We start from the raw sequence: 72089 nt of genomic DNA, 5'->3' as shown, positions 1-72089 counted from the left end.
CAGCCAGTCAGCCCGTACCTCAAGTCCTCTTCCTTGCCAAGAGTCTGGTCCTCCTTCCTCCCAACATGCCCAATCTTCCCAGCACAGTCATCCTACATTTCCCCCCTCTCAGGGGATGTTTTCAGGTCCTTTAACTGTCCCTCACTCTGTCCAACCACTTCACCAATCCAAGGAGCTACCAGACGACTTTGTGTGTCCTGATGCCCAAACACTGGAGCATCCGCCATCTACGGGTGATTTAGTTGTTGTGGACCAGCAACCTGTCCTCAGTGACGCGAGTGCTGTAGCTGCAGTCCAGACCACCAGCCAGGTCACCTCCACATCTGCCTCTGACACTTTGGGGAGTTCACCCTCATCCTCCCCTTTTCCTGCCACTGCTCCTTTTGCCTGCACCATCATGCACCTCTTCCCAGCAACTCCCCATCTCCCAGGCCTTTCATCAACGGCAGAAGTACAGCGCAACCCACCCACATGCCCAAGCCTTCAAGCCTCATCATAAAACTGCTGGCCCAGGAGATGTTGCCATCCCGGCTTGTGGAGACTCAGGCCTTCTGTGACCTGCTGGCAACTGCGGCACATCGCTATGCCATCCCTACTTCTCCCGGTGTGCCATCCACGCCTTGCACCAGCATGTGTCCTGTAACATCAGGCGGGCCCTAAGTTCCGTGCTTTGCACAAAGTTTCAATTGACCACCAAGACGTGGACAAGTGCATGTGGTCAGGGACGCTACATCTCAATCACGGCACACTGGGTGAATGTAGTTGATGCTGGGACTGGGTCGCAAACTGTGGTGGCCTGCCTTGTCTCCCCGCCCAATATTCCTGGCAGGAGTGCTGAAACACCACCCTCCTCCTCCTCCTCCGCCGCCGTTAAATCGACACAAGCTACGAGCTGGAAACGCTGCAACACTGGTGTAGGGAGATGTCAGCAGGCCGTGCTGAAGCTCATAAGCTTGGGGGACAGACAGCACACTGCCTCCGAGGTGAGGGATGCCATCCTGGATGAGACGGCAATGTGCTTTTCACTGCTGCACCTGGGCCCAGGCATGTTTTCGTGTTTGATAATGGCCAGAATCTGGTAGCTGCTCTGGAGTTTGCCAGCCTCCAACATGGTCCATGCCTGGCCCACGTTTTCAAATTATTGGTGCAACGGTCTTTAAAAATGTACCTCAATGTTCTCGAGCTAGTGGTGAAAGTGCGGCGCTTGTGTGGCCACTTTGGCAAGTCTACAGTAGCCGCTGCAAGCCTCAATACACTCCAGCAACGCCTACATCTGCCTGAAGCACCGGCTGTTTTTTCGAGGTCACCACACGCTGAAACCCTATATAGCCTATGTTGAGCAGGGTGTGTGAGCAGCAGAGACCGTTGATGGAGTTCCAAATCCAAAACCCAAGGGTTCATCAAAGAGTTCCCTCAGTTTCTCAACCATGAGTGCCCATGAATGGGAGACCTATGTGAAATCCTATCCCATCCTTTCCACTGGACACTTTAAAAAATCACTAGAACCTCTATGAAAGTGGATAAATAATTGGAAACCTTCTTTCCTCTACATTAATAGGGACAGAAACATAACTTTAAACCGAAAGAAATATTAGCATGCGCTCATCACAATTCCTGAAATTACAGCTGCGTTAAGCAGGGTGCAGGGTACAATGCAGACCAGGTCCGAGCACCAGGAACAGGCGTTACAATGGCTAGCGGATAATGCATCCAGCTGCTTTTCCACCAGCCAGGCAGCCACTACCTGCACTTGTGTTCATACCCAAGAGTCTGCCCCTCCTTCCTCCCAACATGCCCAATCTTCCCAACAGAGTCATCCCACCCTTGCCCCGTCCCAGGATCTCTTTTTGGGTCCTTTTACTGTCTCTCCTTCTGTTGAACAACTTCCTGAATCCCAGGAGCTACCAGGCGACTCTGTGTCCTGATGCCCAAATACTGGAGTATCCGCCATTTCCTGCCAAATTTGTGGTTGTGGACCCGCAACCAGCATTTCTGGGCCTCAGTGATGATGACGAGACACAGTTGCCATCAGGGCAAGCTGTGGTTATGTGCGGTTTGCAGTAATAGGAAATTGAGCAATTGGAAGAGGAGTTGGTGGACGACGAGGCCACCGACCCGACATGGACAGAGGTGATGTCTAGCGGGGAAAGCAGTGTAGATGTGGAGGCAAGCTAAACAGGAAAAAAGGTGGCTAGAGGCAGAGGTATGGACAGGGGTGATGTCTAGGGGGGAAAGCAGTGTAGACGTGGAGGCAAGCTAAGCAGCAAAACAGGTGGCTAGAGGCAGAGGCATGTCCAGAGGCACAGGACAGCTGCTTCACAGAAGCCAGGCCGGAGGCAGCAAGGCCCAAGATGTTCCCTCTTCTAGCCACCCGAGAGAAACTCCCCCATCGAGGTCATGTTCCTCAATGGTGTGGAGATTTTTCAATGTATACGCGGAGGACAAATTTAGTGCGGTTTGCACACTTTGCAAGTCTAAACTGAGTAGGGGCTCTGAAAAGAGCAACCTTACCAACTCTGGCATGCGCCGTCATTTGGAAGGCAAGCCCTGAGCTCAGTGGGAGAGAGCAAACGCAGGACAATCGTCGGCCGGCGTTGCCAACACTGACTCTTCCACAGTTTCCAGTGCTGGAGCTGCAGTCCAGACCACCAGCCTGGACACCTCAACATCTGCCTCTGACACTTTGGGGTGTTCACCCGCATCTACCCCTTTTCCTGCCTCTGCTCCTCTCGCCTGCACCATCATGCGCATATTCCCAGCAACTCCCCATCTCCCAGGTGTTTAATTGCAGGCAGAAGTACAGCGCAACCCACCCACATGCCCAAGCCTTCAACGGGCTCATCTCAAACCTGCTGGCCCTGGAGATGTTGGCGTTCCTGCTAGTGGAGACTCAGGCCTTCCATGACCTGATGGCAGCTGTGGCACCTCGCTATGATGCCCCTAGCCGTCACTACCTCTGTTGGTGTGCCATCTCCGCCTTGCGCCAGCATATGTTCCCTAACATTAGTTGGGCCCTGAGTTCCGCGCTTTGCTCTAAGGTCCACTTGACCACCGACGCATGGACAAGCCCCTGCAGTCAGGGACACCGCTTCTCTGTAATGACAGGCTGGGTGAATGTAGTTGAGGATGGGCCTGGGGAGCAAACTGGGGTGGCCTATCTCCTCTCCCAGCCCAAAATTCCTGGCAGGGCCAATCTGAAAGCCTACTCCTCCGCTGCAACCTTGACCACACCTGTGACCTGTAAGTGCTTCAGCACTGGGGTGTGGAGACGTCAGCAGGTCATGCTGAAGCTCATCAGCTTGGCCGACAGAAAACACACTTCCCCGAGGTTAGGGATGCCATCCTTGAAGCGACAGCAATGTGGTTTTCCCTGCTGCACCTAGGCCCAGGCATGTTTGCGTATGTGATAATGGCCAGAACCTGGAAGAAGATCTGGAGCTTGCCAGACTCAAACACGGTCCACACATGACCCACGTTTTTAACTTGTTGGTGCAAAGGCTCTTTGAAACCTACACCATTGTGCCTGATATACTGGTCAAAGTGCGCCCATTTTCGTAAGAGAAATGTAGCCTCTGCTAGGCAGAAAACATTCAGAGCACACTCCTGTCATCTTCACACCGTTGGCTGGCGGAGGAAGATGAGGGGAATGGAGTGGCATCTGATGTCACTGTCCCACACGAGGCTTGAGGTGAAGTTCAGTGCATCCCATTGGTTCAGCACAGATGGTGTGAAGGGGAGTGTAAAAAAATCTCATCCTTCGTTCTGGTAGGGGAGAGGAAAAATCGCATAAATGATTGCCACAAGCAACTGGTGCAGAATATGATGGAAATGTTTCCGTAAACCCTCGCGGACGGCAGAGAGGAGGTTTCCTCCAAGAGGCTAACAACTGCCATCCGGTCCACAACCACCAGGGGAGCACTCTCCAAGGTCTGGGACACAATAAATCCCCCCCCCCCCCCGCCCCCCACCGGCCAAACTACCGCCACTGAGGGGCCTAGTGTCATCAGGAGGGAAACGTATAGGCGCATGTTGTGTGAGTACCTGGCCAACCACAGCCCTGTCCTCTTCAATCCCTCTGCGCCTTACACGTATTGGGTGTAGAAGTTGGACCTGCAGCCCTTGGGGTGAGTGGAGGCTTCCCCCAGCTGAGGTTAGGGTCAGTTTGGAGAGGGGGTGCAAGTGCACCCCGCAGTTAGCCTTTTTGGTGGCATAGAGTGTACACAATGAACCCCAACTGTCACTTGTAAGAGCCGCTCTTCTACTTGTAACTGCATGATAGAACCTGCGTGTCTAGGCTCTCTTGAGTTAGAGATACAATGGGGCCCCTGCATTTTAAGTTTATGCCCCATTCAGCTTCAGCCCATAAACAGAGATGTTATTTTGTGCCCATTAGTGCCAATTCAGCTGTGTCACCCCCAGGATTAATTCTATTACCCCTCTTTTGTAGTTGTCACTTGCCCCAGCAGCGTATACAGTGTCAGGCCCACCATTCAGCTTCAACCCATAAACAGAGATGCTATTTTATATTAAGCTGTATACCACTTTTATTTGGGAGTTGAATACAACCAGGAAAGCTGGATTGACCTATTTGGCCTGATGGTTTGGCTGTGTATACCACTAAGGTTTTTGTGGAGTATATACCCAGGAAAGCTGGATTGAGCGTATTTGGCCTGACTGACTTGCTGTGTATCCCACTTAGGTTTTTGGGGGTACACACCGTGGAAAGCTGGATTGAGCATACAGTCCTATGAAAAAGTTTGTGCCCCCCTATTAATCTTAATCCTTGTTAGCTGTAAATATTTTGGTGTTTGCCATGTCAGTCTGATCTATCTAATAACTGATGGACACAGTAATATTTCAGGATTGAAATGAGGTTTATTGTACTAACAGAAAATGTGCAATATGCATTACACCAAAATGTGACCGGTGCAAACGTCTGGGCACCTCAACAGAAAAGTGCCAGTAATATTTAGTAGCTCCTCCTTTTGCCTCTAGTCGCTTCCTGTAGCTTTTAATCAGTTCCTGGATGAAGGGATTTTGGACCATTCCTCTTTACAAAACAACTCAAGTTCAGTTCAGTTTGATGGTCGCCGAGCATGGACAGCCCGCTCTCAAATGATCTGAAAACAAAGATTGTTCAACATAGTTGTTCAGGGGAAGGATACAAAACGTTGTCTCAGAGATTTAACCTGTCAGTTTCCACTGTGAGGAACATAGTAAGGAAATGGAAGAGCACAGGGACAGTTCTTGTTAAGCCCAGAAGTGGCAGGCCAAGAAAAATATCAGAAAGGCAGAGAAGAAAAATGGTGAGAAAAAGTCAAGGACAATCCACAGACACCTCCAAAGAGCTGCAGCATCATCTTGCTGCAGATGGTGTCACTGTGCATCGGTCAACTATACAGCGCACTTTGCACAAATAGAAGCTGTATGGGAGAGTGATGAGAAAGAAGCCGTTTCTGCACGTACGCCACAAACAGAGTCGCCTGAGGTATGCAAAAGCACATTTGGACAAGGCAGCTTCATTTTGGAAGAAGGTCCTGTGGACTGATGAAACAAAGATTGAGTTGTTTGGTCATACAAAAAGGCGTTATGCATGGTGTCCAAAAAAAACAGCATTCCAAGAAAAAAACCTGCTACCCACTGTAAGATTTGGTGGAGGGAATCTTGGTAAAGTTGAGGGTCGCATGGATTCCACTCAGTATCAGCAGATTCTTGAGATGTTCAAGAATGTTCAAGAATCAGTGACGAAGTTGAAGTTACGCCGGGGATGGATATTTCAGCAAGACAATGATCCAAAACACCGCTCCAAATCGACTGGAATGCATGCAGAGGAACAATGACAATGTCCTGGAATGGCCATCCCAGTCCCCAGACCTGAATATCATTGACCATCTGTGGGATGAAGCGGGCTGTCCATGCTCGGCCACCATCAAACTCAACTGAACTTGAATTGTTTTGTAAAGAGGAATGGTCCAAAATCCCTTCATCCAGGATCCAGGAACTGATTAACAGCAACAGGAAGCGACTAGAGGCAAAAGGAGGAGCTACTAAATTTTACTTGCACCGGTCAAATTTTGGTTTAAAGTATATTGCACATTTCTGTTAGTACAATAAACCTCATTTCAATCCTGAAATATTACTGTGTCCATCAGTTATTAGATAGATCAAACTGACATGGCTGCTGCAAACATCAAAATATTTAGAACTAACAATGATTAAGATTAATAGGGGTGCCCAAACTTTTTCATAGGACTGTATATAGCCTGACTGAATTGCTGTGTATCCCACTTATGCTTTTGGGGGTACTCACCGTGGAAAGTTGGATTGAGTGTATATAGACTCCTCTCCCTGCAGTATATAGCTCTGAGAAGAGCTGTTGTTGTTCTTCAGATTTCCTGCCTACTAGAAGCTAATCCCTTTCTCGCCCTCAGCAGATCTCTCTCCCTATCTCTCCAAGAGATGAACATGGCGGCCACTATTCTTCTAAATTGGAGGTCACCTGATTTCAGCAGCCAATGGCTTTTTCCTATTTTTTTTCGATGCCTCTGTTGTTGTACATTCCAGTGCACATTCCAGTGAGCGCCCTCTATTGGTTTGCAACAATGAGGCAGCAACTGTCTTCCTAATTACATCATGGAAGGCGGATTTGCATATTCTTCCCATAGTTCCTTGCAAAGTGGAGTGCTAAAGGCTTAACAAGTCTCCACACACCTATATGGTGGTCTCTCCCTAAGGAGTGACAATATCCCCCAAACCCTGTCTAAGCCTCTCACCTATACCAGGTTATAGTCCTCTCTACATCGGGCTGATGAGATCCAACCAGATCGAAACAGCTGTCCTCGATTGAGAGACTATAACCTGGTAATAATCCCAGCGTCATTGCTAAACAAAGGCCTCTTGGAAGGTCGGGCATGAGGCTAAAGGGAGCAGCCATTATTGGGTTATTTCACTGGAATCCTGTCTTAAGACAGGCTTGCACATTCCAGTGAGCGCCCTCTATTGGTTTGCAACAATGAGGCAGCAACTGTCTTCCTAATTACATCATGGAAGGCGGATTTGCATATTCTTCCCATAGTTCTGTTGTTGTAGTTCCTGTCCCACCTCCCCTTTACAGTTATTGGTGAAAAAAAAGCGCCAGGGAAGGTGGGAGGGGATACAAATTTTTACTGCGTTTGCCGAGTGGTATTCGATTCTAATCGAATATATATCGAACAGCCTGATCTTCGATAAATACCTATTCGATTGAACGCTGTTCGCTCATCTCTATTAATTATATCTACAGAAATGCCAGCGGCTTTCCTGTAGATATAATGGTAACACACTCTATAAGAGGGCACAGAGACCTCCTCCCCTTGTGTTTTTTTCTCTCCTGTGTGGTGGGACTGGTGTCCTCCTATATGGTTTGGCAGAAGGTGTTTTTTACTTTTAAGGTCTGGTTTTCCAGCCGCCTTCTTCCTCTTTCCCTTTTCTTCTTCCTGAACTATCTTATTTTTATGCTTATTTTGCAGACTCTTTTGTTCTGCCTCTTTTTTTCTTACCAGCTTTTTGCAGGTTGTTACTGACATTTCTTCAGTTGTGCTTCAGCTCGTTTCATTGCCTAGCAGCAAGTTAAGCTGGCTGATCTTTCATCCTTCCCTCTGTTCTGGAGCATTATTATTATTATTATTTATTTATATAGCACCATTAATTCCATGGTGCTTTACATTTGGGGGTTACATACAATTTGGGGGTTACGTACAATACACAGAATATACAGGTAGATATAATACTAACAATGACCGGCTGGCACAGTGGAGTAGAGGGCCCTGCCCGCGAGGGCTTACAATCTATGAGGGAAGGGGGGGGTAGAGACAGAAGGAGAGGGGGAGACTGTACAGATGGGGGTGCGGTGATAGTGTTATTGGGGGGTGGAGGCCTTCCTGAATAGGGGAGTCTTCAGGGCCTTCTTGAAGCCTGTGATTGTGGGGGTCAGTCTTATGTGTCATGGTAAGGAGTTCCAGAGTATGGGGGATGCACGGGAGAAGTCTTGGAGACAGTTGTGTGAGGAGCGGATGAGGGCAGAGCGGAGAGCATTCTATTAGCTTTTTCCCCTCCAGCCCTGCCAGGGTTAGCCCTGGCTGTGCTTTCTCCACCTTTTTTTTTTCTCTGTCGGCACCCTGTGCGCGCTTACCTGTGCTGCAGTCTGCGGAGCCAAGGAAGTTGTGAGGGAGTCTTCTCTTCACTCGTCAGGCTCCGGGTTCTGCACTCGGCCGTTAGGCTGGGCTTCGGCCGCTGCCTTAAAGGGGTCTCCCATGAACATAACTATTTTTAAATTTGGAGATAATTAAAAGTTAAACATTTTTGCAAATATAAGTAATTAAACATTTTGCAGAGTTTTAAAGATTTTCTCTAAATATCTTGGGGTCGCAGTCTTGTTGTCTTGTTCGGTTGCCAGTGGATACGACCATGAATGCAGGAACTTTCTAAGGTCCGCCATGATTTCCTTATTGTGACCAGAATATCTTCTCATACAGGTAGTGTCCCTGCCTGATAACCCAGCTACAATAAGAAAATCATGGCTGGGTTCCTAACAAATCCCAGACCATAGAAAGTTTCTGCATTTGTGGTTGTATCCATTGGTAACTGATCAAGACAACAGACTTTCACCACTAAGGTAGTTAGTCTTAAAGTAACTTTAAAGTAAATCTCTAAAACTCTGCAGAATTTTTAATTTGCAAAAATGTTTAACTTTGAATTATCTACAAATATAGATATGATTATGTTCATGGGAGACCCCTTTAAGTTGCAGCAAATGTGAAAAGCAGCCAGTCAAATGACGGTGAGTTTAAAAACCACTAGGCTCTCAGGGAGCTCAGACATCTCCAGGAGTGGTAAGATGAAGGCTAAAACCACCCATAGTGGAACACAGTTAGGGGGCATTCACACGGAGTAACGTGGCGCTGATTCTGGCATGATACCTCGCGTAAGAATCAGCGCTGCAAAACAGAATCCCATTGACTTCACGCATTTAACGCGTGTAACACATTGAAATCAATGGGATTCTGTTTTGCAGTGCTGATTCTTACGTGAGTTATCATGCCAGAATCAGCGCCGCGTTACTCAGTGTGAATGTCCCCTTAAAGAAATGCAGTAGCATTTAAGAGGTGAAAAATGCACCAAACCGCTCTTGTTAATGAGCAAATTTCTTTTAAGAAACTAAAAGAAAAAAAAAAGAGTGGCCTTGTGGCTCAGTCTGTAGGGAAACAGACTTGTATGTTTGAATGCTGGGTGTCCTGAGTCCAATCCCTGTTTCATACTCTACCAGGTACGCCTACTTTTGGCACCCAGGGAAGAATAAGGGAAAGGACGGCGCTCACAGGTCCAATGAGTTTTATTGATAAAAGAGGAGAAGATTGCACAACGCAAACAATCACCGCGTAACTTATAGAAAGGAGAACCGGGTGTGCCAAAAGACTTTTGGCACACCCGGTTCTCCTTTCTATAAGTTACGCACTTGACAAAGGGCGTTGGCCCGAGACGCGGTGATTGTTTGCATTGTGCGATCTTCTACTCTTTTATCAATAAAACTCATTGGACCTGTGAGCGCCGTCCTTTGCCTTATTCTTCTACGGTTTTCTCCCGGTTGGCTCAACCGGTGTCTTTGAGACGTGCTGCTCCCTCCACCTGTTGACACGCCCTCCACGGAGTTGTGAACGGTTGTCACAACTCGATCAGGTGAGAGGCTTTCAGACCTTTTGTCTATTCATAATTTTGATTCCCTATAAGTTGAATAGATTTTCTACACTATGAAGTGTGCTCAGTGTCTCTCTATTTTTTACTTTTGGCACCCAGTCTTCCCTGGAACCTTAGAGAGGTTCTGGATTTCTGGGGGAATGTGTTGTGGTCGCACTGCAGCCTATTTCCAGCGTACAGCCTTCCTGTTCAGGAAACGTTCTCCTGCTTCATCTACTATATAATATTCTTAATTGATTAACAGGCCTTACTTGTATCAAGCAAGCTTGTGCGTTGGCTATTATCGCTGCTACTGTGTTGAGTTCTGCGGCCGTTCCCTTATGTATTCTCTTTAAAGTACTTTTATTTTCAGTCTTGCACTTGCTAATTGGACTTTCCTGTAGATGTCATCTTCTACCTCAGGAGCTGATGGAGACTATAAAAGGTCAATGACAGGCTCTAAGTGTAAGCATTTGTCTTGTCCAGATTGTAACACGCCTGATGCTGAGCTCCTTCTGAGGTTATTCTGTATCTATCAGGTTTTCCTCCATTATTTTTTCTCTCAGTGAACCCCCTTTAAATTTGCAGGCTATGACTGGTCCCATTGTCGTTCTTGCCGTGGGCCCCCAGGTAGGAGCCCTCTACTCATGATGTCGTCATTTGGGTTAAGGAGTTAATGGTGAGTGGGAATTTTGAGGCCAATCATCTTGTCTCTGTCCCCTCAGTTAAGGACGATTATTCTAGTATTGCCAGCAGACCTTTATTTCCTGTGGATAAGGTTAATAGGCTGCTGAAGTCCATCTGGTCAAGGGACCATGATGTTGAGGGGGAAGCCTCCTCGTCCACCAACAGGGGGCCTAGGGCCTTCCATGTAGATGATTCTCTGGACAAGCTTATGCAGCTTGAGTGGAAGCATCCAGAGAAAGCGCATGTGGCTACCAGGCACTTCAAATCGATGTATCCCTTCTCCTCAAGTCAGCTGGACCATTGGGGCGTGCCTCCGAAGGTTGATATGGTGGTCTTGAAATTATCTGGCCTTACTGTGGTGCCTGTGGATGACGGGTTTAACCTTCAAGATCCATTGGAACATTGTATTGAGGGGACCTTGAAAAAGTCCTACTCTGCAGCCTCTTCGCAGACCTCAGTGGCTTTTGCGTCTAGTGAAGTTGCTGGCAACTTCCACGTTCTTCTAGCACAATTGGAAAAAGATATAAACTCTGGGATGTCCAGAGATGATTTGTTATTCTCCCTAAGTTCTATCTTGGCAGCCAACTTTTTAGGCGAAGCTTCCCAACAACAGGTGAGGCTACCAGCTAAGTCTAAGGCTGCCCTTTCCACTGTGGCCAGAAGACCTTTATGGTGGTGGCTGGTGGGCTATCATCATAGTATATTTTATTTCAGTGGTTTTGCTAAGGTCTTAACTGATTTGCAGCCCAAGATCCTACAGCAAAGACGACAGAACTGATCAGATGAAGTCACAATAAGACTGGGTTCACATCTGCTGTTGTAGAGACTGCTTAAAATCGGTGGAGAAAAAAAGCCCTGCAAAGAGGACTTTTTTCTCCACCGCTAGCAGTCTCAAAACCATGGACACCCGACGGACACCATTATAGGCAATGGGGTCCAACGGGCTTCATGTGTAACTGCTGTTCAGCAGTTCGGCTCTTCATCAGTGGTCCCCAGTGGATAGCTGGCACTAGTGTAAACCTAATGTAAGGCTGCTTTCACACTAGCTATCCAACTATAAAACAACGGACATTGTACATACATGTGCCATCAGTGTTCATTTGTGTGCCATATGACATCCAAGTGCATACACAAACCTCCCCCCCAAAAAAAAAAAACAAAAACAAAACAAAACAACAGATTCTGTCTTCATGCTTGTGGTTTTCTTTTTTAACAGACTAACTGCTAAAAAAAAAAATCATGTCCACTTGCTGTTGTTTTTTTAACCTCCAGCAGGTAACGGCCTATTAAAAAAAAATACAACCCCCTCCCGAAAAAAACCCATCAGGGGCCTGCCGGGCCCTCTAATGTCCCAGGCCCTGTCACAGCAGCTACTGCTGCTCCCCCGGTAGTTACACCTCTGCTTGTCAGTGAGAAGAGAGTTCATCCAATAGTTACTGAAGGTGGGTGGTATTTACTGCCCAGTGATTGCCCACTTGACACTACACTGATACTGGCAGCCACAACTTATAAAGGGAGGCAGTTACAAAGAAACCTGAAACACAGTGGCGGCTTCAGTGTAGCAACAGTTTTCTAACAATATATAGCACTGAATTGATAAAGGACCTAAAATGTCCTCTATAAATAGGCACATACAGCAAACATTGGTAATATATCAGAGCAAAATCTGCTGTTATCATTGCTCCCTCTCCCAAAATGACTTTCACTCTGAAAATGCCTGCTCAATCATATGACTCAGATTAACGTCTAAAGAAGTCTATGGAGGGGAGTGAAGTGCAGGAGGTAAGTGAAGGAAAACATGTTTAGTCTGGCGCTGGAGCTAAATTTTTACTTTCTATCACAACCAAAGTACTTTATTTTCACCAGTACAGATCAGTAATTACTCTACAGATGGTGCTGAATGGTTCTGGGTCCTGAGTGAGAGAAGGATAGCTATAGAGCAGATTCTTTTCTACTCACTGTGTGCAGTATATGGCAGCTAGTCAGCTCCCACCATCACAAAGAGAACTACAAAGTACTGAGAGAGGCGGCAGAGGAGGAGACTGCTAAAAACTGCAGAATATAACCCATGTAATGGCCAAAGATAGTATTACGCCTCATGTTCACACAAAGTAGGTTGAAAGGCTGGAACATTTTAAGAACAAAATACATTAGAATAATGTAAGAACCATTGCATGAAATAATTGCACAGACACAGATTGCAAAACCTAACAATGTAACTTTACCAAAACAGAAAAAAATGAGATCTATAAAGAGAAACTATCACTATCTGTTTTATATTCATCCACCTTCAATAGTGCAGAACATTAGTTTACATTGGTGTATGATATGCTGATTCCTTATTTTTTTTATTATATTTCTCAGCACCACAATGTGGATTGAATACCTTCATATTTCTGGATTGTAGAATTTGTTCAGGTGCAGACACAACATAGAATTACAGCAAAAAACAAACAATGACATGAGACTGAATAGGAAAATGTGCTGCTTGTCACAGCACCAAAATAGAAAGGCACAAAGTAAAACCTAGTAATGATAGTTTCTCTTTAAAAGAGTGATAAATAAAGGCAGAGCTTGTACAAGTAATGACGGCTATTCTCACAGTCTTCAAATCTCATCTATCAGGGACTCAATTTCTTAAATACTAATATTCTAATGGAACAATTACATTATAAACACAATATATACAAAAATAATACATATCCACTAACACTATTGTAAATGTAAACAGGGTATAAACATAGAATCATATATAGGATTTCATAGAGGAATATTTCATGTGACCCGGGAACTCTTCATTCCATCCTAGGTAATGGTTTTGGACCACAGGACTTTGCCTGATCTATATGTAAATGGACAAATTCATCCATCCATCTTGTAGGGTTAATTCACTCTTTCTGCACACAATTGCAAAGAAAAGAGTAAAAGAACACCGTACAAGATGTTGGTTACCTTGGTCATCTGCATGTAGTGCAAAGCCTTGAGAATTCAACACCCCAAACTTTGACCCTAAGGCTAGAGCTACAGGATGACTTTGAACACATTATATTAAAGGGGTTACTTGGGACTATGATACTGTGCACCACTTCCTCCTCTTGGTCAGTGACATCAGACTTCAAATGAATGGGGATGAACTGCAATACCAAGCACAACCACTATACAATGCATGGCGCTTTGTTTAGTAAGTAAGTAACCAATATTATAAAGACCCCCTTTGGATTATGTTGCTCAGCTAACAATAATGATAGTGAATGTGGTCACACTGAGGTCACCAGGTAGGCCTAGTCTAAGCAGTCATATGCTCATTAGCCTCAAAACCAGAAAATCACTTATAAATAAGTTCTCCTCTTCAGTCAATATAATAGTTGAACGCTCAGTACTGATCACCAAGTTTCTCAAACCTCCAAATAGAGCATCCATTTAGTTATCCATTGATACTAATCCAGTCCAAAACAAGTTCCCTCCTAATGCCATTCAGGGCTCTCAAAAACTTGACTTTTGTGTTAGCCATGGTGGTTGGCTGTCATATTGGTTGTCAGCAGCTTTAGGCCACATTCAGAAGGCCATGATATGGCTCAGTACTGGTGAGGTATAGTTTTTACCAAGCGCAACATTGGATCCCCTCAGGATAAACTTAGTAAAGCTTTCCATTTCAGATAGGATCCAATTCCATTCTTGATATTAAAGGGATATTCAAAGCATTTACCACCTACTCACTGGGCAGGTGATAAATGATGGATCAGTCATCAGTGGTCAGTCCAACCACGTGGCTCTTATTATCAGTGCCATAGACTGGCAAGACATATGCTTCAACTCCTTCTAGCTGCTGTCTGACACCTGGGGGAATGGATGTACCCTGGGTCCTCCGATCCGTGGTTGTCCCAATGGACAGATTCCTTCCGGTCTCACATTTATCATCTATCCAGGGAATAGATGATACTTCTTTCTAACCTGAATACCCCTTTAAGTACTTGGATCTCACACAAAGGTGTATTATAATTATTTAAATTAGGGTATTAACTGCTTGTGTGTTTTTATCTTGTTAGGATAAATGCTTTTAAGGCAGATCTATCACCAACTCCACCAATTCTACTTCTTTGCACCCTTCAATAGGTGCTGCGCCACTGATTCCGATGCAGGTGGAATCATCTATCTAGTCCCCACTGTTCCCAAGCAGTCATTTCTGTTAGATTCAGCACCTAGTATGCTATCTAGGCTATGTTGTCAAGTGGGCAGTCCTGAGCTGGAACAGGTAGTCAGGGGCCACCAAGCAGACAGTAGAACCTAATTAGCATACTGGGTGCTGAAGCTAACAGAAAGGATTGCTCAGGAATATTTGGGACCAGAAAAAAAATTCTAACTGTGATGGCAACAGTGGAGCAGAGCCTAGTGAAGGATGCAACAAGTTGGAGTTAGTAGGTAGTCCAAAGTTCTCAAATTTTATGTGCTACTCCCATCTTGTAATGTTATGGCTTGATGCTAGGATAGCAATTTAGAAACCAGTGAAGGTCTGACCTATGAGACATGAGACAAATGGATCAATCTGCCTATGGCTTTTTCCCTGCACACAGATGCTCCCCCCTATGCAGTGAACTGCAACGTGGCTCCATTGAAATGAATGTGGTTGTTTCCAGAAGTAGTTATAGATAAATGCAGAAGTTGGATAGGAGCGCTTGTGTGCAGTTAACTGCCATAGTATTTGACTCCTTAGCTTAGAGGTCTAGTGGGGTCACAGCAGTCAGATCCCCATCGATTGAGATATCTATTGGACCCCGTAAAAGTCCCTACCTATTGCATACACAAAGTTAGGGTGCCTATTTTAGGGCCTGGCTGATATCCTTAAGAGGTTAATGAGCTTATCAGTTCACTCTGAAATAATGACATTACATGAATATAAAGATGCGGGCGCGGGTTACATGGAAACATAACGCCAACTACTATTTGAAGTCAGATTTTTTTGATAGCTCACAATTTTTTTCTCCTATATAGAAATAGTGAGGAAATTTTCCAATAGGGAACACTGATGTCACAATGTAGCCCAACCCCATACTTGCCAACATTGAACTGGAGACCCCATTCAGAACAGTGTGGGAATCACAAAAAGAAAACACATTTTTGGGGTGGCCTCACCACCTTTTTGTCAAGCAGCCTCAATAGCGTGTTGGCCATAACACTTTTGGGCCAGCAGATAGCATGTCACATATAGAATGACAAAAAGCCAAGCAAAAATAGGAATATTTTGCCAGGATTGGGAGATTTGCCAGCTTTTCCAGGGTTCAGTGACTTCACCCCTTATTTCAGGAGCCTCTCAAACACTCTAGTAGAATTGGCAAGCATGCCCTACCCATAAGACTCTAGCGTCTCAATGATATTAGTAGTTCATTGTAAACTGACAAGTTCTTTATCTCTTACACATAGTCATCACCCCCGGAGTAGAGGTTTCTCAGGTCTAAGTCATGAAGGATTTTTTTCTTTTTTAGGCTCGTAATGTTATTTGCAGATTGCTTTGTGGTTTTAATAGGCTTGTTGTGCTGGTCATCTTGCATCCTCATCTGAAGATTGTCCCGCTATGGTGGCTTCAGTGGAACATCTCTTTGTTGATCCACATCAGGCTGCGGGTCTCATTGGGCTTACACTCATATTCAATACTGCTGAAGCTATTGCCCCATTGGCAATGATCTCTTTTATGGTAGTTGTAAAACTTCACTTGCCAGACTGTCTCAAAGCTCCCAATGTCTTCAAACTGTGAACACAGCAAAAGAAATAAAAAGAATATTTTATTAGGATTTAGCCAAAGATACATTTCATAATTGTACTAGGAAAAGAACATGCAATACCTGAAGACTGTCTTCCTAGAGATCAATACCTGGATTTCAAGGAACCTTAAGGGGACATAGTACCCTTCTTGACCCACATCAAGAGGAGTACTATGGCTCCTTAAGGAGATTGCCTTGGCAGACCATTTTTCAATGTGCAGAATCTTACAGACCATAATGCTCTGCTAAGAATTCTGGAAAAAGAAGATGCAAGGAAGTTCTCCTAGACGAAAACAGGAACATTCACGCTGACCCAAGTCTATGGCTTCTCATCTAGCCAAAAGTACCCTGCTCTCCACTAATGAGGGGCAATAACCCCAAAAAAGCTGTCAGCAGACGAGTTTCTTCCTTTTGGAGGAGGTATCCTGATTAGGCTTTAATTCCAGTCAAAGTCATCTAGGATTCCTGAAAACTAGGCATTGATCTATAGGGAACTACCTTCCAAAAAGTGGCTGCTAGTGAGTTTTCCTTTTTCCCCCATCAAGGACAATTTGTTTGCATATTCTTTTCCTAGGATTATTATCAGAACATGTATGGTCTATATGACTCTTCACACTCATAGGTGGCCTTCAAAGGCTATCTCAATAAGGTGACTGACTACTGTACTATATATCAAGAAGGCAATATACGCACTCTAATATCTAATACCTAATCTATTTTATTACCTCTGAAACAAACAAGTGTTATTCCTGACCTTACAATTACTGAGTAACGAAACATACAGTGTTGGCCAAAAGTATTGGCCTCCCTGCAATTCTGTCAGATAATCCTCGCTGTCCCCAGATAATGATTACACAGCACAGACTCTTATATAGTATATAAGTGACACAGGGTATATACAGTATAAGTATCGCCCCCTGCAGTCCTGTCAGATAATCCTCGCTGTCCCCCAGATAATGATTACACAGCACAGACTCTTATATAGTATATAAGTGACACAGGGTATATACAGTATAAGTATCGCCCCCTGCAGTTCTGTCAGATAATCCTCGCTGTCCCCCAGATAATGATTACACAGCACAGACGCTTATATAGTATATAAGTGACACAGGGTATATACAGTATAAGTATCGCCCCCTGCAGTCCTGTCAGATAATCCCCGCTGTCCCCAGATAATGATTACATAGCACAGACTCTTATATAGTATATAAGTGACACAGGGTATATACAGTATAAGTATCGCCCCCTGCAGTCCTGTCAGATAATCCTCGCTGTCCCCCAGATAATGATTACACAGCACAGACTCTTATATAGTATATAAGTGACATAGGGTATATACAGTATAAGTATCGCCCCCTGCAGTCCTGTCAGATAATCCCCGCTGTCCCCAGATAATGATTACATAGCACAGACTCTTATATAGTATATAAGTGACACAGGGTATATACAGTATAAGTATCGCCCCCTGCAGTCCTGTCAGATAATCCTCGCTGTCCCCCAGATAATGATTACACAGCACAGACTCTTATATAGTATATAAGTGACACAGGGTATATACAGTATAAGTATCGCCCCCTGCAGTCCTGTCAGATAATCCCCGCTGTCCCCAGATAATGATTACACAGCACTGACTCTTATATAGTATATAAGTGACACAGGGTATATACAGTATAAGTATCACCCCCTGCAGTCCTGTCAGATAATCCTCGCTGTCCCCCAGATAATGATTACACAGCACAGACTCTTATATAGTATATAAGTGACACAGGGTATATACAGTATAAGTATCGCCCCCTGCAGTTCTGTCAGATAATCCTCGCTGTCCCCCAGATAATGATTACACAGCACAAACTCTTATATAGTATATAAGTGACACAGGGTATATACAGTATAAGTATCGCCCCCTGCAGTTCTGTCAGATAATCCTCGCTGTCCCCAGATAATGATTACACAGCACAGACTCTTATATAGTATATAAGTGACACAGGGTATATACAGTATAAGTATCGCCCCCTGCAGTTCTGTCAGATAATCCTCGCTGTCCCCCAGATAATGATTACACAGCACAAACTCTTATATAGTATATAAGTGACACAGGGTATATACAGTATAAGTATCGCCCCCTGCAGTTCTGTCAGATAATCCTCGCTGTCCCCAGATAATGATTACACAGCACAGACTCTTATATAGTATATAAGTGACATAGGGTATATACAGTATAAGTATCGCCCCCTGCAGTCCTGTCAGATAATCCCCGCTGTCCCCAGATAATGATTACATAGCACAGACTCTTATATAGTATATAAGTGACACAGGGTATATACAGTATAAGTATCGCCCCCTGCAGTCCTGTCAGATAATCCTCGCTGTCCCCAGATAATGATTACACAGCACTGACTCTTATATAGTATATAAGTGACACAGGGTATATACAGTATAAGTATCGCCCCCTGCAGTCCTGTCAGATAATCCTCGCTGTCCCCAGATAATGATTACACAGCACTGACTCTTATATAGTATATAAGTGACACAGGGTATATACAGTATAAGTATCGCCCCCTGCAGTCCTGTCAGATAATCCTCGCTGTCCCCAGATAATAATTACACAGCACAGACTCTTATATAGTATATAAGTGACACAGGGTATATACAGTATAAGTATTGCCCCCTGCAGTCCTGTCAGATAATCCTCGCTGTCCCCCAGATAATGATTACACAGCACAGACTCTTATATAGTATATAAGTGACACAGGGTATATACAGTATAAGTATCGCCCCCTGCAGTCCTGTCAGATAATCCTCGCTGTCCCCAGATAATGATTACACAGCACTGACTCTTATATAGTATATAAGTGACACAGGGTATATACAGTATAAGTATCGCCCCCTGCAGTCCTGTCAGATAATCCTCGCTGTCCCCAGATAATGATTACACAGCACTGACTCTTATATAGTATATAAGTGACACAGGGTATATACAGTATAAGTATCGCCCCCTGCAGTCCTGTCAGATAATCCTCGCTGTCCCCAGATAATAATTACACAGCACAGACTCTTATATAGTATATAAGTGACACAGGGTATATACAGTATAAGTATTGCCCCCTGCAGTCCTGTCAGATAATCCTCGCTGTCCCCCAGATAATGATTACACAGCACAGACTCTTATATAGTATATAAGTGACACTGGGTATATCTCCCTATATTATATGAATGAAGAATGAATATTATATGAATTTCTGTCTGTCTGTCTGTCTGTGCTCTAATGCGAACCAAACGACTGCACCGATCACCAAATTTGGCACGGAGATACTTCAGATATCCGGGAAGGTTTAAGACGCGACTCCAACTCGCTCGGACGTACCATTGCTGAGATACAGCATTCCAAACACAATGCCCCCCCCCTTAGCCAATACAAACCTGCAAGTCTTTCACTCATATTCCAACTGCAATACACACGGTCACTCCACATACACAACCCAACACTGATATCCAAACTGAGATACATGCATCAGAGGATTAGATACACAGGTCAGCACACAGTATCACACGCCAGAGGATTAGATACACGCGTCTGCACACAGTCCCACAAACCAGAGGATTAAATACGCGCTTCTGCACACAGTTCCACATGCCGAAGGATTGGATACATGCGTCTGCACACAGTACCACATGCCAAAGGATTGGATACACACATCTGCACATAGTTCCACACACCAGAGCATAAGATATCAACATCTGCACACAGTACCACATGCTGTAGGATTAGATACGTGCATCTACACACAGTTCCACATGCCGTAGGATTAGATACTCACCTCTTCACACAATACCACACAGGGGAGGATTAGATACGTGTGTCTGCACACAGTATCACATTTTGGAGGATTAGATACATGCCTCTGCACACAGTACCACAAGCCAGAGAATTACATACATGTCTCAGCACACAGTACCACACGGGGGAGGATTAGATACGCACATCTGCACACAGTACCACATGCCAGAGGATTAGATATGTGCATCTGCACTCAGTACCACACAGGGGAGGATTAGATACGCGCATCTGCGCACAATACCACATGCCAGAGGATTAGATACGCGCATCTGCACACAGTACCACACGCCAGAGGATTAGATATATGCCTCTTCACACAATACTACACAGGGGAGGATTAGATACATGTGTTTGCATACAGTACCACACTTTGGAGGATTAGATACATGCCTCTGCACACAGTACCACAAGCCAGAGAATTATATACGCGTCTCAGCACACAGTACCATACAGAGAGGATTAGATACACGCGTCTGCACACAGTACCACATGCTGTAGGATTAGATACGCGCATCTACACACAGTTCCACATGCCGTAGGATTAGATACGCACCTCTTCACACAGTACCACACAGGGGAGGATTAGATACGTGTCTGCATACAGTACCACACTTTGGAGGATTAGATACATGCCTCTGCACACAGTACCACAAGCCAGAGAATTAGATACACGCATCAGCACACAGTACCACACAGGGAAGAATTAGATACGCGCATCTGCACACAGTACCACACGCCAAAGGATTAGATACGCGCGTCTACACACAGTTCCACATGCCGTAGGATTAGATATGCGACTCTTCACACAATACCACACAAGGAAGGATTAGATACGTATGTCTGCATACAGTACCACACTTTGGAGGATTAGATACGCGCATCTGCACACAGTACCACAAGCCAGAGAATTAGATACGCGTCTCAATACACAGTACCACACGCAAGAGGATTAGATACGCGCATCTGCACACAGTACCACATGCCGTAGGATTAGATACGCGCGTCTACACACAGTTCCACTCACCGTAGGATTAGATACATGCCTCATCACACAATACCACACAGGGGAGGATTAGATACGTGCATCTGCACACAGTTCCACACACCATAGGAATAGATAAGCATGTCTGCACACAGTACCACATGCCGTAGGATTAGATACACACGTCTGCTTACAGTTCCACATGTCAGACGATTAGATACGCACATCTTCACACAGTTGTACACGCCATAGGATTAGATACACGCGTCTGCATACAGTACCACATGCTGTAGGATTAGATACGTGCGTCTACACACAGTTCTCCATGCTGTAGGATTAGATACGCGCCTCTTCACACAATACCACACAGGGGAGGATTAGATACGTGCATCTGAACACAGTACCACACTTTGGAGGATTAGATACAAGCCTCTGCACACAGTACCACATGCCAGATAATTAGATAAGCGTCTCAGCACACAGTACCACACGGGGCAGGATTAGATACGTGCATCTGCACACAGTACGTCACGCCAGAGGATTAGATACACCTGTCTGCACACAGTACCACACGCCAGAGGATTAGATACGCGCGTCTGCACATAGTACCACATGCCGTAAGATTAGATATGCACGTCTGCACACAGTTTCACTTACCGGAGGATTAGATACGTGCCTCTTCACACAATGCCACATGGGGAGGATTAGATACACACATCTGCACACAGTACCACACGCCGGAGGATTAGATATGTGCATCTGCACACAGTACCACACCAACAAGGATTAGATACTTGCGTCTAAACACAGTACTACATGGGGAAGGATTAGATACAGCTTTACTCAAGGTATCCATAACAACTGATCACAGGTTTTTCACTGATATCCAAAATGAGATTCACATAATCACATGACGCTTATGGACATACACACAAACCACATACAAAATACACCAGTGCAAAATTGGACATTTCTTATGGGGCCACTACACAAACATAAAATGTAATATACCCGTGCGAAGCCGGGTCCTCCCTCTAGTACAGTATAAGTATCGCCCCCTGCAGTCCTGTCAGATAATCCTCGCTGTCCCCCAGATAATGATTACAAGCACAAACTCTTTGGTAATATCTTCATTTATTTTGCTTGCAATGAAAAAACACAAAAGAGAATGAAGAAAAAGTCACATCATTGATCATTTTACACAAAACTGGTGCAGACAGAAGTATTGGCGCCCTCAGCCTAATACTTGGTAGCACAACCTTTAGACACAATAACTGCGCACAACCGCTTCCGCTAACCAGCAATGAGTTTCTTACAAGGCTCTGCTGGAATCTTAGACCCTTCTTCTTTGGTAAACTGCTCCAGGTCCCCCCTGAGATGTGAAGGGGGCCTTCTCCAAACTGCCACCAAGAGATCTCTCCCCCTCCCCCACAGGTGTTCTATGGGATTCAGGGCTGGACTCATTTCTGCCACTTTACAAGTCTCCAGGGCTTTCTCTCACCACCATTTTCTAGTGCTGACCTGAAGTGTGTTTTGGGTCCTTGTCCTGCTGGAAGAGCCCTGACCTCTGAGGGAGACCCAGCTTTCTCACACTGGGCCCTACATGATGCTGCACAATGTGTTGGTCGTCTTCAGACTTCATAATGCCATGCACACGGTCAAGCAGTCCAGTGCCAAAGGCAGCAAAGCAACCCCAAACCATCAGGGCCCTCCGCCATGTCTGACTGTAGGGGGCGTCTTCTTCTCTTTGAAGGCCTCTTTTTTCCTGTAATCTCTATGTTGAGGCCTTTTCCTACTTTTGTCTCCTCTGACCAGAGAACATTCTTCCAGAACGGTTTTGGCTTTCTCAGGTAAGTTTTGGCAAACTCCAGCCTGGCTTCTGTCTGTGGGTAAGAAGTGGGGTCTTCCTGGGTCTCCTACCATACAGTCCCTTCTCATTCAGACGCTGACGCTGGATAGTATGGGGTGACACTGTTGTACCCTCGGACTGCAGGGCAGCTTGGACTTGTTTGGATGTTAGTCGAGGTTCTTTATCCGCCATCCGCACAATCTTGCGGTGAAATCTCTTGGCAATGTTTCTTTTGCGGCCACATCTAGGGAGGTTAGCCACAGGGCCATGGGCTTTACACTTCTTACTGACACTGCGCACGGTAGACACAGGAACATTCAGGTCTTTGGAGATGGACTTGTAGCCTTGAGATTGCTCATACTTCCTCACAATTTTGCTTCTCAAGTCCTCAGACAGTTCTTTGGTCGTCTTTCTTTTCTCCATGCTCAATGTGGTCACACAAGGACACAGGACAGAGGTGGAGTCAACTTTAATCCATTTCAACTGGCTGCAAGTGTGATTTAGTTATTGCCACCACCTGTTAGGTGCCTCAGGTAAGTAACAGGTGCTGTTAATTACACAAATTAGAGAAGCATCACATAATTTTATAAACAGTGGAAATACTTTTGTCCACCCCCTTTTTTATGTTTGGTGTGGAATTATATCCAATTTGGCTTTTTGACAATTCTTTTTGTGGTTTTCCATTGAAGACAAATTAAATGAAGAAAATACCAAAGAATTTGTGATTGCAATCATTTTCTGCAAGAAAATGAGTATTATCTGACAGAATTGCAGGGGGGCCAATACTTTTGGCCAACACTGTACACCACAACCAGATAACTAGAATGGAATTTACATAAGTGCTAAACATATTTGTATACAAGTGGCTTTACTTTATTTTGTATTGACTTACTGTACCATTATGTGACATTTCTTCTTCAAGAAGACAGGAAGTTAAAAAAAAATATATACATACACAATACAGACCAAAAGTTTGGCCACACCTTCTCATTCAAAGAGTTTTCTGTATTTTCATGACTATGACAATTGTAGATTCAAACTGAAGGCATCAAAACTCAGAAGTAAGACATGTGGGATTATAGACTTACCAAAAAGTGTGACACAACTGACAATCTGTTTTATATTCTCGGTTCTTCAAAGTAGCCACCTTTTGCTTTGATTCCTGCTTTGCACACTCTTGGCATTCTCTTGATGAGCTTCAAGAGGTAGTCCAACAGTCGTCCAACAGTCTTCCAACAGTCTTGAAGGAGTTCCCAGAGATGCTTAGCACTTGTTAGCCCTTTTGCCTTCACTCTGCGGTCCAGCTCACCCCGAACCATCTGGATTGGGTTCAGGTCTGGTGACTGTGGAAGCCAGGTCATCTGGCGTAGCCCCCCATCACTCTCCTTCTTGGTCACAGCCTGGAGGTGTTTGGGGTCATTGTCCTGTTGAAAAATAAATGATGGTCCAACTAAATGCTAACCAGATGGAATAGCATGCTGCTGCAAGATGCTGTGGTAGCCATGCTGGTTCAGTATGCCTTCAATTTTGAATAATTCCCCAACAGTGTCACCAGCTTGGCCCCCATCACACCTCCTCCTCCATGCTTCATGGTGGTAACCAGGCATGTAGAGTCCATCCGTTCACCTTTTCTGTGTCCCCCAAAAACACGGTGGTTGGAACCAAAGATCTCAAATTTGGACTCGTCAAACCAAAGCACAGATTCCACTGGTCTATTGTCCATTCCTTCTGTTCTCTTCTGTGTGTTGCCTGTCCTTAGCAGTGGTTTTCTAGCAGCTATTTTTATCATGAAGGCGGCTGCTGCACAAAGTCTCCTCTTACCAGTTGCTGTAGAGATGTGACTGCTGCTAGAACTCTGTGTGGCATTGACCTGCTCTCTAATCTGAGATGCTGGTAACCTGTCATTTCTGAGGCTGGTGACTCGGATGATCTTATCCTCCACAGCAGAGGTGACTCTTGATCTTCCTTTCCTGGGGCGGTCCTTATCCTCCACAGCAGAGGTGACTCTTGGTCTTCCTTTCCTGGGGTGGTCCTCATCCTCCGCAGCAGAGGTGACTCTTGGTCTTCCTTTCCTGGGGCGCTCCTCATCCTCCGCAGCAGAGGTGGCTCTTGGTCTTCCTTTCCTGGGGCGGTCCTCATCCTCCGCAGCAGAGGTGACTCTTGGTCTTCCTTTCCTGGGGCGCTCCTCATCCTTTGCAGCAGAGGTGACTCCTGGTCTTCCTTTCCTGGGGCGGTCCTCATGTCAGCCAGTTTCTTTGTAACGCTTGATGGTTTTTGCAACTGCACTTGGGGACACTTTCAAAGTTTTAGCAATTTTTCGGACTGACTGACCTTCATTTCTTGAAGTAATGATGGCCACTCATTTTTCTTTACTGAGCTGCTTTTTTCTTGCCATAATACAAATTCTAAGAGTCTTTTCAGTCAGACTATCAGCTGTGTGTCCACCTGACTTCTGCACAACACAACTGATGGTCCCACACCCATTTGTAAGGCAAGAAATCCCACTTATTAAACCTGACAGGACACACCTGTGAAGTGAGAACCATTCCCGGTGACTACCTCATGAAGCTCATCAAGAGAATGCCAAGAGTGTGCAAAACAGGAATCAAAGCAAAAGGAAGCGAGAACAGAAGACAGATTGTCAGTTGTGTCACACTGTTTGGTAAGTCTATAATCCCACGTCTTACTTCTGAGTTTTGATGCCTTCAGTGTGAATCTACAATTGTCATAGTCATGAAAATACAGAAAACTCTTTGAATGAGCAGTTGTGTCTGTACTGTGTATATGTAGAGGTACAGTATGGACCTGTAGGAGACCATGTGCACTGTATTGTGGATCTACAGTATAATGCAGCCATATACATGAGTCTTTAGTGCTAAACTCTTAGGCCAGAATCAATGCAAATTAACTATATGAATTTCAAAAAGATTACATTCTTTAAAGGAATTCTTTCATCAGAATCTAGCTTATAAATCCAGCCCAACAGATATATATAGGGCAGCTTCACTTGAATCTGAAAGAGTTTTCCTCTTGGGTATCACTTTCTCCATTGCCGAGATATTGATGTATTTGTCAATATGTAAATTATCTCTTTGGAGCAATGTGAGGGGTGCCATTACTCCAGAGAGAGCAGTAGCAACCTCACTACTGGAGCCACTCCATATACAAGGAGGAGGCCCCAAGGAGGAACGGAGGAGATTTACAGGTAAGTTTGTATGTTCTTTGCATGTTCATGTGGGTTTCCTCCAATTGCTCCAGTTTCCTCCTAAACGCCAAAGACATACTGATATGGGACAAGTTCTGTAAAGCACTGCTGAATATGATGGCGTTACACAAGTAAGCAAAATAAATAACAAATATATGAAGTTCTAAGCGTTGTTGTAAGGTGGAATTTCCTTTTATAGCCAGGGTTAAAGTACACACTTGGTGAACTGAAGTAAGGGGCCGGTTGGCAGGCATTAGTTCTCACTGTCAAACATAAGCTAAGGACAGTAACAAAGTACAGAATAGAGCATAGTCAGCAAACTGAGTCTTGCAGATACCACTGTTTAGCATTACCTTTGGGTAACCTTTGCATGTACATTAGGTAGCCCTGGATGATTTTACTTAAAAATAAAATCTAGATTTTTTTTTTAAGCACATGCATGGCTAATCAAATATTATATCCACTGCCCTCTCCCTGTGTCAGCTCATTGAACTTACTCGGTCGTCTCTGGCAGTCCCTAGTCAAATGAATGGAGCAGCAACGCTGTACAACCAGGCACAGGCAACTAGGGTGCTAAGCACCCCAAAATGCGCTGCTTTAACATGGTAAAATAATCAATTGAATTGAATTCATTGATCAGCCCTAACTTTAGGGTATTGCAGGGATTCCCTATACTTCTATTATAAGAGCTGTTCTTCTGATAGGTTTAGAACCAGCTCAATCTGTTAACAGCCACAGACTATTATGGGTATGTTCATACAGAGGAATTTGACTCCTATTAGTTTTAATGGGAAGAAGCAGCAGATGCCTCATAATTCAGGACACTAGAAAGAAGAGATAAAAAGAACAGCACTGAGCTGCATATAGGGAAGTAGTTCACCGGACGGGGGTAAAGATGGTGACAAATAAACTCTCACCTTATACAGATGTGAGGAATTCACAACTACTTGAATGGCATTGGAACTGAATAGCAGAGGGTTCCTCTCTGGGGATAGGAAGCCGAGTCCGAACACCTCAGGGTGCTGGAAATATGTATCAAGAAAGAGAAGCGGATTCACCGGGAATCACTGAAGGACCGCGCTCCCATAGGTTTGTAGAATCAGTGGAAAAACTTTTAATCAGGTCACAAAACACGACGTACGTTTCGAGGTCTGCACCCCTTTATTAAGTGTTCAAAAACAGGCAAGTGTAGGCAATAGGTAGGCGCCTGTCTTTGAACACTTGATAAAGGGGTGCAGACCCTGAAACGTACGTCGTGTTTTGTGAACTGAATTTTCCACTGATTCTACAAACCTGTGGGAGCGCGGTCCTTTGATGATTCCCGGTGAATCCTCTTCTCATGCGTGGTACACTAGAAAAGAAGTTCCCTTCTCAATTTTGCCATAGATTCCATGTCTGGTTTAGCCACTGACACTACAATAAATTGTACTTCGAGTTTCTGCCACAGATTGCAGAGGGAGAGAGAGTGGAGAGAAATCTAAGGCAAAGGACTATCTCAAAGCCTTCTTCAGTTTCTGCCATGTGAATGGCCCAGTGGTTGTCTGCTGAAGACAATTCCTTGTCCTTATCTAAGGACCTGGGTAGTGCATTATGAAGAGCTCCGCTCTGGACCTGCACTTGCAGACCTGGCCCATCCATGTACAACATATGAATGGCAGCCTAAGATTGCCTGGTAAAACCCAGAAATAGCTGAAGATTACAGAAGACAGACTTGGGTGATCCACTGCCTTCCATTTAAAAACAGGTGGTCGTCATTGGGTTTATACGCTTACAGTGGAGAGAGCAAGACCCCCATCAATGCCCTGTAAATCCTATAGTAGAACATCCAATATCCGTACAGAACATAAGGCAGCAGTTCTCATTCTATATATGCATTTCTCTAATAAACCATAGACATAGGTATTTCCAGTGTCATACTGAATTTTCCAATGTGGGACCTACTCTTTGATGCACATATTCACGTCAGCTGAAAGAGGGGGTCCTTGAAGCAACCCCCTCCCCCCACCTTTATGACCTGAATGTTCACATTCCATGCGCCTAATCTGTTGCTGCAAAAAAAGCAGATACCACACAATAGGAATAAGCACATCATCCCCTCTGCTAGTTCTGTCGCCGTGGTCAGGTCCATGGTGACTTTTTGTGGTTTTTAGGTAATAATACAGCTCTAGAGTGCTATTATGGAAATTCAATATCCCACTAACTACAGCTAAGAAAATTACTGTAATTGATGTTTTCCATTCTTTAATTTACTGTCCATTCAGTCGAGCATCGCTATGAATAGAAATGGTAATCTTTCCATGTGCTAATCTATAATTTCACTCATTCAATATAAGCAGCTGACAGTGTGCGGGGAAGATGCGCTCAATGGGGTTTTCCAGGACGGATGACCTATACTCAGGTTACCAGATCAGTGGGGGTCTGACACCAAGCACCCCCAGCTCATAGATTAGCTGATAGTAGAAGGCCCTGGAAGAAGAAATTGGTCATATATGTCATAACTAAAACGGTAAGAGCTACAGAAAGATTAAAGCTGTCCAAACCTTCAATAGCTGTTAAGGTAAAAGCTATTCCTCCTGACTCCCCCATAAACATGCACACTCAGCTCAGGTCAAGTGCATGTATATGTTTTCAATGGAGAGGACAGTAAAATGTTGCCAGGATCCTTCTTTTCTTCAACTTCATCATTTATCAGGGGAGGGTCTGTACACCCCTATAGCCAAGATTATCAGCCAAAATTGGTATCTATGGCCACCTTTATTCTTATGTGTAAACTTAATCATAGTTTTAGAATGATGTCAACCTAGAGACCGGTTGATCTCTGGCTGCAGGTCCAGTTTCTCTGACCCCCAGAAATCTGTAGTACATGGCAGGGATTAGAACTACCAGATACAAGATACAAATGAGCTTTATCAGCATTACCAAAGAATAAGACATTTGGTGTTGCCAAAGCAAAAAGGGGGTTGGGGTGGTGGAGGGGGGTGGGTACGAGGTTCATGGGTTGGGGGTTTGAGTGTCCATAGGGTCTCGTTGTTCTTGTTTGGGGCGTGTGGGTATCGGGGGGTATGGGGTAGGCGAGTGATGGGAGGGGCTTAGTGGTCTTTTGGGTGGTGGGTGTGTGGGGTTTAATAGTTCATGCGTCTCATCTTCCTCTTGTTTGGTGACAGCTGGACAAGTATTGGGCAGCGATCTCCACAGTGGCCTCTTCTTCTCCCAGTAGGATGTAGAGTTTCCTCTTCTCATCTGTAGATATGAAGTCTGGGATGTGGGCAGAGAGTCTTTGGTAGTAGACTACCACTCTGAGACATAGGGGAGAGTCGATGAGGAGGGAATACGGCTCTGGAGGACTCATTTTACTACATCTGAATAGCCACCATATAAAACCACACTCTGGTCACCAGGGGTTTGAGCTGCTAGAGACATGGTGATCAGCTGACTACCCATATATCCTTATGTAGAAAAGGGCTTCTCCAAATGGAACAAGGCTTGGTGATGACTATGGTCACCGAATCACAGATTATTATGAACTACAATCACATTATCACAAGATGCAACATATGATTCAACCCACCTAACATTAGCCCCAGGGCCAGCGTCATGGGGTGGCAAACTGGGCAAATGCCCAGCACCCCCGTTTCCAAAGAGGCCTCAGGATCCGCAGTACCAGACGTTTGGTCTGGTGACCCAGATCAGGGCAGCCTCAATAACAAGTGTATCGGCGTGCTATGCACACAGATACCATGGCCAGATATGCCAGTGCACGGAGCTACAAAGTCCCTGCGCTGACATAGATGACTAGAACACGGGATGGGATGGGGCGCGATGACATGGGATGGGACTTGCCTTCCCGTGACTTTTGGCCACTGAGTGCATTATTAAGAAGGCTTATTACATATAATGGTGGGCTATTCATAAGGGGAAACCATTAATAATAAGGTCCATGGGGGAATATTATGATTGAGGCTGGGTAAAGGGTTAGGATTGGAAGCCACGGCAGGCGCCCTTAGTGGCTGCCTCGATACAGGTCTCCAAGCTGGGAGCAATCTCTATCTTTCCTTTCTCACTCTTTTCCTCTGTATCTTCAAGAATCGTGTAACTAAGCAATCTAGCAGTATGAATTAGCAACTATAAATCGAATGGAAGACCCTGTGGAGTATTTTGTTTCTATTGTAAAGCATGGACAATGACAAGACCTGGTTCAGCTGGTTTCCACATGTGCCTGTTACCATCCCCCCAGCTAGGACAGCATGGCTCACCATGCGGCAAGGAGGAGAAACCTACATGGAAATGCGGACTTCTTCCTTCAAGGAGATGTTTTTTGGAGTCTATTGCTGGTGTGTGAAGATGCTACAGCTGACTGGTATTTCTTTCTATTACTGTGGACACGTGGGACACTGTTACAGCCTGGGAACCTACCATCACCCACCTACCCCAGGAGTTATGGAAGCTTGGCAAGAGAGCAGCACCATGTATACCTGGATGGCTTCAGACTTCTTTGGGGAAGTAGAACACAGTGGTAAGGAGGAGGAGGAGGGCTTGTGATGAAGGACATTTGGGGCATTTTTTGTGGTTAATGGGCAATAGTGCTGATACAAGATACCAAACTATCAGCTGTGAGCAGGAGATCTCACCACCTACCAAAGGAACTGCCACATGTTATCATGATAGCTGCATATGTCCCCCACCTCTGCAAAAATGTTTTCTGCTTGTTATATCCACATGCTGTGACCCCTCCCCGTGTCCTCCAACCACATTCTGCTGTATTATTATTAACATCACTCCACACAGAGAACTAAATGACCCTGCAGTGTGTCTGTGTTTCTTTCCTTTTTAGTTGCTCTGATTCCTAGGATTTCTCTGCCATGAGCTTGTGTGTGTTTCTCTCTTGTTATATACTACTGTACCATCTATGAAACTGTGTCACTGAAATTTCCCCATTGTGGGACTATTAAAGGATTTTCTTATCTTATCTTAAACTGTTATTTATAAGGGGGGGGCGCTATTTATAATAAGGAACTAGTGCTTATAAGGGGAAACAATAACTGATAAAGGAGGGGGGTATTATTTATAAGAAGGAACTTTTATTAGTAAGGGGGATTGATTTATAAGGGGGCAGTATAATAAATCATAAGGCGATACAAAGGTGGTCATCTGTATTGCGTATGGGCAAAAAGGGGGTTGTTATTACTGGGGGCAGAAAAGGGTACTATTATTTTAATGGAGATTTTAGAAGCGAACTGATTTTTTGATACTGATGACCTGTCCACAGGATCGGACCTCAGTATGTGATCTGTCGGGGTCTGATTGTTCTAGCAGTCTCGGCGGTGCTTATAGCTGGACAGGATGCAGCACCGTTACTATGCAAGTAACAGGAGTGGTACAGTAGTTGCAGGGCTGTTCCTATTACTTGTATAGTAACGGTGCGGCACCCTGTCCACAAGCAGCGTCTGGCACCTGGAAGCTGTTAATAGCTGATCTATGTGGGGTTCAGATGTTGAACCCTGACAGATTACATACTGACATATCGATGAGCTGTCATGAGGATAGATTATCAGTATAAAAAAAAATCCATTTACTTGATCTGATGCTTGTTAGGATAGAAGTATGTGCAGTGCACGGCTACCTCATGGAGGCCATCACTGTGTGGAGGTCGTGTGCTACCTGGGCCTAGTATAGAGGTATTATTGGTCTTTATATCATATGTTTTGTTTGGTAATTGTCTGTATAGTGGTAATAATTCTCCCCAATATAGCGGTGCACAGATAGCAGTGCACACATAGTGGTACATACATAGTGGTACACACATGGCAGTACACTCCAGCGGTGCACACATAGTGGTACATACATAGTGGTACACACATGGCAGTATACTCCAGCAGTGCACACATAGTGGTACATACATAGTGGTATACACATGGCAGTACACTCCAGCGGTGCACACATAGTGGTACATACATAGTGGTACACACATGGCAGTATACTCCAGCGGTGCACACATAGTGGTACACACATGGCAGTATACTCCAGCGGTGCACACATAGTGGTACATACATAGTGGTACACACATGGCAGTACACTCCAGCGGTGCACACACAACGGAGCACACATAGTGGTCCACACATGGCAGTATACTCCAGCGGTGCACACATAGTGGTACACACATGGCAGTATACTCCAGCGGTGCACACATAGTGGTACATACATAGTGGTACACACATGGCAGTATACTCCAGCGGTGCACACATAGTGGTACATACATAGTGGTACACACATGGCAGTATACTCCAGCGGTGCACACATAGTGGTACACACATGGCAGTATACTCCAGCGGTGCACACATAGTGGTACATACATAGTGGTACACACATGGCAGTATACTCCAGCGGTGCACACATAGTGGTACATACATAGTGGTACACACATGGCAGTATACTCCAGCGGTGCACACATAGTGGTACACACATGGCAGTATACTCCAGCGGTGCACACATAGTGGTACATACATAGTGGTACACACATGGCAGTACACTCCAGCGGTGCACACACAACGGTGCACACATAGTGGTCCACACATGGCAGTATACTCCAGCGGTGCACACATAGTGGTACACACATGGCAGTATACTCCAGCGGTGCACACATAGTGGTACATACATAGTGGTACACACATGGCAGTATACTCCAGCGGTGCACACATAGTGGTACATACATAGTGGTACACACATGGCAGTATACTCCAGCGGTGCACACATAGTGGTACATACATGGCAGTACACTCCAGCGGTGCACACACAACGGTGCACACATAGTGGTACACACATGGCAGTATACTCCAGCGGTGCACACATAGTGGTACACACATGGCAGTATACTCCAGCGGTGCACAAATAGTGGTACACACATGGCAGTATACTCCAGCGGTGCACACATAGTGGTACATACATGGCAGTACACTCCAGTGGTGCACACACAGCGGTGCACACATTGTAGTACACACATGGCGGTTTCACAACTATATATATGTTTACAATTTTTTTCCCTAATCTTTTAAGCCTATATCAATGCTACTGAAAGTGCAGCCCTGACTTCTGAAATGACTAAATTCAACGGTGTTGTTGCTATGTCAGGATTTGGGGCCCCGCTTTTAATTTTACCCAGGGCCCCATTTTGTCTAAAACCGGCCCCAATTAGGCCCTACATGGTTTACAATCATCAACTTTTCAGGAAAAAGAAAATTGTCATTGTAGTAGTAAGTGAATTACAGTCTCATGAGACAAAGCATGGTAGTGAATCAGTCTCATAGAGCTCGATGACACAATGCTTGCATGATCTTTACATCCCAGCCGTGGTAAATCTCTCCTATATAACAATTCCTTTACTCAATATGTGATGCTGCGTGCATTAACACTAAACTTCCTTGGGAAATTCTATGCTACAGAGTAAATCATTAAAGAGAACATGTGAGGCTGATTTGGGACCTCATTAGGGTTATGTGTTCCAAATAGTCCAATTACCATGCAGTCTGTACCTACATTTAAAAAAAAACAAAAAAAAACCCCTTTTATACTTACCTAAACTTGCACGGTACACCTTGGCTTCAGTGAAGTAAGTTACACGTTCCCAGCTTCGTGGGCACCGGGAGCTCTTTGGATGAGTCCAATGAGTTATACCGCACTCATCTCTAGGCAAGTATAAAGGATTTCTTTAATGTTGCCGTAGACATTTTTACAACAGGCTATTTGGGACTCTAAACCATTGGTCCAGAAGGGCCTGTGGATGACTTGGTGATCAAATTGACCTTACAGGTTCCATTTAAAGAAGCTGACGAGCAAAAAAACAAAACAACTATTTTGCACCAAATTCCCTCAACCCAAATGACTTTCACACTCTGCACTACTTTTATGTATATTGAACTCATTTCCTTGCCATTCAGCATTGCATTTTTATTTCCTCTGCGCTCTCCTATTAATCAATTGATGCTCAGCTAGAAGCAGTGCCATCTCTGCCTGCAGAGGGACAGGAATATTATTTTTCTCTCTATACTGTATATACACTTCTAAATAATCTAAGAGACCATAAGTATAGAGTTAAGGATGCTGCACTGTCATCTTCCTTTTTATAACTTTGTGACAGCGGCCTGTCTGATCAGCAGCAGTCCGAGCAGTGATAGGAGTTTGTGTCCTGCTTATGGAGAGTCTGTGTCGTACAGTCCAAGCACTTGCAGAAAGTCCTGATAATGAGATCACAAGACCCAACATAAGAGAATGAGCTCATGAATTTCAGATAGAAATGAATAACCAAGTAATGTAATAAAAGCTGCATTACAGTATATTGGGGGAATAGATAATTAAACGGATAAATAAATGACCGCAGTGTCGCTGTAACATATACAATGTAGAAGGATGACACAAAATCACACACATCTTATTAGCACAAAATTTTAGCCAAGATGTTCAAACATGGCATATGGAGGCTAACAAATCCCTCAGTGCTAATTAAGCCAAAAAAAAAATCCCAGATGGTGAGAACGTTTGCAGGGGCCGGGTGTCTATGTGTTTGGAGGCTGTGAACATGTACAGTCAATGACGATCTCTAGAAGCTTCTTATGTTAGGGTTTACTGATATGCAGTCAGGACATGGTTCTATACATGTAAACTCCAGTTTATCTATAAATGTCCTACTACTAAAATTCACTTTATTTGTTATCAGGTTCATAATATAATTAATAAGAAATATCTCGTTATAGAATATACTTTTTATTCAGACTGTACCAGTGAGTTACCATAGACTGAGCAATACACAATTGTATTATAGCTCATATAGATGCCAATAGTAAGTAGCCATAAGGTTACCGTACCCTCGTGTGTCATTATACGATTGTACATAAATTGCTTTCTTGCCATATGTAACAATGATGCCATGCTCCACCACCTGCGCTGTGGGTGTGGATTTTCCCCAAATGGATGTTAATGGAGAATGAAATCTCAGAAAGCAATTTTCTCCCCTTAAAAGTTGTTGAGGAAGATGGATACTGTATGGAGTGGTCAGGTAGTGTGCACATCTATCTATTCATTTCTATTTGAGCCCTGGACATAACCAAAGTATATGCTGCCCGAGTACCAGTACACTCAGAATGGGGGACTCCCCCATTCTCCTGATCAATGGGGGTCTCAGTAGTCAGGCCCCCATCAATCTGCAAGTTATCCCTTATCCATACTTGACTTTTTTGCATTTAAAATAAAAGTTATACTGAATCTTATCGTAAAAAGCTATTTATCATTTTTTTATTTTACATACATTTCCTGAGTCTTTTGGGAGACCTCTGATGAAGGACCATTGGTAGACCTCTGATGCAGGACCATTGGGAGACCTCTGATGCAGGACCATTGGGAGACCTCTGATGCAGGACCATTGGGAGACCTCTGATGCAGGACCATTGGGAGACCTCTGATGCAGGACCATTGGGAGACCTCTGATGAAGGACCATTGGGAGACCTCTGTTGAAGGACCATTGGGAAACCTCTGATGAAGGACCATTTGGAGACCTCTGATGAAGGACCATTAGGAGACCTCTGATGCAGGACCATTGGGAGACCTCTGATGCAGGACCATTGGGAGACCTCTGATGAAGGACCATTGGGAGACCTCTGATGCAGGACCATTGAGAGACCTCTGATGCAGGACCATTGGGAGACCTCTGATGCAGGACCATTGGGAGACCTCTGATGCAGGACCATTGGGAAACCTCTGATGAAGGACCATTGGGAGACCTCTGTTGAAGGACCATTGGGAGACCTCTGATGAAGGACCATTAGGAGACCTCTGATGCAGGACCATTGGGAGACCTCTGATGCAGGACCATTGGGAGACCTCTGATGCAGGACCACTGGGAGACCTCTGATGCAGCACCATTGGGAGACCTCTGATGCAGGACCATTGAGAGACCTCTGATGAAGGACCATTGGGAGACCTCTGATGAAGGACCATTGGGAGACCTCTGATGAAGGACCATTGGGAAACCTCTGATGAAGGACCATTGGGAGACCTCTGGTGAAGGACCATTGGGAGACCTCTGGTGAAGGACCATTGGGAGACCTCTGGTGAAGGACCATTGGGAGACCTCTGGTGAAGGACCATTGGGAGACCTCTGGTGAAGGACCATTGGGAGACCTCTGGTGAAGGACCATTGGGAGACCTCTGATGCAGGACCATTGGGAGACCTCTGATGCAAGACCATTGGGAAACCTCTGATGCAGGACCATTGGGAGACCTCTGGTGAAGGACCATTGGGAGACCTCTGATGCAGGACCATTGGGAGACCTCTGATGCAGGACCATTGGGAGACCTCTGATGCAGGACCATTGGGAGACCTCTGATGCAGGACCATTGGGAGACCTCTGATGCAGGACCATTAGGAGACCTCTGATGCAGGACCATTGGGAGACCTCTGATGCAGGACCATTGGGAGACCTCTGATGCAGGACCATTGAGAGACCTCTGATGCAGGACCATTGGGAGACCTCTGATGCAGGACCATTGGGAGACCTCTGATGCAGGACCATTGGGAAACCTCTGATGAAGGACCATTGGGAGACCTCTGTTGAAGGACCATTGGGAGACCTCTGATGAAGGACCATTGGGAGACCTCTGATGCAGGACCATTGGGAGACCTCTGATGCAGGACCATTGGGAGACCTCTGATGCAGGACCATTGGGAGACCTCTGATGCAGGACCATTGGGAGACCTCTGATGCAGGACCACTGGGAGACCTCTGATGCAGCACCATTGGGAGACCTCTGATGCAGGACCATTGAGAGACCTCTGATGCAGCACCATTGGGAGACCTCTGATGCAGGACCATTGAGAGACCTCTGATACAGGACCATTGGGAGACCTCTGATGAAGGACCATTGGGAGACCTCTGATGAAGGACCATTGGGAGACCTCTGATGAAGGACCATTGGGAAACCTCTGATGAAGGACCATTGGGAGACCTCTGGTGAAGGACCATTGGGAGACCTCTGGTGAAGGACCATTGGGAGACCTCTGGTGAAGGACCATTGGGAGACCTCTGATGCAGGACCATTGGGAGACCTCTGATACAAGACCATTGGGAAACCTCTGATGCAGGACCATTGGGAGACCTCTGATGCAGGACCACTGGGAGACCTCTGATGCAGGACCACTGGGAGACCTCTGATGCAGGACCATTGGGAGACCTCTGATGCAGGACCACTGGGAGACCTCTGATGCAGCACCATTGGGAGACCTCTGATGCAGGACCATTGAGAGACCTCTGATACAGGACCATTGGGAGACCTCTGATGAAGGACCATTGGGAGACCTCTGATGAAGGACCATTGGGAGACCTCTGATGAAGGACCATTGGGAAACCTCTGATGAAGGACCATTGGGAGACCTCTGGTGAAGGACCATTGGGAGACCTCTGGTGAAGGACCATTGGGAGACCTCTGGTGAAGGACCATTGGGAGACCTCTGGTGAAGGACCATTGGGAGACCTCTGATGCAGGACCATTGGGAGACCTCTGATACAAGACCATTGGGAAACCTCTGATGCAGGACCATTGGGAGACCTCTGATGCAGGACCACTGGGAGACCTCTGATGCAGGACCACTGGGAGACCTCTGATGCAGGACCATTGGGAGACCTCTGATGCAGGACCACTGGGAGACCTCTGATGCAGCACCATTGGGAGACCTCTGATGCAGGACCATTGGGAGACCTCTGATACAGGACCATTGGGAGACCTCTGATGAAGGACCATTGGGAGACCTCTGATGAAGGACCATTGGGAGACCTCTGATGAAGGACCATTGGGAAACCTCTGATGAAGGACCATTGGGAGACCTCTGGTGAAGGACCATTGGGAGACCTCTGGTGAAGGACCATTGGGAGACCTCTGGTGAAGGACCATTGGGAGACCTCTGGTGAAGGACCATTGGGAGACCTCTGATGCAGGACCATTGGGAGACCTCTGATACAAGACCATTGGGAAACCTCTGATGCAGGACCATTGGGAGACCTCTGGTGAAGGACCATTGGGAGACCTCTGATGCAGGACCATTGGGAGACCTCTGATGCAGGACCACTGGGAGACCTCTGATGCAGGACCACTGGGAGACCTCTGATGCAGGACCATTGGGAGACCTCTGATGCAGCAACATTGAGAGAATGCTAAAAGCCAGGGAGAACCTGCAAGTCACCTATGGTGATAGGAAGTGTTGGGGGAACACCCCGGGAATGGATGCTGTTGGTTTCCGAATTTAGGAAATATGTGATGCAAGCTCGGAGAACACAAAAACAGGCACACTCAGATGCTGTATATCAAAGTGTTCTTAGGTTTATTACAAGCTATTAGCTTAGAAAGCTAGAAAATGACTTTGTGCCAGCTTTAGCATAACAAAATACATCACATAGAAATATGAATTATCATCGGTCAGAGTATATAATGGGCGTTTATATTTGATAAATACATGTATACATGAGTTAACACATGACTATCCATGTGGTCCGCCATCTTAGCCTCTAATCATGTTAGCACAGTCTGCCAAGATGGATGCTGTGGCCTTGAATACTTCATAAAACCCTTTTAATTCGATATAACTTGTTATCAGCAGGCTCACAGGCGACTGAAGCTCAGAAAACATAAAAACATTCTCAAGGTTTTAACAAAATGTACTGTAACCATCCTGCAATAATCAACATTTTCACTGAAATCTTAGATCAGAAGGCAAAGAGAGTTCCCAATATGTTAAACATGGAGTATAAAGATCAAGATGGCTGAAAAGCGTATGTCCCTCTTTACAGAGATATTTTTCCCCTCACAACTCCCCCATTTTAACACATCTCATTTCCATTAGTACGCCCTCCTCAGAGAGATTCCCAATGTCATGTGATATCTTAACTTCAATATTCAGACATCTTGTTCTTGAGTTCTCCTGCACTCAGGGCTTGAAGATCTGCAACTTGGATCAGCGGGTCCTTCTACCTATCCCCTGATGAGCACTTATGTGACGTAGACATAGATAGGGGTTTTAGGGTCAGCTTTGGGACCACTCTTGTTACAACGTGAGCTATTTTTGGGGTGACAGGGTGTTTCAGTACTGTTCTCCTGCACCCAATGTGTTTCCTTTGCTGCTGATACGTTGCGTGACCCTAGTGTGAGATGCTACATTACCTACTGGATCTGGTAAGAATCTTCTATTATTTTTAATACACCTTTTCTGTTGATTAAAAGGTTGTTTTTTTTATTGAGACTCAATGTTATGTTTTATCCATTGTATATTATATTGGAGGATCTGGGCTTACAAGTTCCTTACAGTGGAAGAAGAAGGGGGAACATGAAAGTGCACCTCACCTCCTCTCGGCTCGCTCCTGGTTATAACCCAGATTCAGGCTACTATACACCTCTTTCTAACAGACCAGGAATGGCAGGTGTCATACACTGCGAGGTCAATGTCCTGGATGTTTCACCAACAAATTAAACAATAGAGATGTTTTTAGCTTAAAGAACTGTGCAATCACAAGGCACAAGCACGGCCATTGTTCACGTCACAAGGAAGGTGTCCTGTATTATTACCTTACTGTACAGATTTCTGGCTTCTATCCATGTTATAAAGATATTAATAACAGGGAACAGTCAGGAGGTTTGGGGAAGGAGTGAATGCAGGGCAGATTAGGCCTCGCCCCTTCCGGGTCAAGGTGGTTAAAGGGGTTCTAGCCTTTGCTCTCTTTGCTTTCTGGTCTAACCACTAGTAGGTTGTGCGTCCTCTGACTTGTGCTTTGTAGCTGTAAAGCAAGCGGTTGAGAATCAACTTTAAAGAAGTTGGTAAGTTACCAGGACAGAGCAAGGGTAAGTCTGCAAACATTCCCTTTCCTAAACAATGTACTCCTATTCCATGTCTTGTATTAGGTGTTTTCACCTAAGATCTTTTACCGGGTTATAATATGTCTTCCTCCACTACACCTCCCGGAGATCAGGGGAGGAGGAGAAGGCCTTCAAAAAGAAGTCATCCGGCATGCAATGACTGTGAGATGCCACTGCCTGAGGGTAGGTAGCGGTTGTTCCCGGGTAAACTCCCAATGGTGGGATTTCTAATGTCATTTTTTGCCTTTAGGCTATGACTGGTCACGCTGTCATCAATGCAGGGGACCTCAGGAGGAACCCTCCAGTAGAGATATGATGGCATGGGTTAAAGAGTACTTGGTGAGTACGTCAGCCACTAAGGGGGTTAGAGTCCTCAATGGCTTTAAAGTATCCTTTTTTTGCAAGATGATTCCCTAAAGGATATTCGTACATCACTAGCTCAGCTCTCTAAGAAGCAACGCGTGGAGAGACGTTCAGCTTCATTACCCTCCTTGGAACGCTTAGGGTCCATTCACACGGAGTAACGCCAGGCGTTTTTTGTGCTTATTTTGTGCTTAGTTTTACAGCCGTAAAAATCAGTCTCCATTGAGTTCTATAGTAATTTTACGCCTGTATTTTTACATCCGTTATTTTACGGATGTAAAATAACAGAAGTAAAAATACAGGCGTAAAAAAACGCCAGCATTTTACTATAAAACTCAATGTAGACTGCTTTTTACGGCTGTAAAAATAAGCACAAAATAAGCACAAAAAACACCTGGCGTTACTGGACCCTTACAGGTAGAGGACGAATCCTCTGCATCGCATAATCAGTCCTCCCTTTCCAGCAGACCCATATTCCATCGGGATAAGACCAACAGGCTGCTGAAGGCCATCCAGTCGTTGGACCAGGATGGCGAAGCCTCAGCGTCCACCTCTGAATCGCGGAGGGCCTTTCAAGTGGACGCCTCCATGGCCAGTTTAATGGAGCAGGAATGGAGACAGCCAGAGAAGGCCTACATCACTACTAGAGCTTTCAAAGCCGTATATCCAATCGACCCCACTCAGCTGGATCGTTGGGGACCACCACCCAAGGTGGATCTGGCCGTCTCGAAGTTGTCCCAGCGCACTGTGGTACCTATTGACGACGGCTCAAATCTTCAAGATTTGTTGGACAGGAGAGTGGACTCAACTCTGAAGAAAGCATATGCATCTGCGTCAGCCCAGGCGGCTGTAGCCATCGCCTTTACGGAAGTTGCCGACAACTTACAGGCCCGGTTGGATCATCTAGAGTGGGATATCGACTCAAGTGTCAACAGAGACAACACCATAGCATCCATGTGGGAGATCCAGTTAGCATCAGATTTCCTAAGAGAATCTGCAAGACAGCAGGTGAAGTTGGCATCCAAGGCCATGGCCCTAAATACCGCTGCCAGGAGGCCCTTGTGGCTCAAACCTTGGCGGGCTGATGTCGCCTCTAAGTTCTCACTCTGCTCCCTTCCCTTTCAACCGGGGAAGGTTTTTGGCCGAGGGCTGGACGATCTAATGGAGGGGATGGCTGAGGGCAGAGGCAGATCCCTGCCGCAAACCGCCAGGAGTAGAAGACCTCCCCCTTCCAGGGGTCGAGGTTCATCTACACATTATAGGTCACAAAGCAACCAGAGATGCCCCAGGTACCACCCGAGGAGAGCAGGTCGGGGGGCCACCAAGGAGGACCCCAAGAAGAAGGGGTTTTGATGGGATGCCGCTCTCTGTGGCCAGCCCTCCAGTAGGAGGGAGCCTCTCCAAATTTTTCTGTGGTGTGGTACCAACACATTATGGATCCGTGGGTCCTTCAAGTTATTCAGCGGGGATATGCAATAGAGTTTTCTCACCCTCCTGCAGATCGGTTCATCACCACTCGGGCTTTATCATCGCAACAGCAGGCCTGCCTAGAAACATCCGTGGTAGAGTACATCTCGAAGGGAGCCTCAGAAAGGGTCCCTCCCTCAGAAGTGGGTCAAGGAGTTTATTCACCCGTGTTCCTAGTCCCAAAGTCCACAGGAGGGTGGCGCATGATTATAGACCTGCATTTTCTCAACACTTACATGAAAAGGAAGCCATTCAGGATGGAGTCTATAGACTCAGTAACCACCTTCCTATTGTGCAACGAGTTCATGATCACCCTAGACCAGTGATTCTCAACCTTTCTAATACTGTGACCCCGCAATACAGTTCCTCATGTTGCGGTGACCCCATTCAGTTTGGAACACGCGTCCATAACGGCGTGCGTTCCAGCTGAATAGCATTGCTGCAGACAGTAGCGTGGCTTCTGAGTGGCTAAAGCCATCGGAAATATGTATTTTCTGATGGCTTTAGGCATACCTCCCAACTTTTGAAGATTAGAAAGAGGGAGAAAATATGCGGGCGGAATTTAGCTCCGCCCACTTTTATGTTGACTCTGCCCATTCTCATTAATTTTTCATGTGCTTCCACACAGTATAATCCTCCTACAGTCACCTGTACATTATATGTCCCCTCGCCATCTCTCCTCCAGTTTCATATAACCCCTTCATCTGCCCCCAGTTTTATGTCCCCCCTCCATCTCTGCCCCCAGTTTCATGTCTCCCCATCTCTGCCTCAGTTTCATGTCCCCCATCTCTTCCCCAATTTCATGTCCCCCCATCTCTGCCCCCAGTGTCATGCTGTACCCCCGCTTCATCTGCCCACAGTTTCATGTCCCCATCTGTTCCCCAGTTTCATGTTCCCCCATCTCTGCCCAGAGCTTCATGTCCCTCCATCTCTGCCCCCAGTGTCATGCCGTCCCCTCCTTCATCTGCCCAGAGTTTCATGTCCCTCCATCTCTGCCCCCAGTGTTATGCCATCCCCCCTTTCATCTGCCCTTTCATTATGTTCCACCTTAATGTTTAAAACGAAAAAAACCTCTTATACTCACCTTCCAACGCTCCCCCGCCGCCCGCTCAGTCTCGCTTACTCATATAGTTGTAGCCGCGATGTGACGTCATCACATCATGACTACACATGCAGAAGTCGCAGCGAAGCGTTTAAAGCAGGAGCTGCCTGTGACAGCTCCTGCTTTAATCGCTTGTGTGTTCAACTCATCGGCGTCCTCCAGGCGCCAATAAGTTGAAACCGGGACATACCTCCCACCAACCGGGACGGTTGGGAGGTATGCTTTAGGCGAGCCCTGTGTTTTGGTCGTTCGACCCCCCACCGGAGTCGCGACCCACAGGTTGAGAACCGCTGCCCTAGACCTAAAGGATGCCTATTTACACATCCCCATCTACCCGTCACACAAAAAATATCTATGAATAGCCGTTCTTATGGCTGGTCACAGAGAGCACCCGTACGTTTTTACCTAGATGGTCGCACCGGTTGCCACCGCCCTCAGACTGCAAGGCCTGTTTGTGGTTCCCTACCTCGATGACTGGCTCATAAAAGCTATTTCAATTCTCCATCACCACCTCCAGATAGCCATCTCCTTCCTCCAAGAGTTGGGTTGGCTGAATAATTGGGAGAAGTCAGAAATAGTGCCATCCACCCGGAAGAAATTCCTGGGGTTTACTCTGGATTCCCAGAAGTTGCAGATTTTCCTTGCCCGCCCAAGGAGAGCGAAGATAGAAGCTTCCACCCGATGCCTTCTCAGGTCCACATGGCTGGGCAGGCATTAGAGGTCCCCCCCTTCCAGATCTGGTGACACAAGGAGAGCTGAGACACCACGATCTGAGGAGATTCAATCTGACAGCCTGGAGGTTGACCAGTCCCTTTTAAGGAATAGCGGACTGTCTCAAGGCGTCCTGACGACTTTAAACTAAACAATAGGCCGCATAGACAAAATTACACAGTCCATATATATACAGATAGATTATCTGCCTCCTGAGGAAGCCTGTTGTCAGGCGAAACGCGTCGAGGCGTTCTAACCAAGGGGTCTTCAGTGTAACAGCCGTACGAGACACATCATCATGTCTACAGGTATCTAATGTCTACAGCATATATTTAGTTCAGGTGGGGTTTTTGGCTATGTGACATAGTGTATTTAGACATCTATATACAATTATTCCGTATAACAGGTGCTCCATGTCTGTACTCTTTAACTCTTATTGATTTGTGGTGATTTGTGGGGTTGCCATTTATAGTTTCTGCAGATTCCATTATTGCGGATTGTGTTATATATTCTGTAGGTACTAATATACATTTGATGTGTTTGCACTCTGCTTCTATGGACACTTCTCTTCATTGCATTGTCAGCCATTATACTCACCTGTAATCAGTTTTTGATACCGTATATTCTGACACACCATCTACAATTGCTAGTATTGAGGTCCAATACCCATTTTCTACATACTCTGTATATTTGTTACTTTATTATATTCATGAGGTGTATGAATGCATATTTATGCTCTTTGTGTGTGTTTCATATTGCTATTCAGTAGCATGATTGCGGTTGTTTTGTCGGTTGTTACATTGGTTTACATCTGTGTATTCACTACTTTTCCATCTGTCTTGCTGATCATGAATTTTTATGAATTTTGAATAATAAAAATTATAATATTTTTTATATATATATGTGTGGATTGTGTAATTTTGTCTATGCGGCCTATTGTTTAGTTTGGTGTTTGCCTATGTAGGGCTTGCTTATGAATTTTGAGGAACCGTTTGTGTTGTTGTCCTGACGACTTTAGCCAGCGCCAGAGCCGACTACAAATAAGAATTACCGTAGAATCGGTAATATTTTTAACGCCTGGTGCACGAATCACGAAGTGGACTACTCCGATCCCCCGGTGAGGGCGATACTGGATTTCCTTCAGGACGGCCCAGACAGAGGGCTTGCTGCTTCTACCCTGAAGGTACACGTAGCCACTTTGTTCGCCTATCTGGGGAGGCGTTTGTCTCAGGATCCTTTAGTGAGCACCTTTATGAAAGGGGCAACTAGGCTGCGACCAGCAATAGCTGCTCCTGTCCACCAGTGGGACCTCAGCACGGTCCTAACGGCACTTTGTATCGCTCCTTTTGAACCCCTGGAGGAGGTGGATCTGAAATGGCTGACCTACAAGGTGGCATTCCTCCTAGCTATCACTTCAGCGAAGAGAGTGGGAGAACTTCAAGCACTCTCCTCGGAGGCTCTATACATTGCCTTCTTTGAAGACTGCGTACAGCTGAGATTCCTGCCTGGATTTAGACCTAAAGTTTCATCCAGGGCAAATATAGGGCAGCTAATTTGCTTACCAGTGTTCTACCCATTTCCCACTTCTTCTGAGGAAGAAAGGTGGCACACCTTGGACCTGGTCAGGAATCTCCATATCTACCTACAGCATACTCATGCCTTTAGGAAATCAGAGAACCTGCTGGTGAATTACATAGGTGGTCATAAAGGCCGCAAGGCTTCCAAGGCAACCATGTCACGCTGGGTGAAGGAAGCGATTAAAACCGCATTCGCAAGTCAGGGTTTACCTTCGCCCACTGTCCTAAGAGCCCACTCAACGCGGGCAGTGTCGACCTCGTGGGCGGAAGACAAGGCTCTTGCCTTGGATCAGATATGTGCAGTAGCTTCCTGGTCCTCTGAGTCGACCTTCATAAAACATTACCGACTTAATCAGTATTTCTCGGAGGCTACTGCCTTTGGGCGCACTGTGTTACACTCAGCTTGTGTTTAAGTGCCCACCCTTAGGGGAAATTACTCGCTATCTCCCCACATTGTGCCGCTGGTACGGACGACAGGGAACAAAGGATTATGAAGATAATCTTGTTTCCCTTAGTCCTAACAGCAGCACAAGGCTTTTCCCCCCTAATATTACTTTTATATTTTGTATGGAGTGATTACTTGTTAAAGGGGCCAAGCCATGTGAAGTAAATACTGGCTAATTAAAATTCCGCCTGTCCTACTAGCACACAGGAGCAGAAAGTACCCCTCCCCCCACATTGTGCCGCTGTCAGGACTAAGGGAACCAAGATTATCTTCATAATCCTTTGTTCTGTCACACGGACTTCCTGAGATACACCAAAGTAGGGCTGGACAATTAATTGCAAAATAACTGAAAATCGTTTCAATAATTGATATGAACTTGTTTTATTGATATAAACATTGATTATTATAATAATTTTGCCTCCATGCTATCCTGTCTCACACCACCATTGGCTAAACGATATGTTACTAACTATATGCTATTCAATCAAAATCGCCGATATGTAAATAACCAAAACCAAACTTCAGCGTCATGGCACATAAATAGGGAAAATGGCATGTAAAAAGGGAGTGGCCTAAAATAATCAATAATTGGGGAAAAATGTTTGATTAATCTTGATTTACATCATAATCGCCACGCCCTATTAAAGGAATCCTGTCAGGGGACGATATGGGATGCTAAATCACCCAGTGAGATGGCGGGTTTAGGGTCCCAAATCACCCTGTTGAAAAGCCTTACATACCCACATAAATAACCCTAAACAAACACACCTTTATACTTGTGTAGCGAGGAGTCCAATGACTTTCATCTGCTTCATCTCCAGCGCTCTCGTCAATGCGCCAATGCCGGGATTACAGCCGCAGAGTGAGGATAAAGGTTTTCTATTCTCAGTGTGGGCACAGACTTTACAACACAGCAATTTGGGACACTTAACCCTCAGTCCATAAGGACCTGTGTGTGGTTTAGAATCCAAATTACCATGACAGGTTCCTGTTAACAGATCGAAGCCTTTTAATAATATTAGGGCACCTTATTACAGTGCAGCCGATTATTAGGACTGGCATTCTACATACCCATCTTCATAACTCTGTCCCATTCAGTGTTAACATTTTATCACATTTTCACCACAAGCGCACACATAACCTTCACAAACTACACACCTGCTCTTTGTCACTATGTACTATAGCATACCTTCCAACTGTCCCGGATTGGGTGGGACAGTTCCAGATTGTGGGTTCTGTCCAGCGGTCCAGGTCGGCGGGAGGTATGTCCTGGATTTAATTCATCTGCATCCAGAGAGGACACAGATGAGTTGAATACTGCAATGAAGCCGTCCGCAGACAGTTTCTGCTTCATCACTGTGTTCCTGTATGCACCGGCCTTGGGAGCTGTAGATATGATGTGGTGATGTCACTCACATTGTGCCTGTTGCTCCCTCAACAGTCCAGAGAATCAGACCTTCAGACAGAGCAGAAGGGGAGCGAGGAGAGGCAAGTACCAGTATTTTGTTATATTAAACTGTGGGGCCAAATGGATGGGGAATATTAAACTGGGTGCAGAAGAAGAAGAGGGCATTAAATTGGGGCAGATGGAGAGAGGGACATTAAACTTGGGGCAAATGGAAGGGGCAGTAAACTAGGGACAGATGAAAGGGGGCAGATACAGCATGCCATTAAACTGTAGGTAGCTGGAGAGGGACATGTCTTCCCTCCAGTTACCCCCAGGTTAATGTCCCCATCCAACTACCCCTACTGTTTAATGTCACATCGCCGGATGCCTCGGTTTCATGTCCCCCTCTAGTTCCCCAAGTTTAAACTGGGACACCAGGAGAAGGACTTCATACTGTGGAGTAATTGGAGATGAACATTATAATAAGGGGGCACAAAATGGGTTACTGTAGGAGAATTATACTATGTGGGGGCAAAAAAAAAAAAAGGATCAGAGTGGGTGGAGTCAACACAGAAGTGGGAGGTAAATTTGCTGCGGAGCACCCCACATACTGTCCCTCTTTCTGTCCTTTGAAAGCTGGGAGGTATGCTATAGGTCAATTTGCTAAAAAGCAATGAAACCAGAAGTCACTTTTGACTTTGGTTTGCACTGTGAGTAAGTGCAAAGTCTGCAGTTTCCCAACAACCATGGGGGTTAAAAAGTGAAATCTGTGCCAAAAACCAGGTTATGGAGCCCATGAAGATTGTCTTTTCTAAGTAAACAGGAAGGGATGTCCTAACAAGTACACAGGGGATTGTTACTCTTTAAGGCACTATATAAGAGAGCCTTAAAGGGAACCTGTCTCATAAGCAATGCTGTGACATAACATGCAGATGGACCGCCAAACCATCCATGAAAAAGGCCTGAAGGCTCCTCTCTCTATACAACTACAGGACGTGCTGAAAACTCCCCCGGTGGGACAAGACCTACGTGCAACCACATCCCGCCACATCATGTATTTGATGTCCCATTATGTTGTACACTTGTGAATTGTCTTATAGTGCACACATATCTTTCATTCTTGATTGGGATTGTTCATGATTTAAATTTTTTTTTTTTTTACTTATCTGGACTGGTCTTTATCGAGTAATCTGTTTTTTTTTTTGTTTTTTTTTAATCTTCTTCAGATGGGGTCACTTGTTTTTCAACATTTACTATGTATTATTCTAGACCAGTCTTTCTCAAAGTGGGCGATAACGCCCCCTTGTGGGCGCTGGAGGCCTATAGGGGGGCAGTAAAGGGCACAGAGAAGATTGGGGGGCGTTGAAGCGGTTTAGGGGGGCGATGGCTAATTTACAGGGGTGGTATCATAACAATGATCCTATCTATACTGCTTGTTAATGTGGATGTAAGACTTTTCCTAAATACATTGCTTCAGCAAAACTGCTTTGTTTGTCCACTATCTTACTTTATTCACTTCATTCTGGACACTAGCACCTGGCCCCCTGCTCATTGCTGAGGGGGCCACATGACGTAGCTCCCTGCTGTGTGTGTGTGGGGGGGGGGGGCTGAGTGTACGGAGCCAGCCTGTGTCTGCACCACACATACACATCACATACACATCACATACACATCACCTAGCTCCCTGCTGTGTGTGTGTGGGGGGGGGGCTGAGTGTACGGAGCCAGCCTGTGTCTGCACCACACATACACATCACATACACATCACATACACATCACCTAGCTCCCTGCTGTGTGTGTGTGGGGGGGCTGAGTGTACGGAGCCAGCCTGTGTCTGCACCACACATACACATCACATACACATCACATACACGTCACATACACATCACCTAGCTCCCTGCTGTGTGTGGGGCTGAGTGTACGGAGCCAGCCTGTGTCTGCACCACACATACACATCACATACACATGACATACACATCACTTAGCTCCCTGCTGTGTGGGGGGGGGCTGAGTGTACGGAGCCAGCCTGTGTCTGCACCACACATACACATCACATACACATCACATACACATCACATACACATCACTTAGCTCCCTGCTGTGTGGGGGGGGGCTGAGTGTACGGAGCCAGCCTGTGTCTGCACCACACATACACATCACATACACATCACATACACATCACATACACATCACATACACATCACCTAGCTCCCTGCTGTGTGTGTGTGGGGGGGCTGAGTGTACGGAGCCAGCCTGTGTCTGCACCACACATACACATCACATACACATCACATACACATCACATACACATCACCTAGCTCCCTGCTGTGTGTGTGTGGGGGGGCTGAGTGTACGGAGCCAGCCTGTGTCTGCACCACACATACACATCACATACACATCACATACACATCACATACACATCACATACACATCACCTAGCTCCCTGCTGTGTGTGTGTGGGGGGGCTGAGTGTACGGAGCCAGCCTGTGTCTGCACCACACATACACATCACATACACATCACCTAGCTCCCTGCTGTGTGTGTGTGGGGGGGGGGCTGAGTGTACGGAGCCAGCCTGTGTCTGCACCACACATACACATCACATACACATCAGCTAGCTCCCTGCTGTGAGATAGAGGGGGGTGTGTGGAATAAGTGCTGCTTTCTTATATAAAGCAGTCTAAATCCTACTGGGCTAAAGGACCTGCTCTCTCTGTTCACTAGGATAAAGCTTTATTATATAGAGCAGGCTGCTAGTGGGCAGAGGAGCCAGGTCCTTTAGGAAACTCTGTACAAGGTAAATCCAAGTCTACAGGACCTTTTGATGACATCACAGGCCCTTCAGCCATCCCATAGGATCACGCTATGTGGTGGGCGGAGCTACACACTAATTTGGGGGTGGGGCTAATTGAAGCGAGCAAACAGGAAGAAAGAAGATTTTTAGGCAGCTTAGAAGGCAGATCAAGCTTCATGAGGCTACCCCTTTAAAATAGTTTTTTTGCTTTTAACACAAACTTTACCGCTCCTTTACGCTTAACGCGCGTTTCTTCGTGTAACGCCATCTAGGGGACTAGACAGTAACTATTTCCTGTCCAAAAGTTGTCAAACTGTACCATAGATGGCGGTAAGCTCCAATATTAACATAATGACTGCGATTGTGATTCTTAAGATGTAGTACAGTAAAAAAAATTTGGGGGGGGGCGCTAGAATATAATTAATTCTCGAAGTGGGCGGTAGACAAAATAAGTTTGAGAACCTCTGTTCTAGACAATTGATGCTAGGTTCACACCTTCGTTAGGTTTTCTGCTCGGGGGCCCCCCAAACAGAAACATAATCCGGTTAAAAAACCGCATCGCTTTTCTCTCCGCATTTTTCAAGCAGAATGGGGAATGGAATCCGGCAGCGGAGAGCAGGCGCAGGTGTGAACCTATTAAGGTACGTAGAGTATTCTATTCTAGCAGGTGTGAACATAGCCCGACACTATTGGGTTCTCCGTTATTCTAGATCACCAAAGTATTGGTTTTGTCTCATGTTTTTACACTTCTGGGTGTGTTCTTGATATTTGTTAATCACTGTATTTAATATTCATATTATTCTGAATGTGCACAACATATGCATCATATTTCTCGCAGTTTCTTGAGGACCATTACTTGTAATATGACATAATATAATAAGCAAAGGATCAACCAAAGCAACCAAATGGCAGAATGCTTAAAGTGCACCTTCCGTCATAAACAACATTCCATACGTGACTAGTACAGGCGAATAGAAGAAACTTTGTAATACATCTTATTAAGGAGGTCTGTGTTCTGCACCACATAAAGGGGTTGTCTGGGATAAACTGATATTTCTAAACTACCCCCAACACCCCTCTTCCCCCCGACTACCATCTTAATTACTTAGGTTAACAAAAATCTAGATTTACCTAAATTGCTCCATGGCCCAGCCTCCAGGCTGCAATGACAACCCCACCGAAACCCACAATCTTATCTTGGGGTCCGAGTGACGGGTGGTCTTTTCCCTGGACTACTTGGATACCGTGATCCCTATTGATGACAACATTCAGGGGGCTAATCCTTGTGTAACACATCCAAGAGCTGGAAGTGTTACTATACTATTACACACCTCCCAACTTCAAAAGACAAAATATGCGATGTGCATACTGCCCGCAGCAAATTTAGCTCCTCCCACTTCTAAATTGACTCCACCCATTCCGATCAATTTCTCTTTGTGCTCCCCACACATTAACCATAATATTATATGCCCCCACATTATAATGTTCTCCACAAATTGACTCCACAGTATAAAGGCATCCACAGTTTAATGTCCCCCTCTAGTTACCTCCATTTTAATGTTCTCCTCCAGCTAGCCCCGCCAAGGTTTAATGTCCCCTCCATCTGTCTCACTACTGACCTGACCAGAATAGACGTACTGCAGTTAGGTTCATGGTTTCGGTGTATTCTGTAGTTACTATAGGAAGGTTCATGGTCTGGGTGCATTGTGTATTTACTATAGGTAGTGTCAGGGTCTGGGGTTGCTAGGTGGGGGGGGGGGGGGGGGGCATAGACACAAAAGTCCAGTTTCTTTAGTCCAAAACAAAGGTAGAGTTTATTTTCACTCAAAACAAAACGGTGCAGCAATAAAAGGAAACAATACAAAAATAAATCCCTGCCTGACTGGGCTCTAACTAATCATAGAATAGGTGGCCTCACCTAGAATAGCAGAAATCAAAAGCCAGTTGAATAATTCAGGACACAACTCCAAAACCGACCTCTCTGTTTGGCACTCCAGCCAAGCTCTGCCAAAGGGTAGGTGGAGGGGGGTGGAATGACAGGTCCCACTACCAACCTACCTGCCATTCCTAAAAATCCATCCCAGTAACTGGAACTCTGAAATAACCCTCAGCAGACAATAGTTATCTGCTGAGAAATTTTCTTTCTGGAGTTTTCTCATCTCACCGACCTTAGTAGTCTGGGTGAGATGTACACCCCCTCCATTACCTGACCAGCCATCGGCTTACAGTAGGTCCATGGTCTGGGTGTACTCTGTAGTTACTATAGGTAGGTCCATGGTCTTGGTGTATTCTGTAGTTACTATAGGTAGGTCCATGGTCTCGGTGTATTCTGTAGTTACTATGGGTAGGTCCATGGTCGGTGTACTCTGTAGTTACTATAGGTAGGTCCATGGTCTGGGTGTACTCTGTAGTTACTATAGGTAGGTCCATGGTCTGGGTGTATTCTGTAGTTACTATAGGTAGGTCCATGGTCTTGGTGTATTCTGTAGTTACTATAGGTAGGTCCATGGTCTCGGTGTATTCTGTAGTTACTATGGGTAGGTCCATGGTCTCGGTGTACTCTGTAGTTACTATAGGTAGGTCCATGGTCTGGGTATATTCTGTAGTTACTATAGGTAGGTCCATGGTCGGGGTATATTCTGTAGTTACTATAGGTAGGTCCATGGTCGGGGTATATTCTGTAGTTACTATAGGTAGGTCCATGGTCTGGGTGTATTCTGTAGTTACTATAGGTAGGTCCATGGTCTGGGTGTATTCTGTAGTTACTATAGGTAGGTCCATGGTCAGGGTATATTCTCTAGTTACTATAGGTAGGTCCATGGTCTGGGTATATTCTCTAGTTACTATAGGTAGGTCCATGGTCTGGGTGTATTCTGTAGTTACTATAGGTAGGTCCATGGTCGGGGTATATTCTGTAGTTACTATAGGTAGGTCCATGGTCAGGGTATATTCTCTAGTTACTATAGGTAGGTCCATGGTCTGGGTATATTCTCTAGTTACTATAGGTAGGTCCATGGTCTGGGTGTATTCTGTAGTTACTATAGGTAGGTCCATGGTCTGGGTATATTCTGTAGTTACTATAGGTAGGTCCATGGTCTGGGTATATTCTGTAGTTACTATAGGTAGGTCCATGGTCTGGGTGTATTCTGTAGTTACTATAGGTAGGTCCATGGTCTGGGTGTATTCTGTAGTTACTATAGGTAGGTCCATGGTCTGGGTGTACTCTGTAGTTACTATAGGTAGGTCCATGGTCGGGGTGTATTCTGTAGTTACTATAGGTAGGTCCATGGTCGGGGTGTATTCTGTAGTTACTATAGGTAGGTCCATGGTCGGGGTGTATTCTGTAGTTACTATAGGTAGGTCCATGGTCGGGGTGTATTCTGTAGTTACTATAGGTAGGTCCATGGTCGGGGTGTATTCTGTAGTTACTATAGGTAGGTCCATGGTCGGGGTATATTCTGTAGTTACTATAGGTAGGTCCATGGTCTGGGTATATTCTGTAGTTACTATAGGTAGGTCCATGGTCTGGGTATATTCTGTAGTTACTATAGGTAGGTCCATGGTCGGGGTGTATTCTGTAGTTACTATAGGTAGGTCCATGGTCGGGGTGTATTCTGTAGTTACTATAGGTAGGTCCATGGTCTGGGTGTATTCTGTAGTTACTATAGGTAGGTCCATGGTCGGGGTGTACTCTGTAGTTACTATAGGAAGGTCCATGGTCTGGGTATATTCTGTAGTTACTATAGGTAGGTCCATGGTCGGGGTGTATTCTGTAGTTACTATAGGTAGGTCCATGGTCGGGGTGTATTCTGTAGTTACTATAGGTAGGTACATGGTCGGGGTATATTCTGTAGTTACTATAGGTAGGTCCATGGTCGGGGTATATTCTGTAGTTACTATAGGTAGGTCCATGGTCTGGGTATATTCTGTAGTTACTATAGGTAGGTTCATGGTCTGGGTGTATTCTGTAGTTACTATAGGTAGGTCCATGGTCTGGGTATATTCTGTAGTTACTATAGGTAGGTCCATGGTCGGGGTGTATTCTGTAGTTACTATAGGTAGGTCCATGGTCGGGGTGTATTCTGTAGTTACTATAGGTAGGTCCATGGTCTGGGTGTATTCTGTAGTTACTATAGGTAGGTTCATGGTCTGGGTATATTCTGTAGTTACTATAGGTAGGTCCATGGTCGGGGTGTATTCTGTAGTTACTATAGGTAGGTCCATGGTCGGGGTGTATTCTGTAGTTACTATAGGTAGGTCCATGGTCGGGGTGTATTCTGTAGTTACTATAGGTAGGTACATGGTCGGGGTATATTCTGTAGTTACTATAGGTAGGTCCATGGTCTGGGTATATTCTGTAGTTACTATAGGTAGGTCCATGGTCTGGGTATATTCTGTAGTTACTATAGGTAGGTACATGGTCGGGGTATATTCTGTAGTTACTATAGGTAGGTCCATGGTCGGGGTGTATTCTGTAGTTACTATAGGTAGGTCCATGGTCTGGGTATATTCTGTAGTTACTATAGGTAGGTCCATGGTCGGGGTGTATTCTGTAGTTACTATAGGTAGGTACATGGTCGGGGTGTATTCTGTAGTTACTATAGGTAGGTACATGGTCGGGGTATATTCTGTAGTTACTATAGGTAGGTCCATGGTCGGGGTGTACTCTGTAGTTACTATAGGTAGGTCCATGGTCGGGGTGTATTATGTAGTTACTATAGGTAGGTCCATGGTCGGGGTATATTCTGTAGTTACTATAGGTAGGTCCATGGTCGGGGTGTACTCTGTAGTTACTATAGGTAGGTCCATGGTCTGGGTGTATTCTGTAGTTACTATAGGTAGGTCCATGGTCGGGGTGTACTCTGTAGTTACTATAGGAAGGTCCATGGTCTGGGTGTATTCTGTAGTTACTATAGGTAGGTCCATGGTCTGGGTGTATTCTGTAGTTACTATAGGTAGGTACATGGTCTGGGTGTATTCTGTAGTTACTATAGGTAGGTCCATGGTCGGGGTGTACTCTGTAGTTACTATAGGAAGGTCCATGGTCTGGGTGTATTCTGTAGTTACTATAGGTAGGTTCATGGTCGGGGTATATTCTGTAGTTACTATAGGTAGGTACATGGTCGGGGTGTACTCTGTAGTTACTATAGGAAGGTCCATGGTCTGGGTGTATTCTGTAGTTACTATAGGTAGGTCCATGGTCTGGGTGTATTCTGTAGTTACTATAGGTAGGTCCATGGTCTGGGTGTATTCTGTAGTTACTATAGGTAGGTCCATGGTCGGGGTATATTCTGTAGTTACTATAGGTAGGTACATGGTCGGGGTGTACTCTGTAGTTACTATAGGTAGGTCCATGGTCTGGGTGTATTCTGTAGTTACTATAGGTAGGTACATGGTCTGGGTGTATTCTGTAGTTACTATAGGTAGGTCCATGGTCTGGGTGTATTCTGTATACAAACAATGCGTGAAATACAAAAATGATCCAGTCCGCACTCCAGAGATGGCCTTTTACTAAAATTTAACTTTTAATATTCCATGCGTAAAAATGGGTAAATATAGTACAAACAAAACAAAGTGAGAGTGAAGACACAAAAAGTGTTTTAAAATCCCATAATTTGAGAGTTGGCTGACGCGTTTCTGGGTATGCTTTACCCCTTAGTCATAGCCTTCCGTCCTACTAACCTACTAGGTTTTAAATACACAGCTAAGAACTTATAAATACAGATTATGATAGGGAAAATGTGGTAAAAATTACTGACTCCTTTCCAGTTAAAAGATCAAATGCGGATTTCTATCCTATCAATTCGAGAGGGAATAATTACATTCTGTATCAGCAAAAGATTGAGGAGCAGCTAATGAGTTTAGAGAAAAATTGTAGAACTAAAAAAGTAAAACATAATCTTAGTTATAAAGAATTTAGAGCATTACAAGAACTTAAGAATGATAAAGATCTTGTTATCAAAAAAGCTGACAAGGGGGGGGGAGATTGTAATATTAAATAGAACGGATTATGTAGATAGCTGTATGGCTATTCTTCAAGATACCAAAACTTACAAGCCCCTTACCTTTAATCCTACTGAGAAATTCAATAAGGAACTAAAAGTTCTTATACAAGAAGGGGAATCCCTAGGAGTCTTTAATAAAAGAGAGAGTGAATTTTTATATGTCTCTAATCCACAAATCCCTATCCTGTATGGACTCCCTAAACTCCACAAGAGTATTTATCCACCGCCCTTACGTCCGATAATTTCTAGTAGAAACTCGGCAAATGAAAGGATCTCTAGCTGGTTAGACTCCATTCTGCAGCCCTTAGTGAAAAGAACAGGAGGGTATATTAAGGACAGCAAGGAAATACTTAAATGTTTTACAGATTTTCCGTGGAGAAAAGATTTTAGTTGGTTGTCATGTGACATTTGTGCATTGTATCCCAGTATACCACATAAAGAAGCATTAGAAGCTCTGGGCTTCCACTTATATAAGTACAGCACATTCACTGCGCCCGTGTGTGAATATATAATTTCTATTGCAGCTTTTTTGTTGAGCCATAATTATTTTTTGTTTGAACAAAAATATTATTTGCAGATATGTGGGGCACCCATGGGTGCCCCATTTTCACCTTCTTTATCTAATTTGGTGTTAGCGTATTGGGAGGAAACTTCTATTTTTAGTTTATCTAATCCCTTTTCTTCTTTTTTGTTCTGGTATGGGCGCTACATCGACGATATACTCATCGTTTGGGTCGGAGATGTAGCGCCCATACCAGAATTCATTAAATATTTGAATAATAATAAATTAGGTTTGTGTTTTACTTTTGTTCATGATTTGTTTAAAATTAATTTTTTGGATGTTCAGCTCACGGGCGCAGTGGATGAAAAAACTGTTGTTACAACATTATTCAGAAAGCCCTCTTCGGGAAATACAATTTTGAGAGGTAACAGCTGTCATCCTCGACATACGCTCAATAGTATACCAGTAGGTGAATTAATCAGGTGTAAAAGAGCTTGCAGCAGGGAGTCAACCTACATTGAACTTAGTACGGAAACAACTAACAGGTTAAAAGATAGAAGTTATTCGGAGAAAATACTCAATAAAGCCTTGAGTAAGGTGGCACTTAGAGAAAGAATAGAACTATTGGAAGGTAATAAGCGGTCAACTAAGGACGAGTTGGAAGACAAAAAGGTTGTATTTTCTACCCCGTATAGTTTGGAATATAATAAAATAACGGACATTATAAAAAAGAATTTACCTATATTACAAATGGATCCAATTTCCAATGAAATATTAGCAAAGGGTATTCGCTGTGTGGCGAAAAAAGGTAAAACTTTAGGTGACGATCTTTCCCCTAGTTACTTGCCGATTAATATTAAGACCAATCCACACAATGCGGGTTTTTGGGGCTGTCAGAACCCTAAGTGTAAAGTTTGCAAGTATGCATTATTCTCAGGGGAATTCAACAGCAGTGCTTCGGATTTTAAAGTGAAAGTTAAGGCACATCTTAATTGCACTAGTGAAAACGTAATATATTGTATCCGATGCATTACATGTATAAAAGATTACATCGGATGTACCACCCGTAAGTTGAAAATTCGTATAGCTGAACATCTGAGAGATAGCACTAAACTAGGGGTTGAAAATGCATCAGGAGCAGCTCAGCATTTTGTGTCAATTCACAAGGGCAGTTTAGATTCTTTGCGTTTTTTCGCATTGGAGAAGGTCATAGAACTAGTTAGGGGAGGCAATAATAAAAAAGTTCTATTGGAGAAGGAGGCTTTCTATATTTTTAAATTTAATAGTCGGAACCCCCATGGACTGAATTTAAGATCAGATCTAATGTTTATTCATTGAATGCATTGCAATTGTTATATTCTATTACCTTTATTGAACTTAAGGACTGGTATGTTCATTTTTATGTACCGTAATTTCATATTCTATTATCCTTATGTAATCTAAGGACTTGTGCAGCAATAACAAGGCATCATGAGTATGAAGTTCAATTATTAGATGCCGTTATATCTAGCTTAGGTTATGTCCTAATATAAGTGTATAAGATCGGTAAAGGATATATTTTATTGGTCAATCTGGATCTTGTGACCCAGACAACCAATGAATGGAGATGTCTTTTCATTGGCTTGTGGGTATCACGTGACCGCTCCATTCATGAAAAAGAGACTATAGAGGATTACGAGAACATGACGAAGAAGTTGTACCCGTGTGTAATAAGTTCATAAAGATATAAGATCTATAGTTTAATACCGGTTGCATGTGCTTAGGTTAGAGTACTATATAAAAATTGTTAAGGATGAATCAATTTTGGGCATTTCGGTTTAGGTAGATGCTGGGTGTAGTATTTGATAATGACTGATTAGTATATAGATATGGTTCAGGTGCATACAAGGATTTAGCTGTGTATTTAAAACCTAGTAGGTTAGTAGGACGGAAGGCTATGACTAAGGGGTAAAGCATACCCAGAAACGCGTCAGCCAACTCTCAAATTATGGGATTTTAAAACACTTTTTGTGTCTTCACTCTCACTTTGTTTTGTTTGTACTATATTTACCCATTTTTACGCATGGAATATTAAAAGTTAAATTTTAGTAAAAGGCCATCTCAGGAGTGCGGACTGGATCATTTTTGTATTTCACGCATTGTTGATTGTCTCAGGAGTCCGGGATCTTTCTGGCTGTGCACCCTGAAGATTGGACGAACATATGAAGATTCGGTGAGCCACTACTTTATTTCTATTTTTTACTTTTGTATACAAACAATACCTCATGAACCCCCCCACGCAAAATCAATACCCCAGGGATCCAACAGAGACACATGCAGTAGCCTCTCAGAAATGCCAGACGCACACCAAGGAGACATGCCCCCATACTTAGATACTAATAGCACCCCAGGGACCCGTGTCTCCACCCACTTTAAATTGCCAGAAGCGTACCAGGGACCCGTCTCCTATCCATGCCAACAGCACCCAGAGGATCAATGCTCCCCTTAAATGCCAGAAGCACCCCTCCAACCACCTGATGCCAACAGCACCGCCAGAACCCCTTTAGATACCAGAAGCACCATGAAATTGCAGGCCCCCATATTAAGATGCCAAAGACACTCCAGCCCCCTTAGATGTCAGAAGCACCACAAGGAACCCTGTGCCTTCACCTACACCCTTTAAATCCAGCAGCACCTCAAGGATCCTTTCCCCATATCCATGCCAGCAGTGCCCCCCTTAGATGCCAACAGCACTCCAAGGACCCCTACCCCCTTTTCATGCAAGAAGCATGCCAAAGATCTATGCCCCCCCCCCTTAGATGCCAGCAGAACCCCACAGACCCCTCCCTCCCTTAGATGCCAGCAGAACCCCATGGATCCCTGCCCCCCTTAGATATCAGCAGCACCCCACAGACCCCTGCCCCCCTTAGATGCCAGCAGAACCCCATGGATCCCTGCCCCCCTTAGATATCAGCAGCACCCCACAGACCCCTGCCCCCCCTTAGATATCAGCAGCACCCCACAGACCCCTGCCCCCTTAGATGCCCACAGCACTCCAAAGACCACTGTCCTCCCTTTAGATGCCAAGAGAACCCAAAGGACAGCAGCGTCCACGGCGCGAGACTCCCTCCCTTTAGGCCCATTCATTTGCGAATAATCCGGAGCAGAATGCGAATGCCGCGCAGAATGTTCACACGCAAAATGGAAATTCTGCCATGTGAACATGAGCATATTTTTATCAGTCTGAAGGGAACCTGTCAGTTGGTTTTTCTAGTAGTTTGTTAAATTAGCTTTTGTAAGCTCTATAAGGGTCATATTATGCAAAAGTCGAAGTAGAATTACCGTATTCTTCATTTTATATGACACACCTAGGTTTGAAAGACAGAAAATAAGAAAAAAAATATTTTGAACCAATTTCTGGACAACCTCTTTAAGAATAATGTCCCATAGTGGCCTCTCCAAACAATATATTGTCTGATAGTGGCCCTTCTGCACAGTATAATGGCCCATACGGTTTTCACTATGAATTTTCCAAAAATTTGGGGTTTGGATGAAGCAAAATGACCCACATATCATTACACCAGTATCATTTTGTATGAAGATGCCGATCTGACCGCTGAGGCCTGCATTTAGAGTTGTCTTGGTGAACAGAAGAGGCCAACTGACCAGCGCTAGAGCTCAGGAGAGGTGAGTAACACTGGTTATTATGTTTAATCCCCTCCCCTGGGCATGTGATCATTAGATTGTGGTGCAGGTGCATGCACAGTACAGCTGGAGGGACTTGTCCCAGACTCAGGACAATACTGTGCTTGACAATGATACGGAGAGTGATCATGCAAAGTTTCTCTAACCAGGAATATAGTTATGTCTCCTCCATAATGTTAATTTATTATTTAAGATCCTAAAACGTTGAAGTTTACAGATTACACACCTGGATCATGACCTGCAGTGGTTGCCTCTCGCCACTCTTGGTGTGGGGCACCCCCTCTGTATCATAGAAGGCAGTGTAACAAGCCATCTGAGGGTCTCTGGACTTCTCTTCAAGGGGAATGACCAATCCTCCTAAATTTATAGTTCTGAAAAAGAGGTCAGAAAACTGGTCAATAAATTATTACATGGGAAAAATTGCTCCAATCATAACACAAATATCTGTATGTACAGTGCTGACCTGTATAATAACGGAAATATAGAGATTATTCAGGGATAGTGTGGAGAGCTGGGACGGTCTCTTTGCAGCGCTGGACGCCTTGGTTCAAATCCAACCAACATCTACATTGAGTTGTGTGTGTGTGTTTCCTCTGTTTCCCTCCCACACTCCAAAGACATACTGATAAGGAATGTAGATTGTGAGCCCTATATGGGACAGTGACTGACAATGTGTGTACAGCGCTACAGAATAGGATGACGCTATACAAGTAATAGAAAGAAATAATGCTGCAGTGCTGGGATAGTTGTGTCTTTCTTCTCTAGGGCCTGGGTCCCTTTGTTTTCACATCCAGCTTTTTGCAGCCAAAACTACTGTAGGAGATTCATAAAAGGGTATGTATGGGTAAAGCCTGGTTCACATCTACGTTCGGTATTCCATTCAGGAAGTCCGCTTGAGAACCTCCCCAACGGAATACCGAACACATTAGAAAGCGGTGAGGAATGAAAGCACATGGACCTCATAGATTATAATGTGGTCCATGTGTTTTCTGCGCGGTGTCCACATGAATGATGCAGAGAGGAAAGTAGTTCTTGAAGTAATTTTCTCTCCACATGATTTGGGCTCTATTGGTAAAGAAACTGACGAAAATCAACAGAAATAAAAGTCCTGCACCGGACGAACATTATTATAGTACATGGGTAGCACAGGTAACTGCTGTTTTAGGTTCCCCGGCAAACCTGGGAACTGTGTGCAAATGTGAACCTAGCCTTAGTAAGCCAGACTACAGCAAGATAAGGTATAATAAAAATATTTGCAGCTCTTCTGCGTTTCCAACCCACCTCTGATTTTAGTTTACAATTGATGATGCAACGCATTGGCACAAAACAATTGGCCAGTAGCAAGTTCCAGGCTAGCCAAGAAGTACCTGGCATGTGGCCGCAGCCCCTTTGTGTGTCCTCACATTCATGCTAGATTCACACCTGCGTTGCGGTTTCTGTTTTTGAGTCTGCTTGGGGACCTGAAAAACAGAAACCCAATCCACTGAAAAGCCGCAGACCCCATAGACTATATCCTGCTTGCAGGACTTTTCTCTCCGCATTTTTCAAGCAGAATGGGGGATGGAATCTCCAAATGGTCATCAAAGGCAGATGTGAACCTAGCCTTAAGGTAAGGGCACATGTTGAGGTTTTCTTGATGCAATTTTGAGGCCAAAACCAGGATTGAAAAATACAGAAGTACTCTTTGTCATTTACAGATTCTCACCTTTAGCTTCAATGCACCAGAATTCTGATTTAAGGTGGTTTACAGGCAAATTATATTGATGACCTATCTTTAGGTTGGGCCATCAATAGCAAATCGGGAAGGGGGAGGGAGGATGGCAGGGAAATCAGCCATTATACAGAGAACACAGCTGGAAGCAGATAGCTCTGTTCTCTGTGTAGTGGCCACACTGAGTTTCTGCAACTCAGGCCCTATATATGTGAATGGGACCTGAACTGCAGTAACGCAGCACTACCACACCACAGAATAAAAGCGCCCTCTGCTTCCTCCGGATCTGTCCTCCATAAAGCTGCTTGTGAGAACAGCTTATCTGCCACTGACCTGATATTGAGGACCTATCCTAAAAACCTGGTGTACATACCTTCAACCTTATGTATTTATGGGTTTTCACCATGGTTTTTCACTACTTCATTGATTCTGGCAGAGTTGGAACGTTCCTAAGAAATCACTGCTGATAGTTTTGGTGCCTGGTATGCTAGTTAGTCTGGGTGTTGTCAGGGGGCAGTGTCAGGCAGGAGCAGACAAGGGGTGTGATTCTGATCTATGACGCTGCCTTCTTCTGCCTGACACCGCCCACCTGACAGTACAGAGACTAAATTCTACAGAGCCTAAATAGCACAGCAGACACCAAAACTAACTGTACTTGTAACTCAGGAATGGCAGAGGCTAGAGAGAAAATTCCAGTTGTGTTGCAATCAGCACAGCACTTTTATGCAACAGCCCACTACGTGGGGCCTTAGCTTAAACATGTCTTTGAGCCAGCAGGGTACATAGATTCTTACATGTATCACCCCGATTGAGTGATTTTGACATTGTTGTTTTCCAGATAATATGCACTTGAATTTCCCATGTGGTTATTCAACATCATATTTGCTCAGTGTGCCCCTGCCTTACATATCTAGCACAATGCACCAGTTCTATCACCCAGCCTGAGCCACTGTGACACATTCGGCACAATTTCTGCTTGTCATATTTAGTTTTATACTTTCTACATTTTAAAGACTCCCTTCATGGTTCTATTTCATCCAAAGCTTGGATTTCCAGGCTGGATCCAACTCAAGGTCATGTGATTGGAACCAGCATCCAAGTCACCCCACCAACTCCTCTCCAATGTTCACTAGTACTACCTGTTTTATAGTGTCTGACAGAATAGATCATCAAAATAGTAGTCAGTCGCCATGATACAGGTAATACTAGTAGTACGAGAGGAGGAGGATGGAGGCCGATGGGTGCCAGCTGCTAGTCCTGATCAAGCCATCACTGCAGGACAAGGGAAAGAGCAGCAGGAACCAGTGGAGGTCCATACCAGGTTCACCAGAATTGTATCATTTACCACATTTATACTTGGGATTGGATAAAAGTAAGCTCAACTACAAGCCCTAAACCAGGGGTCAGCAACCTTCAGCACTCCAGCTGCTGTGAAACTACAACTCCCAGCATGCTCCATTCACTTCCATGAACAACAGAGCAAGTATGCATGCTGGGAGTTGTAGTTTTACAACAGCTGGGGAGCCGAAGGTTGCCGACCCCTGTCCTAGAAAGGTCTATAATGGATGTCTAGAATGAGCTTGTCTTTGAACAACAAACAAAGAATAAGGAGTATTTTCTTAGAAAGAGCAGCCAGACCTTCCAGCAAAATCCAAGGAAAAACATCATAAGTGTGCAGTTTTGCATATATACGAGTTTGTGTGTGTGTGTGTGTGTGTGTGTGTGTGTGTATATGTGTGTATATGTGTGTATGTATACATATACAGTATATATTTATTCTAGATAGATATATTTAATAAACTCTTAAACTTCTAAAAATTTGATGCAGTTATTAATATTGCAGTAAATAATACTAAAGTAAAGCACAATGACACTGCTACATCACGCTGTCGTTATTGTATATCCCTTGCTGGATGATTCAGTTGCTTTCATTCCTGCTCTTTGACATACAATATACAATACCCTCTGCCATGATTATCTGCAAATCCCCAAACATCTGTGCCAAATGTGTGTTAAATGACCCCAATATCATTATCACCTGTAAAAAGGCACAACATCTCCCAAGGGGTGCAGCTAGAGGGACATGTGCATTGGATGATGGGTGTTCGGGAGGCAAGCCACAAACTAATCTGGCCTAGCCAGGGAATTTGGATATAAAGATAGAGCAGAAAATGGAACCTCTGCCTGGGGTGCAGGGACTTGGATACACACTATATGATTTTTCCATTCTGAGCAATAATCTCTCCATGTCCTTCATCATCTGTCTAGGTAAAGGCCTATGGACAAGGATGGCTTCCAGAGCTTGTAACCAGAACCGCAGGATGTCATTTCTTGTAGCCTGAATGGAATGACTGATCTTTGGATTTGATTGATACCAATCTTCATGACGATAACAGAATCCTATAAAGGCCCATCAACATGGCAGGACCCTCCTGACAGGTGTGACACGCACCCCCTCCCCTACCATGAATGGCGTTTACATATCAATGAAACAATATCTCAATATTTATCTGCTAAATGCCACAATATTGCAGGATGGCACCTCAATGACAAGACATTGCCCTAGGCCTGCATATATGGAGGGCAGGATGTCACTAGCACCCAGAGGGTAAATGGAGGAAGTGCTGGGTAGTAATCCCTGGCAGCCTGGCTCACAGGAATGTGCTGGATGACAGCTGAGGCCAGGAGGAAGCGAGACGAAAAGCAAAAACACCCTGGGATTAACCCCTGCCTGCCAGCACTTACTTGGCTCGCACCGCTCCAGGCTTCAGGATCACCTCGATCTTGTACTTGGCTCCGGTTAATAACTTGATGGTTCGGTTCTGGCCGAATCTCTGCCCGTCCACCTTAAAGTAGACCGGGCCGTCATTGGGCTGGATCTTCAGGGAGACGGCGATCTTCACCAGGTTCGGGATCTCCCCCATGTCGGGCAGAAGACGCTGCGGGTGGAGGAGCCGGAGGAGGGAACAGACCTAAAGGATGGAAGAGGCAGCAGAGCCCATTCACTGACAGCACAATGTGAACACAGCCCTGCACTCTAATCCTCGGCCACTGCTGCATTATAATCCAATCTCAGGGAAGGGGGAGGGAAGGAAGGAAGGAAAGATGGCTGAGGATCTCCTCCCTGCACAGACAGGCATCATGTTATCATCTCTATATACTCAGCATCATATATAGCTTGTATCATTATATATATATATATATATATATATATATATATATATATATATATATATATATATATACACTAGAGGGAGGACCCGGCTTCGCACGGGTATATTACATGTTATGTTTGTGTAGTGGCCCCATAAGAATTGCCCAGTTTTGCACTGTTGTATGTTGTATGTGGTTTGTGTGTATGTCCATAAGTGTCATGTGATTATGTGAATCTCATTTTGGATGTCAGTGAAAAACCTGTGATCAGTTGTTATGGATACCTGGAGTAAAGCTGTATCTAATCCTTCCCCGTGTAGTACTGTGTTTAGATGCAAGTGTCTAATCCTTGTTGGTGTGGTACTTTGTGCAGATGCACATATCTAATCCCCCCATGTGATTTTGTGTGAAGAGGCGCGTATCTAATCCTCCAGTAAGTGAAACTGTGTGCAGACGCGCGTATCTAATCCTCCCCATGTGGAACTGTGTGCTGAGACGCGTATCTAATTCTCTGGCATGTGGTACTGTGTGCAGAGGCCTGTATCTAATCCTCCCCTGTGTGGTACTGTGTTCAGATGCACGTATCTAATCCTCCCCTGTGTGGTATTGTGCAAAGAGGCGCATATCTAATCCTACGGCGTGTGGAACTGTGTGTAGACACGCGTGTCCAATCCCCTGGCATGTGGTACTGTGTGTAGACGCGTGTATCTAATCCTCACCCGTGTGATACTGTGTGCTGAGACGCGTATCTAATTCTCTGGCTTGTGGTACTGTGTGCAGAGGCATGTATCTAATCCTCCAAAGTGTGATACTGTGTGCACACACACGTATCTAATCCTCCCCTGTGTGGTATTGTGTGAAGAGGCGCGTATCTAATCCTACTGCATGTGGTACTGTGTGCAGACGCGTGTACCTAATTCTATGGCGTGTACAACTGTGTGCAGACGCACGTATCTAATCCTCTGGAGTGTGGAACTGTGTGTAGACGTGTGTATCTAATCCTACGGCATGTGGTACTCTGTGCAGACGTGTATACCTAATCCTATGGCGTGTACAACTGTGTGCAGATGCGCGTATCTAATCCTCTGGAGTGTGGAACTGTGTGTAGATGCGCGTATCTAATCCTACGGCAAGTGGTACTGTGTGCAGACGCGCGTATCTAATTCTACGGCATGTGGTACTGTGTGCAGACGCGCGTATCTAATCCTACGGCATGTGGTACTGTGTGTAGACGCATGTATCTAATCCTACGGCATGTGGTACTGCGTGCAGACGCGTGTATCTAATCCTATGGCGTGTACAACTGTGTAAACACACGTGTATCTAATCCTCCCCTATGTGGTATTGTGTGAAGAGGTGCGTATCTAATCCAACAGTGTGTGGAACTGTGTGTAGAAGCATGTATCCAATCCCCCGGCATGTGGTACTGTGAGCAGACGCGCGTATATAATCCTATGGCATGTGGTACTGTGTGTGGACGCGCGTATCTAATCCTCCCCCATGTGGTACTGTGTGCTGAGATGCGTATCTAATTCTCTGGCTTGTGGTACTGTGTGCAGAGGCATGTATCTAATCCTCCAAAGTGTGGTACTGTGTGCACACACACGTATCTAATCCTCCCCTGTGTGGTATTGTGTGAAGAGGCGCGTATCTAATCCTTCGGCGTGTGGAACTGTGTGTAGACGCGTGTATCTAATCCTTCTGCATGTGGTACTGTGTGAAGACGCGTGAATCTAATCCTATGGCGTGTACAACTGTGTGAAGACACGTGTATCTAATCCTCCCCTGTGTGGTATTGTGTTAAGAGGTGCGTATCTAATCCTACAGTGTGTGGAACTGTGTGTAGACGCATGTATCCAATCCCCCGGCATGTGGTACTGTGTGCAGACGCGTGTATATAATCCTATGGCATGTGGTACTGTGTGTAGACGCGCGTATCTAATCCTCCCCCATGTGGTACTGTGTGCTGAGACGCGTATCTAATTCTCTGGCTTGTGGTACTGTGTGCAGAGGCATGTATCTAATCCTCCAAAGTGTGGTACTGTGTGCACACACACGTATCTAATCCTCCCCTGTGTGGTATTGTGTGAAGAGGCGCGTATCTAATCCTTCAGCGTGTGGAACTGTGTGTAGACGCGCGTATCTAATCCTACTGCATGTGGTACTGTGTGAAGACGCGTGTATCTAATCCTATGGCGTGTACAACTGTGTGCAGATGCGTGTATCTAATCCTCTGTAGTGTGGAACTGTGTGTAGATGCCTGTATCTAATCCTTCGGTATGTGGAACCGTGTGCAGACGTACGTATCAAATCCTTCAGTGTGTGGAACTGTGTGCAGAAGTGCGTATTTAATTCTCTGGTTTGTGGGACTGTGTGCAGACGCGTGTATCTAATCCTCTGGTGTGTGATACTGTGTGCTGATCGGTGTATCTAATCCTCTGATGCGTGTATCTCAGTTTGGATATCAGTGTTGTATTGTGTATGTGGAGTGACCGTGTGTATTACAATTGGAATATGAGTGAAAGTCTTGCAGGTTTGTATTGGCTAAGGGGGGGGGGCACTGTGTTTGGAATGCTGTATCTCAGCAACGGTACGTCCGAGCGAGTTGGAGTCTCGTCTTAAACCTTCCCGGATACCTGAAGTATCTCTGTACCAAATTTGGTGAAGATCGGTCCAGTCGTTTGGTTCGCATTAGAGCACAGACAGACAGACAGACAGACAGAAATTCATTTTTATAATATAGGGAGATATATATATCTGTATTTACAAATGTCACTGGTTACACGTAGTGTATATACACACACATTGTATCATTACATCTATTTCTGTATGTACACCTGTTGTCTGGTTACACTGTATCATATATATATTCTCTATATACTCTATCATTACATATACTGTACATGTATATATCTCTATTTTCACCTGGTTACACTGCATCATAGATAGATAGATAGGAGATAGATATATGATACAGTGTAACCAGACAACAGGTGTACATACAGAAATAGATGTAATGATACAATGTGTGTGTATATACACTACGTGTATTACGTGATTAGATAGATAGATAGATAGATAGATAGATAGATAGATAGGAGATAGATAGATAGTAGATAGATAGATAGATAGATAGATAGATAGATAGATAGATAGATAGGAGATAGATAGATAGATAGGAGATAGATAGATAGGAGATAGATAGATAGATAGATAGATAGGAGATAGATAGATAGATAGATAGATAGATAGATAGATAGGAGATAGATAGATAGATAGATAGATAGATAGATAGATAGGAGATAGATAGATAGATAAATAGATAGGAGATAGATAGATAGATAGGAGATAGATAGATAGATAGGAGATAGATAGATAGATAGATAGATAGATAGATAGATAAGGAGATAGATAGATAGATAGATAGATAGATAGATAGATAGGAGATAGATAGATAGATAGATAGATAGGAGATAGATAGATAGATAATAGATAGATAGATCGATAGGAGATAGATAGATAGATAAGAGATAGATAGATAGATAGATAGATAGGAGGGAGATACATAGATAGATAGATAGATAGATAGATAGATAGATAGATAGATAGATAGGAGCTATATAGATAGATAGATACAGTCCTATGAAAAAGTTTGGGCACCCCTATTAATCTTAATCATTTTTAGTTCTAAATATTTTGGTATTTGCAGCAAGTTCAGTTAAGTTAGATGGTCGCCGAGCATGGACAGCCCGCTTCAAATCATCCCACAGATGTTCAATGATATTCAGGTCTGGGGACTGGGATGGCCATTCCAGAACATTGTAATTGTTCCTCTGCATGAATGCCTGAGGATTTGGAGCAGTGTTTTGGATCATTGTCTTGCTGAAATCTCCATCCCCGGCGTAACTTCAACTTCGTCACTGATTCTTGAACATTATTCTCAAGAATCTGCTGATACTGAGTGGAATCCATGCGACTCTCAACTTTAACAAGATTCCCGGTGCCGGCATTGGCCACACAGCCCCAAAGCATGATGGAACCTCCACCAAATCTTACAGTGGGTAGCATGTGTTTTTCTTGGAATGCTGTTTCTTTTTGGACGCCATGCATAACGCCTTTTTTTATAACCAAACAACTCAATTTTTGTTTCCAAAATGAAGCTGCCTTGTCCAAATGTGCTTTTTCATACCTCAGGCAACTCTATTTGTGGCGTACGTGCAGAAACAGCTTCTTTCTCATCACTCTCCCATACAGCTTCTCCTTGTGCAAAGTGCGCTGTATAGTTGACCGATGCACAGTGACACCATCTGCAGCAAGATGCTGCTGTAGCTCTTTGGAGGTGTCTGTGGATTGTCCTTGACTGTTCTCACCATTCTTCTTCTCTGCCTTTCTGATATTTTTCTTGGCCTGCCACTTCTGGGCTTAACAAGAACTGTCCCTGTGGTCTTCCATTTCCTTACTATGTTCCTCACAGTGGAAACTGACAGGTTAAATCTCTGAGACAACGTTTTGTATCCTTCCCCTGAACAACTATGTTGAACAATCTTTGTTTTCAGATCATTTGAGAGCGGGCTGTCCATGTTCGGCGACCATCAAACTTAACTGAACTTGAATTGTTTTGTAGAAAGAAATGGTCCAAAATCCCTTCATCCAGGATCCAGGAACTGATTAAAAGCTACAGGAAGCGACTAGAGGCTGTTATCTCTGCAAAAGGAGGATGTACTAAATATTAATGTCACTTTTCTGTTGAGGTGCCCATATTTTTGCACCGGTCAAATTTTGGTTTAATGCATATTGCGCATTTTCTGTTAGTACAATAAACCTCATTTCAATCCTGAAATATTACTGTGTCCATCAGTTATTAGATATATCAAACTGAAATGGCTGCTGCAAATACCAAAATATTTAGAACTAAAAATGATTAAGATTAATAGGGGTGCCCAAACTTTTTCATAGGACTGTAGATAGATAGATAGATAGATAGATAGATAGATAGATAGATAGGAGATAGATAGATAGATAGATAGATAGATAGATAGGAGATAGATAGATAGATAGATAGATAGATAGATAGATAGATAGGAGATAGATAGATAGATAGATAGATAGATAGATAGATAGATAGATAGATAAGGAGATAGATAGATAGATAGATAGATAGATAGATAGATAGATAGGAGATAGATAGATAGATAGGAGATAGATGATAGATAGATAGATAGATAGATAGATGATAGATAGGAGATAGATAGATAGATAGATAGATAGATAGATAGATAGATAGAGAGATAGATAGATAGGAGAGAGATAGATAGATAGATAGGAGATAGATAGATAGATAGATAGATAGATAGATAGATAGGAGATAGATAGATAGGAGATAGATGATAGATAGATAGATAGATAGATAGGAGATAGATAGATAGATAGATAGATAGATAGATAGGAGATAGATAGATAGGAGATAGATAGATAGATAGATAGATAGATAGATGATAGATAGATAGGAGATAGATAGATAGATAGAGAGATAGATAGATAGGAGAGAGATAGATAGATAGGAGATAGATAGATAGATAGATAGATAGATAGATAGATAGATAGGAGATAGATAGATAGATAGATAGATAGATAGATAGATAGATAGATAGGAGATAGATAGATAGGAGATAGATGATAGATAGATAGATAGATAGATAGGAGATAGATAGATAGATAGATAGATAGATAGATAGATAGATAGATAGGAGATAGATAGATAGATAGGAGATAGATAGATAGATAGATAGATAGATAGGAGATAGATAGATAGGAGATAGATAGTAGATAGATAGATAGATAGATAGATAGATAGATAGATAGATTTACATCTGTGTCTGGTTACACTGTATATCATATATATATATATATATATATATATATACAGTGATCATCTATCAGTCAGTCGACATGGCTATTAGATGGTTATAGATTCGTAACTTATAAAAGGTATATTTTAGTATTTTGGGCATTAGCTTATTGTTTATGACAGTGGTACACATTCCAAAAATGTTGCGTGTAGGTTCGATTTATGTATTTTTCTATCTACTAGTCTCTGCCCACGACTTTGTCTGCGTGTTGTTGGCGTCGATGATCCGCCTATATTCAGCAAATTGCTGCTGTTGATGGTTTGCCTGCTCCGGCGTTTCGGCAGCTCTCAAGCTGTCCTTTTGCTGAACTTGTTTCTTGCATCATGCCTGTGATTGTTTCGGCATCTCAGCAGCTCGCTGAGATGCCATATAATGAGCGTGTTGTTGGTGTTGATGATGCACCTACTCCGGCGTTTCGGCAGCTGTCAAGCTGGACTGCCACTGAACTCATTCCTTGCACTGTGCCTATGATTATTCTGGTATCTCAGCAGCTCGCTGGGACACCATATAATTAGTGTGTTGTTTGTGTCGATGATCTCTCTCAGCTCTGCTCGAGGAGAACTCTGCGACTTCTGGCTCCTTCATAGCTCTCATTGTTTTAGAATTTTGCAACATATTAGATTTTCTTTTTCCCGGCATGTTTAAAAGTAGCAAACTGCCAATTTAGATTAAAGGTGTTTTCCCGTCCAGTGTGTCAGCACTGCCTGGAGCAGATCAGATAATATCACAGCAAAAATAGAAATAATGTGTGCACTCACCCAAGGCATCATTAAAATTTTTCAGGCTTTATTCCACTTCATTAAAAGCAACAGCGGGAGAGAGGCATGCAGAGATGAAAAACAGCAGCGACGATCGTTTCGCACCTCTCAGGTGCTTTTTCAAGCAGAGGAGGGGTTTGCTTTCTAGAGGGTGTGTTTGTAGTCTGATAGTTCCCTTTATTGGATGAGCACCCTGTATTCAAATTTTTAACCATTTAATGACCTGTAGAACTGTGATTTGAATGTATGTATATAAGGTCTGTTTGCATGTTTATTTGTGTTCATACTAAGCTTGAAAAAGCACCTGAGAGGTGCAAAATGATCATTGCTGCTGCTTTCATCTCTGCATGCCTCTCTCCCACTGTTGCTTTTAATGAAGTGGAACAAAGCCTGAAAAGTTTTAATGACGCCTTGGGTGAGTGCACACATTATTTCTATTTTTTCTGTGGACTTGTGTGCTATTTATCTATTTATCGAGTGAGCACCACCCGAATTAGGCTTTGTTACACCCGACCACATGGTATATACATTTTTTCCTCCTGACATGCCTGCCACTATATAGTGTTTTTTACAGTGCCACCTCTACTGTTTCTGAGTGTGTTAGAT

At 44.4% G+C, this 72089-nt stretch overlaps 1 protein-coding gene across 1 annotated transcript; it reads right to left on the bottom strand.

Moving 5' to 3' along the window:
- Positions 1 to 15596: 15596 nt before the first annotated feature.
- Positions 15597 to 64656, bottom strand: CNRIP1 (cannabinoid receptor interacting protein 1). The gene is made up of 3 exons (XM_075261940.1): positions 64409 to 64656; positions 60179 to 60323; positions 15597 to 16141 (listed from the first exon to the last, which is right to left on the bottom strand). The coding sequence occupies exons 1-3, from the start codon at positions 64585 to 64587 to the stop codon at positions 15977 to 15979; spliced, it is 489 nt and encodes a 162-aa protein (XP_075118041.1). The 5' UTR covers positions 64588 to 64656; the 3' UTR covers positions 15597 to 15976.
- Positions 64657 to 72089: the final 7433 nt, after the last annotated feature.

This window comes from Leptodactylus fuscus, unplaced genomic scaffold (assembly GCF_031893055.1).
Source record: "Leptodactylus fuscus isolate aLepFus1 unplaced genomic scaffold, aLepFus1.hap2 HAP2_SCAFFOLD_66, whole genome shotgun sequence".
NCBI classification, from domain to species: Eukaryota; Metazoa; Chordata; class Amphibia; order Anura; family Leptodactylidae; genus Leptodactylus; species Leptodactylus fuscus.
This window is presented reverse-complemented; position numbering and strand designations above follow the sequence as displayed.

Coding starts and splice junctions, on each gene's coding strand:
- CNRIP1 (XM_075261940.1), bottom strand. CDS start 64,587: ATGGGGGAGATCCCGAACCTGGTGAAGATCGCCGTCTCCCTGAAGATC. Junction 60,324..64,408: donor CCTGGAGCGGTGCGAGCCAA/GTAAGTGCTGGC, acceptor CCTCTTTTTCAG/AACTATAAATTTAGGAGGAT. Junction 16,142..60,178: donor CACTGCAGGTCATGATCCAG/GTGTGTAATCTG, acceptor CTGTGTTCACAG/TTTGAAGACATTGGGAGCTT.